At 43.5% G+C, this 62,969-nt stretch overlaps 4 pseudogenes; 2 read left to right on the top strand and 2 right to left on the bottom strand.

Moving 5' to 3' along the window:
* Positions 1-20,147: 20,147 nt before the first annotated feature.
* Positions 20,148-20,403, bottom strand: LOC142437261 (NADH dehydrogenase [ubiquinone] 1 alpha subcomplex subunit 3 pseudogene; annotated as a pseudogene).
* A 3,493-nt stretch (positions 20,404-23,896) lies between these two features.
* LOC142439247 (ras GTPase-activating-like protein IQGAP2 pseudogene) lies at positions 23,897-25,711 on the bottom strand (annotated as a pseudogene).
* Positions 25,712-35,585: 9,874 nt separating this feature from the next.
* On the top strand, positions 35,586-36,276 carry LOC142437260 (glutathione S-transferase omega-1 pseudogene; annotated as a pseudogene).
* A 12,937-nt stretch (positions 36,277-49,213) lies between these two features.
* On the top strand, positions 49,214-52,340 carry LOC142439243 (zinc transporter ZIP1 pseudogene; annotated as a pseudogene).
* The last annotated feature ends 10,629 nt before the right edge of the window (positions 52,341-62,969 follow it).

Genomic DNA, 62,969 nt, shown 5'->3' with positions numbered 1-62,969 from the left:
CTGTAAAGGGGCGACACCGAAATGGAGGGGTCACTCAGGATCGCCCTTTGGGTCTGCCAACCTGGGCTTCTGCAGCGCGGGTCCCCGTCCTGCCAGGTGTTCCCCAGGGCCAGGCCCAAAGGGACCCCTGGCTGTCAGCCCCTCGCCTGGCCCGGGAGAGCCTGCCCCGGCGCAGGACACGCGCGCCCTTCTCTAAGGAGAGGTCTCGGGTGTGGTGGAGAGTGGCAGTCCCTGGAGAATAAAGGGGCAGCATCAAATGACTTTTCTGAAGCGATTTCCTGCCGATAAATCAATGTGTAACCAGTCGTTTGACTAGGCACAAGGAAGGAAGTGAAAAGGCTGGGAATGGAATGACATTTTTCCCCTGGGTACGCCAGAGCCACTGCGAAATTATTCCACTGTGTTGTTTGTGCTCCTCGGCTTGCCTTTAAAAGACTCGAAATTATCTGGATCCTGACATCCTCCTTTTTGGGCCTGCTGAGTCACGGAATATTCTCCTTGCCAGAATGACTCAGTTTGCAGAACTGGAGCCAGCGGATCATGCGTTGTAGTCCAGATCAGAACCTGGGCGCTCCACCAGTGCTGATAAGACTAGCAATGGAGAGGGAAGGGAGGGTGCTGTAAACATGGGCCTCCAGAAGCCTAGACGCCTCTCAAGTTCACTGCCACCCAGTCGTGTCCAACCCACAGCTACAATCAGGGGGTGAACCTTTCCTTAACCTAGCCCCACGCCGATGAATGGGGATTCACAGAGCAGATGCTCCCGGGGCAGGGTTTTGTTTAACTTTTTAGTCTTAATGTCACTATGAGAAATACACAGCGAAAAGAGCACACGTGATTTTCTATCCAGTAGCCCTGTTAGGTAGAAACCATGAATAAATGTGAGCTTACTCTGATTCCAGTCCGTGCCAAGCCCCAGAAGTTCTAATGGTCTGGTTGGATGGGGAAGGGCGGAGATTTGGTTATGTGTTACTCAGCTTCCCTTGTTTATCAAGTGTGTTGATCAATTTTATTGTTAATTTTAATGAGAGTCTAAGTGGATAAGGGTGTCCAAGCTCTCATTCCTTGGCACCTCGTCTTTGAGAGATGCATCTTGTGGGGTGCGAGGCCTGTGAAATTTTTCGTTCTTTCATATTGTAGTAAAACCAAATGACTGTGCTGTGCCTGCTGTTGCCAGGGACCTTCAAGTTGGTTCCAAAGCAGAGCAACCCTGTGAACAACAGAACTGAACACTGCCTGGTCCTGCACCAGTCTCCCAATTGTGATGTCTGAGTCCGTTATGACAGCCCCATGTCAGTCCATCGCGTTGAGGATCTTCCTCTTTTTCATTGACCTACTGCTTTACCAGTATACTGCTCTTTTCCAGAGACGATCTCTCACAGCTATGGAGTCAAAAGTGACTCATAGCAACCCTAAAGGGCAGAGCAGCACTGTCACTTTCCAAGACTGTAACTTTGCGAGAGCAGAAAGCCTCATCTTTTTCCCAGGGTGGTTTCGAACTGCTGATCTTTCCAGATAGCAGCTCAAAGCATAACCATTTTCCACCGGGGCTCCTTTTCCAGAGGCTGGTCTGTCCTAATAGCATGTCCAAAATGTATGAGACAAAGTCTGACCATCCTCAGTTCTAAAGAGCATTCTGTCTGTACTTCTGCCAAGGCAGATTCGTTTATTCTTCTGGCAGTCCTTGATAATCTCAATATTCTTTGCCAGCACTGTAATCCCATATCGATTCCTCTGGGTTCTTTCTTACTCAGTGTCTAACTTCTCAGACCGAAGCTTGAGTCTTGCACACCTTAGTGCTCACAGTGACATCCTTGCTCTTCAACAACTTTTAATAAGAGTTTTATGTCTAGAAGGTAGTAGTAGTTCTCTCTTCTTGCTGACTCGGGCAGTGATTGTGCTGTAGAACCCAACACCAAAGAAATTAGCCTGTGGTTTGTGCTAGGCTCTTACCTAGAGCTGGAGGTTCATATTCGCCCAGTAGCACTGCGGAAGAAAGGCCCTGGAGATCTATAAAGGTGATAGCCAACTTGTTACCATCAAGTCCATTCTGACTCAGAAAGCCCACATGTTCCAGAGCAGCAGTGCTTCCCTATAGGGTTTTCTTGACTATAATCTTTAAAGACACGCGTGGTCAGGCTTTTCTTCAGTAGTCCCTCTGGGTGGGTTAAAACCACAACCTTTGTTTAGTGGACAAGTACAAACCATTTGTGTCACCGAGTGACCTTGGGACAATGAGCAGAAAGTGTCTCTTTCAACTCACTAACTCACTGTCATAGAGTCTGTTCTAACTCAAACACACCCGATAGGACAAAGTAGAATTTTCCAGTGGGTTTCTGAGACTGCAACACTTTGAAGAAATAGAAAGCCCAGTCTTTCTCCCAAGGAGCAGCGGGTGGTTTCGAACTGCCAATCTTGCAGTTAGTAGCAGAACACGGAACCAGCCCTGGTGGCTAACTGAAGTACACATTGGTCTTCTAACACGGAGATGAGCGGTTTGAACACACCAGCCACTCCTAGGGGAAAAGAGGAGACTTTCTGCTCCATTAAACTATGCTCCTGTCACTATGAGTCAGAATTGACTCAGTGGCAATGGATGAGAGGCAAAATATAACCAGCTACATGCTTGATTATATCGTTTATAATTTTGCTCCACTGTTCAGATCCTATTTCAAATAGACTAATAGTTATAATTGTAAGACAGTTTGGGTGGGGCATGTGAACCTGAGTAGATGCTTGATGACATTAACAAATTAAATAATCCCCTGATTGTTCGGGACTCTGGGGCTGAATCTAACTCACAGCAACCCTGGATAAAATAAAACAAGACGGTGGCCAGTCCTACGCCCTCCTCACCCTAGCAGATGAGTCTGAGCCCATTGCTGCAGCCGCTGTCAGTCCATCTGCTTCAGAGTCTTCTCTCGCTGTCCTCTCCTTTACCGAGCACGGTGTCCTCCAGGGACTGCTCCCTCCTGATAACCTGTCCAAAGCAAGCAAGATAAGGTGTGCCACGCTCACTTCTCAGGAGCATTCTGGGTATCTTCTTCAAAGACAGATGTGCTCATGCTTCTGGCAGTCTCCGGGTTACAAATGACTGACGTACCACCTGTAGTTATGAGCCAACCCCCAGGCAAGCCTAGTGTATTAAAATTTTGAGATACATACAATGGTTCCTGATAACAAATAGGTGCCGCTTTGTAATGTGCACCAAAACATTGTTATTATCAGTGCACTATTTAATTGGAAATGTTGTAGTGTATCTGAACTTCTCTCTTTACTGTTTTTGTGCATAGAAGACTGTAGGATAGAAGGCTATGGGCGAGAGCGGAAGCTGAAACTCCATCTGCAGGGTTCACACGTGGATTTAGGCTCCAGAGAATCCCTTCCAATCAGAGTTGAAGGATGTAAATAACCAGACAGAGGGTACTGTAAAGTCAATTATGGCAGATGTTGTTAGATCAAAATGTAATACAATCATTTGATCTTCCTTTTGACCCATTTTAAAGTTGCTTCAGTTAAAAAAAAAAAGTAGAGGTGAATACACATAGATGAAGCCCCTGGTGAATCCTCTCTGATCATGAACCAAGATTATGAGTAGTCTTGCTAACAGGCAGGATGCACTGGAAAGTGGGTGGTTGCAGATGCAGTTAGGCTAAAATTTACCACCGTATCATTTGATCTCCCTTATGATCCACTTATATTTGTTCTAATTTTTAGGATTTTTAGGATGCTTTCTTTTCTATTGAGATTTTTATCTACTTTGTTATTCTTTTTTAGGATCTCTTTTGTTTTGTTTTTAATTTCTGTAAGTGAAATCCAAGATAGGTAAATCTATAAAGACAGTCACTGGATTAATGGATAATTGGATTAATGGAGTATCGCAGGGAAGGAAGGATGGGGGGAAACGGAACAAATGATGACATGTGCAAGGATTCAAAAAGTGTCCTGACACTGTGGTGGTTGACTATGCAACTCTTCTGATGCGCTCGAAATACTGAATGGCATGAAATGTGAGTTATATGCCAATGAAACTGTTGGGAAAAACAGAACACCCTACAAACTGTAAGCGTCAGACTCGACTGCAAGGCAGGGGGGTTAGTGGGTGGAGGTTGTATCCATGTACACTCATTTAAGCACTATAAATTTTTTATTATTTAAATCATTTTATTGGAGGCTCGTACAACTCTGATCACAATCCATACATACATCCATTGTGTCAAGCACATTTGTACATTTGTTGCCATCATCATTCTCAAAACATTTGCTTTCTACTTGAGCCCTTAATATCAGCTCCTCATTTTCCCCTCCCTCATGAGCCCTTGATAATTTATAAATTATTATAATTTTATAGCACTATAAATTTTATTTGATTAAAAAATAAAAACCCATTTGAAAATGAACTAATAACAATGAGTCCAAGAAAAAAGAGATGTCTCTACAATGATTGCACAATTCGTTTCAATGTATTAAACTACTGTCAAATATGTGAGTTCTATGTCAAATGGCAATAAAACTTTAAATTTTTTTAATTTAAAAATAAAAAAGGAACGCTGGGATTAGCCAACCTAGCTATATGCAACTCATTTGGTACATAAGAGTGGTAACCCCAAAAATGGAAAAAACATTTTTTCCCAAAGCTATGTATTTACATTTTTTCACCAAAAAAAGCCCTTATCACCTTCAAAGTACTCTCCATGACACTTAATATGTTTGTCAAATCTACGATTCTCTTCTTGGAAACATTTTTCAAACTCATCGGTTGGATGGCTGACAGCACCTCCCTCGTTTTCTTCTCCACCTCTTCTGCATCGTCAAATTGCTGTCCTTTCCTGTCCCTCTGTAGTCACAGAAATAAAAAGAAATTGTAAGCAGCAAAGTTGAGTGAGTCAGGTGCGTGGGGAAAGAGAGGCATGCTGTTTTTTGCCCAAAACTAGCACGCTGAGATGGCTGCGTGAGCAGGTACATTGTCGTGGTGGCAAAATCAGTCCCCCGTCTGGCACAAATCAGGCCTTTTTTGTCACACACTATTAGGCAGTCTTTTCAGAATCTCTACATAGAAAGCTTGATTAACAGTCTGACCTGGTAGAACAAACTCCAAATGCACGACCAGTTGACATTTTCACCCATTTGGGAACTTGACGGAACGGACGTCCAGAATGATGTTTGTCACCAGTCAACATTTGACCTTTCTTGAAACGAGAAAACCGCTCTTACACTTGCACTGTCCTTGTAATCTGTGTTCAACCTCACAACAGTTTCTTAGGCAGTTTTTCTGACCAGGAAACAAAATTTCACAGCCTCACGCTGTTCTCCTAAGTTGGCCATCACCAAAAAGCAAGGTTCCAGAGAAACTGCTTTTATGAAAAAGCCCAGTGTGACCAGAGGGAACCTTCCCAGGCAACGACACTGGGTGCACCAACTCAGAGCGAGTGCTCAGTGCTCACCCAGTGCTGCTCCACCCAGTGCAATTCCAGGTTTTTTTAGCCCCTCGTACGTGTGGCTCTGAAGTAAAATTGAAAATGAAAATGAAACTGTTATTTAGATAACAATGATTTCATTTGTTTTTAAAATGATATTTATGGCTCTCAAATAATCTTTAAATTGTTATGAGGGACAGAATTGGCTCTTTCATCTCAAAAGTTTACTGACCCCTCCATATGCCAAGACAAACAATTGATTGACACGAGATACAAATGGTACTAACTGGTTCAACTTAAATGTGACGTAAAGACACACTGGGGACTCCCTGTCTCCGTCTTCTGTGCCCACACCATAATCCAAAGGTGCCCATTCATCTCTGGTCTTCTTCGTGCATCGTCCACCTTCTGGGTGCATCGGAGGCAATTGAAAATACAGCGATTTGGATCAGGCACTTCTTAGTCCTCAAAGTGACATCTTTGCTTTTTAACATTTAAAGAGGTCGTGGGTAGCAGATCTACGTCAGAAATTATATTTCTACTGCTGCTCCCATGGGCTGTCCTTCCACGTTGACTTTGGATCCAAGGAAAATGAAATCGTTGACCACTTCGTTAAGGATTGAGTTGTGAGAACGTTTGTGTTTGTGGAACGCACGCTGGAGGCTCGACTCTCTGAACGTCATCAGGAAGGGCTTCAAGCTGAACGTCATCAGGAAGGGCTTCAAGCGTCCTTCCTTTCTGGAAATCCATATTCTAGTTCATTAGAAATTCCATTGGCAACTACATGTGCATGACTTTTGAAAAAGTGTGAAAGTGTGAGATTTTCCTTTACTGCCAGTTTTATTACTTTCAAAGAAATCCAGAGTCCCTTTAATACATGTTCTTTACTGCTTGGAAACTGTTGTCTACACAACAGATGTGGTGCTTAGAAGAAAAATGTGCACATGTGTGAGAAATGGAGTTCTAATCCTGAAAATAAAATGGATTTATGACCCAAGCATTATTATTGCTGCGTAGCAAGAAAAGCAGGAGGCAGTGTCCATTGTTCATTGCAAAGGCAAGGGAGCTCCAACAATGTTAAGATCCCCATCCAGAGCCCTATCAGAGTCTACAAACATTTCGGGGACAGAGTCTGATTGGTCCCGCTGGATTGCCCGCAACTCTGCGGACAGCTCACCGTTCACCGAGTACAGGAAAGGCCTGGCAGCTCATCAGAACCCCACGCAATATGGGACATGTAGTCCTGCAATAGCAAGAAGTCACCGTCGCCAGGAAAAGACCAACTACGGGTTCAGAATAAAGAAGGAAAAGAGAAAAAAGACGAACTACCAGAGAGAAGGGGAAGCAGCTGTCACGCCGCTTTAGACTGCGTGAAAGAGAACTGAGGTGTGTGTACTGGGCTCTAGGACCTCAAGGTCGCCTTGTCGTTCTGTTACAAGTTCTAGTGTAGCCGAGGGCTTCGAGCCGTTCTCGAGAAAATGGAATTAAAAGAGAATGCAATTTTCACACAGACTTAAAAAAAACAACACCTTTTATTGTGAATTAGATGAATGTGGGCGGAGCAGCACCTCGGTTTTACATGCAACAACGCAGCTCGTCTTGTTTCGACTCGTCTGTTGCAGCCGCTCAATGTGGCCTCACTTAGTCTACTGCCTCCCCTTTCCATTCACCTCTGCTCACTCGAGGAGCTGGGTTCTTAGGTAGGCCTTGCCCTTTGATCGTAAATGGTTGATCAAACACAGAGGTGAGTTTAGTTCCGACCAGAAGGGTGACTCAGGGTTATAGTTTTGAGGGGTCCCGCCAGTCTCTGTCCAACCAGTAAACCTCGTCTCCTTTGTCATTTTTGAGTTCTATCCCTCTAGGACCTTCTAACGTGACCCTTTTCAGAACAGGTGTTCGAGGTCGCGGGGCACCATCTATTTCTTTGGGCCTCAGGGTGGTGGGAGCTGATGGTTGAGTAGTCCTTCTTCCAATGGACTAATTGTTCCCACAGAGCTTTCCATTTTTCATCAGTCTTCTTTCTTCGGGACAGAGGGAGACCCGTAATCACAGCTTAGGCTTCCATGAACTTTTGAAGTCCCTCATGATTACCTTTCTGTTCCTAGTCTTCCTCATCTCATTTCCCCGTATTCTTCCCAAGTCTAGGCACCACTATGCCATACTTACCTTTTTGCTTAGAAATGCAACCTTAAAATACAAAATATGAGCAACAATACAACATGTCAGCTTATATTTACTTACCATCTTAGGCTTTTCAAAATACACGACCTTTGAAGCAAGGGATGCTGTTATCACCTATGTAGAAATGAGGAAAGTAAACTCAAAGGCATTAAGTCATTTACCTGAGTTGTGTACACTTGTCAGAAGCAAAGTCAGTCGGGATGAGAGCCTGCTCCTGGCTCCCACTTCAATGCTGTTTCCTTTTCTTTAGTGTCAAGGTTACAGTAGGAAAAAGAGTCAAGGAAAAGCTATGTCAAACTTCAGAGGTTTTGAGGTTATCAAATGGGAATTAAAAATTAGTTGAAAATCCACATGATACAGAAGAGAATTACAATATCCCTCTTCAAAGTTACACCAACTACACATGATGCTTTGTGCTAGGTTTATAGATCCTGCCTGGGCCCTTGGTACAAGTCCAAGCACAACAAGATAAGATATGTTTTGTGGCAGTCCCCAGGTAAGGACAAGACTCCTCTTGTATGAGGTAAAATCCTTTCTTCCACCCACCCCACCCCACACACTCAATTTAAGACATCTTTATATTACAACTCTAGTAAAACATGGAGCGAAGAGAACATATTATTATTCATAAGATTTAAACCATTTATTACATTAATGTATAACTTTATTACAATATACAAAGATAACAAAGAAAGGATTTCCAGAAATAAGTAGTGAAGTCCAGTCACTCTCCTTCCCTCTCCCCTACCCCCCCCCCCCAAAAAAAAAATCTCCCTTTCAGAGAACAGGGAACTTCAGTTCTCACTATGTGTTTTTCAACTAGCAAGGTCTGAATTCCATCTCTCTACAGCACATATGGAGATACATAATCTTTCCTATGCAGATGATATGGTGTTGTTGTGGGAACTCAGCACACCCTCGATATTAATGGTCCTGCTGACTATTTATTGTGAGAAAGGGTGATTCTTTTAAAATAAAGTTATTGTTTTGGGCACTGCCCCTCCAGCATTTAATGATCATATAGTTAGTTCACTAGCTCATTTCATCGTGTAGGCATATACTGAAACATTTTTCTTTTTTGGAAAGAGTGCATGGAAGTTATTTTACTCAACTTAGAAGTCTGCAACACTTCAAGTGTAACACTTTTTGGCTGTGGTAGGAGGTTATAACAGTAACTTTTTAAAATTTTGAGGCTGAAATTATTAGAGTCCTGGCATAGACTTCAAGGACCAGCGCTGCTAACATGGGAGAGAGATGAAGTTTTCTACTCTTGTAACAAGCTACAGACTCAGAAACCCACAGGGGCAGGTCTATTCTGTTTTACAGTCTCTCCGAGTTGGAATCCACTTGATGGCAGTGAGAGTGATTTTGGAGCTTTGAACTGCTAATCATGAAGTTAAGGGGCCTGGAAGGGGGTTGTTAGGCTGGGGTCATCAGCAACTTGAACCCACCAGCAGCTCCTCTCCGCAGGAGCAAGGCTGGGCTTTCTACGCCTGCCAACAGTTAGTCTCAGAAACCCACAGCAAGTCACTATGATTCGGCATTGACTTGCTTGGCAGTGCGTTTGAGTTTCTTTGGGAATCATAAGATAGGCGGTTCAAACCCACCCGCACTCCATCGGTGAACGATGAGGCTGTCTGTCCTGATAAAGATTTTAAAGTCTTGGAATCCCAAAGACGCTACCCTGTCAGTTCTACTTTGCCCTTTAGGGTCACTGTGAGTCTGAATTAGCTGGAGGGCAGTGAGCTTAGTTCTGTTTTCTTGGATACCTCCAGCTCACATATGTATTTGGACAGATGCAAAATTACTTTCTTCCCACCCAAACTTTATTCCTTGTAACAACCGTATTAAAGCACAATTTTAACCACAATTATTGCACACCAAAATGACTTTTTAAATTACCAGAATCCATTTCCTATTGTAGTTCATTGTTGTTGTTTCAAAACAGTTTCATTGAAGTATAATATTGTATTAGTCTGGGTAGACTAGAGAAACAAATCCACAGAAACGCATATGTTATAAGAGAAAGTTTTATATAAAGGGTAAATGTACATTAAGAAAGCATCTCAACCCAATCCAGTCGAAACCCCTAAATGCAATATTAACCCATATACCTGACACCGATCTGCAAAGTCCTCCTCAATGTCACAAAACACACACAATGACGCTGAATGCAGGAGGAAAGCTGAATCAGTGAGCGTGTAAGCATCTCAGCACTGGCAGGCATCTCCACACGGCTGCTCCAGCACTCAGGGCTGCATCAGGGTAGGTCCATGCGGCTTCTCCTCAGGGATGTGTCACAGGCAGTGAGCCTTGTCAGCTGAAGCAGGGAACTGGCTAAGGCAGTTGCACCCTGGTCCGACCATCAGAGAGCAAGATACCCGAGAACTGGAAAGGCGAGGCTCACCGAGCCCTTTATCTCTCTGCCCTTCAATTAACCCCACATGTGTTTATTGACCAGGTTGGCACAATAAACCTTAACTATCACAAATATACATACAGAGAAATCGACAGCATTTAAGGTTATAGTTTGATTGCTTGGTGAAGTATCACCAAGTGCACCTACCTGTGCAATCACTACCCAGGTCAAGAAGCAGATTATTCCCACAGTCCCCAAGCTCCATTCTGCCCACTGCCCATCGATACCCGTCTCTTTTCTTTAAATGTAACCTCTAACCTTACTTCTGTCACCATAGATCAGTTTTGTTTGCTTTTGACCATTATTTAAAATGAAACCATACAGGTGTGCTTTGTGTTCGGGTGCCTCTTTTTGGATCAAAATTGTGTTCATGACATATGATGTTGTATATAACAATAATTCACCATATTAATTTGTTGTATTAATATGCTGTAATCTATTCATTTTCCAGTTGATGGCCCACACACTTCTCTAATTCCACGTGTTTTCTCTGTTTTGTAGACTCGTGTGGATTTCTCTCATAGCACCAAGTCATCTGTGCATGGTATCAGTTTTGTCTTTTTTTTTTTTTTAATATTAATACTCTTAACTCTTCTTTAAATCTACTTGCTCTGATTTGGAAGCCTTGGTGATGTAGTGGGTCACACAATAGGCTACTAACTGCATGGTCAGCAGTTGGAAACCACCAGCTGCCCTGTTGAGGAAAAAGAAAGCTATGTACTCCCCTGGGTTTCCTCATACAGGGTCACTCTCAGTTAAAATCGATGTGATGGCTTTGGTTTTGGTGGCACTGAATGGGACAGCTAAGCAAGTACAAGTAGAAGTGTGATGGTAGACACCTTCACATAACACCTGACCTCACGGGGAAGTTTCTGATCTTTGCTGTACATTTTCCATATTTCTTTTTATCGATTAGGGTATTTCCTTTTGATTGCAAGTTTGATAAAAGGGTTTTTTTGCATTTGCTTTTCATTGTACGTGAATGTCAAAGTTGATCGTGATTTTTCTACATCAGCTGAAAGGCTTATGTGACTTATCATAATCTATATAGTATTATTGTGCTTAGGTGGTGAATGAACCATTTTGATTAACTTTCAAATGCCAAACCAACCATGCATGCCTGGCGTAAACTAAATATGATTTTTTTATCCTTTTTTAAGGAGCCCTGGTGAATCTGTGGATTAGGGACCACAAGGCCAATGGTTCAAACCCACCAGCCACTCCATGGAAGTAAGATGAAACTGTCTACTCTCGTAAAGATTCACAGGTCCAGACACTGCATGCAAGGTCACTATGGGTGGATGTGTGTGTGTGCGTGTGTGTGTGTGTGTGTGTGTGTGTAGGAGCCCTGTGGCATAGTGGAGACGTTCTGAGCATGTCCAGGATAAGACAGGGCTGCTCTGACTTGGAGCCCATCCGATGGCAGAGAGGGTTGCTGGGCTGCTCACGACAACACCAGCAAGTTGGATCCACTAGTCCCTCCCTGGGACATCATTTTTCGTTTTTTGAAGGAGAAACCAGTGTCTGTATGGAGCAGAGGATTTATTAGTAGATTCAATTTTTAAAATAATTATAGGACTATTTAGATTTTCTATTTCTTCTCAGTAAGTTTTAATGAGTTACATTTTTCAAGGAATTTGTCACTTTCATCAAAACTTCAAATTTATTAGCATGCAATAATCCTAATAACCTCTTATTTTTCTGTAGTCTGCTTCCTTCTCTGATTCTCAGGCTTTCTTTTTTCTGTTTTGCTCTAGAATCTAGTGGTTCTAAACCTGTGGGTCCCGACCCCTTGGGGGTCACATGACCCTTTCACAGGGGTTGCCTGATTCATAACAGTTGCAAAATTACAGTTATGAAGTAGCAACGAAAATAATTTTATGGTTGGGGGTCACCACCACAACATGAGGAACTGTCTGAAAGGGTCACTCGCGGCAGTAGGAAAGTTGAGAAACACTGGTCTAGATGAATAGCAACCAATAGTTGTATTTTTCAAGGCTGGTCATAAGCTTTTAAGACCCCTAATCCTGCTCACCAAACTAGGAAGTAGAGCATAAACATCAAGAACTATATTATGTTAGTTGACTGAATTGTCTTACAAGACCATGACCCTACATCTTTGAACCAAGATGGTAAGTAATTTGAGGTGATGGATTATGTGTAAGAAGTGTCAACACCTGTAGCCTCTATTTATTTTATTATATATTTGGATATGTACATACACATATATTTGCTGTTGTTGCAAAATTATATAAAAGTTAGTATTTGCCTAACCATCCTTTGTCTTATCTACAACTTAATGGCATAAATTAATTTCACCCACATTTGGAACTACCTTTCCCATCATCATAAACAAAAACTAATTATGACGTAATGAATACTTTCCCCCTTCGCCCCCACCCAGTCCTGGTAGTATTCCCAATGTTATTTCTGGAGATGAGTCCGGTGATGGCTGTAGAACATTCCTCCTCAGGCCCACATCTGAGTAAGCGTCCCCAGATTTTCAGAGTCATATGTTTGTTAGATTTCCAGCTGATTCAGCTGTTTGTGAAAGACTCCCCAGTTAACCAAATAGTTAACCAAATAGCTAACCGCACATCAAGTGCTTGTCAGAGAAGAGTCTCACATACAATGCTACCCAGTGCCTAAAATATCTTGTTTGAGAGGTAGGTTTCATAGAGAATGGCCTAAAAGAAATGCAGCCTATCTTTCCCTCATATTCTTTACACTCTCCCCTGGATCGAGATAACAAGAGGAGAACTGTTTGTCTAGACTCTATCATATTGGTCTCAAGGAAGTTGGTTCTCTAGTGGGTCTTGACGTTTTGCCCTCATCAGCCATTCGGTGGTGTGGTGTCAGTGTATGAAAAGGTTCAGTAAAGCATCATAGCCCACTGACAACTAGGTATGGTGGCAGATCATACCTGTCTCTGTGTCAAGGACTAGGGAGAGACTGAGATTGGGCCATATTTCTCCTGGTGGATCATGCAATGTCAATGGCTGCTTCCACCTGGGACCTGGGCTGGAGAGAAGGTCCCTGGTGCATCTACATTCTCTTTGGAAAACACGCTCTGTGGGGTCATGTACTTCACACATGCAAAGCCTGGAACAGCACAGTGAGTGGCTTCCCTTGGAGACCGAGATGAAGCTGCCTGAAATCTACCTATAGTTGTTGATAGGTGCTGCTCTGTTTAGTCATGTCAAATGGCTGTATCTTTAGTCCCTCCCAATGGTGATGTAAATTATCTTTACTATTATAATGTCATTTAAATAGGCACAAAGGCACCCTGGTGGTGTATTGGGTTACAAGTCGGGCTGCTAAACAAAAGGTCAGCAGTTCGAAACTGCCAGCCACTGAGCCAGAGAGATGAAGCTTTCTGCTCTTGTGAAGACTGACAGCCTTGGAAACCCAAAGATGCATTTCTCCTTGGTCCCACAGAGTTACTGTGCATCAGAATTGACTCAGCGGCGGTGAGTACATGGGTACAGACACAGAACTCTCCTGTAATATAAAACCAAAATAATCTTACTAATTAGAAATAAAATGAAAAAACAAGTACCATACAACTTAGCACCCAATATGAATGCAATGGCTGATGAAACCTCACTGCTTTATGCATGGACGTATTAAAGTGTGTATTGCTGAGGTCATGGCTTATGAAGTTCAGCTTCCATTGCTGCTGTAGGCATTGTGAGGACTCAATTCTCCCACTGTGTCTTCCAATAATAAAGGCTGGCAAGACTCCACTCATGTAGTCCTGGGCAGCAACGGCGTTTCTCCACCGTCATTAACATATTCATTAAGTACCTCACTACCCTTTTCTTACCAACCAGTTGTCATTGGGTCAATTCTGATTCGTGCCAGTACCACATTGGTGTGGGCTAAGAAGCGTGCTCCCCAGGAGGGAGGGAGGGAGAACCCTCCAAAGCTAACTTAGGTTTCCCGACATGTGCTGGTAGCCGTGCTGAGATCTGGGGCCCACGCTCCACTCTGAACGAGAATTAACTTGGACATCAAGACAATAGTCGCTCACTCCTGTGGCTACCCCAGTGCGCCGAGAAAGTTGCTTGGTAAACAATTCTAGAGAAAAATGTGATTTTGTTTGCTTAAGAGTTCTGCTTGCTTAAGATTACACCCTGTTCAGAAAACTGGGTTGGAAGTAGTTCACAAAAGAGATGTTACTCGAGATAAACCTGTAGGACCCGCAGGTCCTCCCTGCGGCCAGGCCAGGTACACCCAATTTTGTAACTATGATCCAACTATGCATTGAAATATGATTCAACTATGTATTGAAATTCTTTGCCTTTTCATAAAAATTCCCAGAATGTTCTCTTCTTCTGGGTCACTTAGTTCAGAATCCTCTGGACCCTGTAATTGCCAATTTGTGATGTATTTTTCCCCCTTCGATAAGACGTTTGGCTTAGTTTTAACAGATTGTAATTTGCTCTTTGTCAGACCCTTCAGTGGTTGACTTGTTAGCAGAGGAGTTCAGGTGGCTCAGTGAGCGATGCCCTGAGCTGTATCCACAGTCAGTGGTACCAACCCACCGGCTGCTCCACAGGAGGAAGGTGAGGCTGTCTACTCCAATAAAGAGTTACAGTCTCAGAAACCCAAAGGGTCAGTTCCACTCCACCCTACAGGGTCACTATGAGTTGGAATCAACTTTATGGCAATGAACTGGGCCTTTGAATTTGGACATTTTCATAGGAGATCACTAACTGCGCCTTTCTTCTCACGCCTCTGCCCGGACTGGAACGCCATCTTGTGTCCACATGAGCCCTGGCGGCGTAGGGGTTATGAGGTGGGTTGCCAACCAAAAGGACAGCAGTTTGAAACTGCCTGCCACTTCTCAGGAGACAGACAGGTTTTCTACTCTGGTGAAGAGATACAGGCTCAGAAACCCACAGCAGCAGTTCCACGCTGTCCTACGGGGCCAGTCAGAAGCAACTCGATGGGAGTGAGCTTGATTTTGAGGAGGTTTTTTATTTGTTGTTTTGTCCGCAGCCAGAAGCACTGCAGCCCACCTCCCCCTGCCCTGACTCCCATTTCTCTGTAGCCCATTACAGTTACAAGTACCCTAGGGCTTCTGAGTTCCAATGTGAAGACCAGCATGAACACCAAAAGGGGGTGGCAGCACTTGGGTGGAGAAGTAGTCAGACTCCAAACTCACTGCCATCAAGTCAACTCCTACTTCCGGTGACTCTAGAGGACAGGGTAGAACTTGTCCCTGTGGATTTCTGAGACTCTACTCTTTATGACTACCCTCAGAAAGAGTACAGTCTCAGACAGCCTCGTCTTTCCCCCATGGCGCAGCTGGTGGTTTCAAACTGCCAACCTCACCCTTAGCAGCCCAACTGGTAACCCACTGCACCCCCTAGGTTTTTCAGGTAGTCATCCAGATGATCCCAAATTGAGTTACTTAACATCTTACAAGCATCATCAAAACACAAGCACAGACAAGTTGAACGACCTCACAAATATTAGATACCTGCAAACCCTAAATATGAACACAGACTCTTAGCTGGAGAAAGACTGCTATCACCCAAGCAGGAGAAGTGCTAGCAATATTATCTTGGTGCTCGCCCTCCGCAGAGAGGAACCGAGGCCCAAAGTCTGTGGGGGCACCGTGCAATCAAGTTATTATGTGGAAAACAGGTTAAAGATAGATGAATCTGCTATTTAACTGCAAAAGCTACAGCAAGCAATCAAAGAAAGCAATCCACAGACGACTGCGGAGGAAGACAGCCCAGATCCGGGACAGGGTGTGGGTGGGCGAGTGGCCTTCTCCTGACTTGTCTGAATTCTCCTGGAACCATTCTCCAACAGCGGTGATGGTGGATTTCCTGTGAGATTGCTCCTTCTCATAAGCTAGTCCGTGACTAGATGCTATCTGAGCTTTGGTTCTGCCTCTAGCTTACATGGAATGTGTGCACCACTTAACCCTGCTTTACATGAAATGGTGGTATCGGCAAGTTTGTCTAAAGAAATAAAGGTGAAGGCATTCGTTGACAAAGTAAAAGGGGGTGCTTTTGTCAGCGCCCAGATGCCGTTACTTAAATTTGTATGGTAGGGAGCCTGGGAAATGCAGCGCGCGCGGATGGCTGATTGGCGCGGATGACTGATTGGCGCGGATAGCTGTGATTGGCGCGGATGACTTATTGGCGCGGATGGCTGATTGGCGCGGATGACTGATTGGCGCGGATGGCTGATTGGCGCGGATAGCTGTGATTGGTGGGCCTGCGTCCTCTGCCCTTAGCGGTTCTGTAAGGAGGCGAGGAAAGAGCTGTGCTTAGGGACACCTGGAGCATCAGCAGCCTTTCAAACGTGGGAAACGGTTTTCGGGTCTGAACCAATGGGGTCCTGGGCTAACTAACTTTAAAAGTGGAACCCAGAGAAGGAAGAACATTCTCATAATAAGCAGGATAGATATGTGGAGTCATATTACTACTAAAAATATGTGACCTTAACTTAGTCTCTAAATTGGTGAGGCAGGATATATCACGTTTCACTTAACATTATATTTATCATATCATTTTTCATTCGATTTTTAGGAGGCATGAATGTAACTTTGTCTCTCTCATGTAAGGAGAAAGGAGCCCTGGTAGTGCAAGGGTTAAGCATTTCCCTGCTAACTGAAAGGTCAGCGGGTCAAATCCACCAGCAGCTGCACCTGGGAAAATGTGTCAGTCTGTCTTTAGAAAGATGACAGTACTAGAAACCTACGGGGGCAGTTCCACTCTCTCCTAAAGGGCCACGGAGTCTGGTGGAGTGGCAGCTTTGGGTGGGGTTAGCCCAGGGCCAGACAATGTTCCATCGTTGCTATGAGTCAGAGCCCACTGACGGCGCCCAATCACCATAATCGGATGTCAGATGCATCTGGGAAGATGGCAGAGAATACCAGAGACATGTGTATCTCTTTCATGGCCTACACAAAGGCATGCCACTGTGTGGATCATAGCAAAGTCTGGACAACACTCTGAAGAACGGGAATTCCAGATTACTTAATGGTGGTTTTGCTGAACCTGTACATAGACCAAGAAGCAGTCATTTCATCCCCTTACAGAAGGGTCGTGGGGAGGAGATGAGCCAGTCAGGATGCAGTGTAGCAACGACGAAACATATAACTTTCCTCTAGTTCTTAAATGCTTCCTTGCCTGCCCCTGACCCCCACTATCATGATCCCAATTCTACCTTACAAATCTGGCTAGACTAGAGGATGTACACTGGTACAGATAGGATCTGGAAACACAGGGAATCCAGGACAGATGATCCCTTCAGGACCAGTGGTGAGAGTGGCAATACCGGGAGGGTGGAGTGGAAAGGGGGAACTGATTACAGGAATCTACTTATAACCTCCTCCCTGGGGACGGACAACAGAAAAGTGGGTGAAGGGAGGCATTGGACAGTGTAAGACATGACAAAATAATAATTTATAAATGATCAAGGGTTCATGAGGGAGGGTGGAGTGGAGAGGGAGGAGAAAATGAGGAGCTGATATCAAGGGCTCAAGTAGAAAGCAAATGTTTTGAGAATGATAATGGCAACAGACGACTGTCCTGGCCGCAGTCCAGGGCGGCGACAAGGTAAGGCGCGTCCACGAGAGCAACACCCTCCATGAGAAGTCCAAGGGGAAGACTCGGGAGGGAGCCAAGGAGAAGATGACCAGTGGTGACGTGCTGTCCAACCGCAAGATGTTCTTCCTGCTGGAGACTGCCTTCCCCAGCGTACAGATAAATACTGAGGAACATGTGGATGCAGCTGATCAGGAGATTATCTTATGGGATCATAATATTCCTGAAGACATCCTGAGGGAAATCACTGCTCCTAAAGAAGTGCCAGCAGAAAGAGTTACTGTCTGGATTGACCCACTTGATTCTACTCAATAGTATACAGAGGACCTTCGAAAATATGTCACTACTATGGTGTGTGTGTGGCTGTAAATGGTAAACCTGTGCTCGGAGTAATACATAAGCCATTTTCTGAATATACAGGCTGCTGAAAGACAAAAACCACACCTCTATCAGAGCTATCGCTGATTCAGAGAGAATTCCCAGGACCATCAAGGAAGAAGAGGCACCAGTGGATCCTACTCACAAGATCTCGATCTGAAGTGATAGAGGCAGAGGCCAGAAGCACCTGAGATTGTGACACACAGACCATCGGAAAGAGCAGAGAAGCCACATGCACTCTGTGTGGTCACCAGTTCTTCCAGCTATTCCTAGTCAAGGGAAATCACCGGAGACTTATTTCCTGTGTAGATCTCACAAATGTATCTTGGGCTTCCACTGCCTTCCATAACTGCAAACACAGAATCTCACAATTTAGGCTCTCATGCTCTTGTTCCCTCTTTCGGCTTCAGATTATAATTTACAATCCTTCAGTCACTGATGTTGGTGTACTTCTTCCATGTTGACATATCACTTAGAAGGCATCAATTCTTCGATCTTCCTAGTTTATTGTCCAGATTTGATATTCATATGAGGTAATTGAAAATACCATGGCTCGGGTCAAGTGTACCATAGTTCCCCAAATGACATCTTGGCTTTTTAACACTTCAAGAAATTTTTTTCAGAAGATTTGTCTAAAGTACAAGGGGGTACCCTTAATAAAACTGGAATTCCCCCAAAGAGATAATGGCAACAAATGTACAAATGTGCTTGACACAATGGATGTATGTTTGGATTATGATAAGAATTGTATGCGCCCCCAATAAAATGATTAATTAAAAAAAGAATGGGAATTCCAGAATACTTAATGGTGGTTTTGCTGAATCTGTACATAGACCAAGAAGCAGTCATTTAAATAGCACAAGAGGAAACTGCATAATAAAAAATGAAAAAGAGATTTGTCTACCCCCCCCCTCACTGCTGCACTTGACTAGAAAAAAAAAATGAAAAAGAGATGTGTGTCCGGGCTGCAACCTTCACTTTGCTGATTCAGTCTGAACACTAAGCAGAACATCTGAAACCTGGGCTAGTACAAGAGCACAAAAACCAAACTGGAGGAAGGTTCATTGACAACCTACGACAACTTTTCTTACTGAAAGTAAGACTTTAAAGCTCTTACTGGTGAAAACAAGAGACTAGAGCCTTCACTATTGATTACACCTAACGTCACTGACCAATAAGCAACACCTATCGTTACTTGAATCCACCATCAGGCCTGTGGAAGCAGCAGCCTGGAAATCAAATAATGCATTGGACAAATCTGTCACTTCTGGAAACACAAGCACAGTCTTTGAAACATTAAAAAACCAAGATGTCACTTTTTGAAGCGTAAGGTGCACCTGACCTAAGCTCTGGTATTTTCCATCGCCTCACATGCATATGACAGCTGCACAATTCAGAAGGAAGAGAGAAGAAGAATTGATGTTGTTTGGGGACCAAGAATATAAAATAACTGCCCGAAGAACAGACAAATCTGCCTCGGAAGAAGTGCAGACAGAATGCTCCTTGGAAGTAAAGATGGACAGGCTTTATCTCACTGATTTTGGACACGTTTCAGGAGTAATCGGTCCCTGGAGAAAGACACCGTGCTTAGTAAAACAGAGTGAAAGCTTGAAGACCTCCCAGAGATGACCTGACACGAGGGCAGCGAGAGTGGACTCGACCATAGGAAGGGTTGTGCAGGCCGGGCCGGGCTCTGTCCCGTCATAGAGAGGGTTGCTAAGTCAGTGCTGACTCACTGGCACGAAACAACGCCAAGTTCATATAGTCTCCCTAATACGACAATAATAAGCGTAATTATTATTTACTCAGCACTTAGTGTATCCCATCATCTTCTAAGCATGTCGCTTCTATTATTTAATTAGTTCTTTTATCTATTCTTATGGTCATTTTCAGGTGAGGGCACTGAGATATTAAATAACATGTCATTCTGCTGCTGTTGAAACCAGGATTTTAACTTGGGATGTATGACATTAGCTCCAGTGGTCTTAACCATTAAGAAAAACACTAACAAACACTTACTCAGCGTTTTTAACCTAAGAATGACTTTTTTTTTAATGCCCAGGATCACTGGCATTGAATCAATTCCGGCTCATAGCAACCCTGTAGGACAGAGTACAGTTGTATATGTTTTTTGGGTTTTTTTGGTTTCCAGGTCTTTATTGGGCCCCGCCGCGCCTGCGCTCACAGTTTCTTCAGCCACTCCAGGCTGGGGCCCTGCGGGTCCTGAGGGTGGCTCAGCACATCCCGCATGTTCCCGTCGTCGCGGAGGGGCACTGGGTAGCTGTAGGGCATGGCCTGGTTCATCATGCTGGAGTACTTCGTGTAGGGACTACACAGGGGCAGGGTGACAGCGAGGCCAGCGATGGTGAACGACACGACCAGCACCGGCGCCTTGGCCCAGGCATTCTTGAGGAAGGTGACGGATTTCGTCGCCATCTTGGCCTCGGCGTCGGCCCAGTTGTAAATGTTTACAAAAGCAAGAAGTCCCATTTCCCTCCCTCGGAGAGGGCCGTGGGTTCAAACTGCGGACGATGCAGTTAGCAGCCCAACACATAGCCCACGAGGCCACCGAGCTCCTCCCGGCCACAGTAGCGCATCGATCTTCAAAACCACTCTGTGTGCTGTCATCTGGTTTTATGCATGAGGAAAACTGGGGCACAGAGAGTTTCAGCAACTTACCCACGATTGCAGTAAATGGCAGAGCTGAGATTTGAACAAGCGTCGTCGGGCTCCACGTTGAGCCCTGGTGGGGCAGTGGTTACAAGTCGGGCTGCAGTCCCTGTGTGGGCAGCAGTTAAAACTGCCAGCAGCCCGAGGGAGAAAGATTGGGTTCTCAATTCCCATCAACAGTTACAGTCTTGGAGATGCACGGGGACGTCATCGTGAGGCAGCTGGACTCCGTGGAAGTCAGGTGGGTTATTTTTGGCTGGTTTTGGTTTTGGTTTTGTCTCCAAGAAGTCCTGGTGGCATCATGGCTGTGTACCGTGCTGCTAACTGCAAGGTTAGCAGGTCGAAACCACCAGCCACTCTGTGGGAGACAGATGGGGTTTGCTACTCCCATCAAGACTGAACGTCTGGGAGACTCACAGGGGCAACCCTGCCCTGTACAGTGCCCATGAGTTGGAGCCAACTGAGTGGCAGTGGGTTCGGTTTGAGTCTGGCTCCAGAATCGGTGTCCTCAGCACTACACGATAACACCTTTCTCACCAGGTTGATCAGTGCTACCGAAATGGAGTCGCTTTGCTCAGTTTGTGATGAGTGTTGTTTTACGTGTTCGTGCTCCCAGGTTTCCAGTGCAGGACTTTGCATCTTTCATCCCATCATCTTGGCCGGAAGTCATGGTGACTTTCTTCTAACTTTTCACCTTTGACCTTAGGTGCCCTGTTTTGCAAGCTATACGGGATATGTTTTCCACAGCAAGGATTAAGACTGACTCAAACTGATTTTATGAGGAAACCATGCCAGGAAGTCGCTCAACATCAGAGAAGTTGCTTACTGTAGAAATGACATCCCTTACAAAGAGCCGGATGAGCCTTTGACTGCCCCATAAATAGGAACTCCAGTGGAACTTCGCAGGCACAAGGCACCCTGTGTTGGACTAATGGCATTTGAATGTCTGTGTTACGGCAGCACTGGTCACTAGTCTGGCCTGAGTTGTGGAAAAGACAGTCCGAGGAGGAAGGGCCTCCGTGACATCACCGCCATTTTAGCAAGGAAAACAATCCCGTGTACACAGCAGGGATGCGATGTCCTCACCCCCAGAAGATGAGCGTGCAAACTCACTTCACAGGCCTCCTTCAGCAGCAAAGGAAGATGACGCCTCCAAAGAATTCCTCTCAGAAAGGACACTCGGCAGAGCCGAAGCAAGCTGCTCAAGTGCGGGAAACAAAACCAAATTAACTCTCACAACACGGCTCCCCGTGGCCAGATGTGCTTCCAGAAAGAAGAAACAAGAAAACTTAAAAAAAAAAATCCTTCCGCCCAGATGTGTGGCTAAGTGGCTGGTGAACAAGTGTTTCCTTTGCCCTAAGGTCGGAAGTGGGGGGTGCCCAGCTACCCTTATTGAGGATGTTGATAAACGATTTAATAGGGAAAAAATCCTGATCAGAAGTGGGAAAATGCAGAAAAGAATGTCAACTGTTCACCGACTCCAGACTTTCTGGAGCTCAGGGGACTAGACGAACTCCTGTGACAGATTGTCCTGATACACTCTTCAAACCTGAAACCAAAAATATCCCCCGAAATCATCTTAAAACTAAATAAACCAAGCCAAACAAACAAACAAATCCACTGCCAGAGAGTCAACGTGTCTCATAGTGTCTCTATAGGACCCTATAGAGCTGCCCCTAGGGGTTCCAAAACTGTAACTCGTTATGGGACTAGAAAGCCTTATCTACACTAATAAAAGAGAAATGTGTTCCTTGAGCATTATGCGCAGTTAAAAACTACCTATATAGCAGGGGTGCTCAATACGTCGATCGCGATCTACTAGTCGATCACAAATGCAGTGTGGGTAGATGGCATGGCCTTAAAAAAACAGACGCAAGCCTATCATCAATCCCATCACTTAACTGATATACAGCGCAGCCAATCAGATGCAATCCTAGGTGTCAAACAGTGCAGCAAAACTGACAAGGTATTGCCAGTTTTTAGACCTCGGTTTTTTAAACATAAGAAAGGGTATTAAAATGAGTGGAGGAGCAGGACCAAGAAAGAAGACAAAAACGTATCACTTTCTTATGGAATAGGAGATTCTGACACGACAAGCCGACATTCAGCTGAAGTCCAGAGCGCAGGAACAGTTCTGGAACTTACTTGCAGAGGGAAAGCACTCAAACAGGAGAAACTGTGCTACCTCCTTGACTGCCTTCTTCGGCTCTACTTATTGCTGTGAGTCAGCCTTTTCCCACGTAAAGATCATTCAGTCCCACTACCGTTCCACCATGACGGATGATCATTTGGAAGTGTGCTTGAGGCTGGCTGTCAGCAGCTACTGTCCGGACTATGCATCCCTGGCTCATTCCATTCAGCGTAAGTCATCAGAGTAAACTCAGGTCATGACCAAAAATGTACATAATTCATTGTGTAATATGGACTCATGCGGTTATGCAAGGTACATAAACATACACTGTACATATAAACAATTCTCAATGCATTTATAAATAAATGTTTTGCATTTTTGTGGTTGGTAGATCATTTTGACTTGATCGTTTTATAAGTAGCCCGCATGCTGACAAAATGTGAGCATCCCTACTATATAGGATCAAAGTGATAGGAACAACTTGCAAGATTAGCTAGGGCCCTTAGGGACAGCTAGTTTATGTTAATGAGGGAGGACAACTGGGAAAAGGACCGTGAGAATGGTTGCCTCGCTTGAAGAATATAATCACTGAATAAATCAGAATACAAAGAATAAAGCACATAAAATATATACTTTCATGTGGAAGTGTTACTGTATCGTCACTTTTGATTACTTATAAAAAAACATCGCTTTGAATTGCACAAAAGTTGTCTTTAAAATTGACAACTCTAAGGAGACAGAGCTTAGAACTAAGTATCTGCCAAAAAAATTCCTTACAAATAATTAGGCTTCTATTTCTCCACAGATGCAAAAGAAATCTATGAAGAATTACATTATTTCAGTGGGGTATTTAAAAATCTCTCATAGGAAAATAGGTTTACACATTTGTCCCTAGTCAGGTAAATCTACCTTCTTTCTACTGTGGACATCAACCGAATCACAGAAGGTTCAGAGGTTTTACATCAGAGTACCTAGGCCACAGTATAGTGTGGAAGTGTTTACATGACTTCATTTTGTGTGGCATTCTACTGTCGTATCAAAGTATCAGAAATGTATGGGGCTACAATCTTTGGAACAGTTTTGGTCTTACAAAAAATCACACATTTATAAGCAGTGATTTCAAGCATGCTTAAAACAAAAATAATAAATAAATGCATTCCCCAATCCGGGTAATCCAGAATCCACGAACATTCTTGCAGGCATTTCGCGTTCCATAGAATTTCTTGTTGCACAGGAAGATAAGAAGGTTCACATTCACTTCAACCTTAGCAAGCATTTCATTACAGTCACTCCCTCACCCGGCATCTGAAGTAGATCCTGAATACTGAGCTGCACCTGGTCCACCTCAACCCCCAGGAACGTGGCTCTGATGTCGAAGATGCCCACGCCTTCAGTGGACATGATATCAAATGTGACATTCTTAAACCGGTGGTCTGGACCTCGTCTGTGCCCAGCAGGACGCCCTTCTCCTGCAGCCTCCCACGGTGTACTTCATCAGCTTCGTGCGCGTTGGGCCTTTGCCTTCTCCTTTTCCACCGAGCTGAATCCATCGCCGAGTATTCTTCCCATTTAGGTTGTCTAAGCAAGTCTTTATGTAGGTGTCATAATAATTCATGTGTTTTCCAAAAACAGGATGACTTCTCGTTAAGCACTCTCAAGGTTTGCTGAAGTTTTGACAATTCAGCTCTTCGAAGCTTGTGGTAGATTCTTTGAGTCTGAATATCCTTGGCGATCTCCTGAGAATATCTTGGTATTTACTTTTGGATGATACATGTCCAGTCTGTTCCAATGTCCGGAGATTCCTCCGGATTTTCCTCTTCTGCTGGTCAAGAGGCAGTTGTGCATCTTCAATCATGGACTGGCTGTGCTTCATTTCTTCAGGAGTTCTGAATCCATAATGGCGCACTCAACATGTCTTTGGAGTGATTTCGTTCCTGCTGTAGAGTTGCTGGTGTCTTCAGGATTTCTGTCACTTTGTTCCCTGGCTGACTCGGGATCACATCCATGATCAGCTTCTTGGTCTTTATCAGGTGGTCTTGCCCATCGATGGCTTCCTCATCTTGTCTATCATACTTGCTGGCCAAAGAAAGAGAAATCTTAGTCTTGGAGAGCTGACTTCGTCTATTTTCCTTATTAGGGTCAGTGTGGCCAACTGCCCCTTCACCAAGAAGACCTTCCACATTGGGTACCTCTCCCAGCAACTCCAAGAGGTCACTACGGGAGCCATGTTTCTCCGGGGCAATTGCATCCTGGTGCTCCAACAGGAGGGAGTGTGCGCTGATGAGTTCTTCGATGGACATGTAAATGACAGGTTCGCTGACTGTCCCCGCGTCTGTGTATTTGTCCATATTAAGCTTCTCCTCCGGCTCGGGAACATTACATGCTTGTTGGAACTCTTTCCCGAATTCGTGGTAAGTGTCTGCTGAGTAATTGTTCATAGAGGAGAGGCGCTCATTCTCGCCTTCAAACAGTTTGCTGGAGGCCCGGTGCTGAAGAACCTTGGCCATGGATCCCAAATTTCTCCTCTGGAAAGAAGTGATCTGGCCGCCTGCTGTCATGCCGATGATAGCAAAGCCATCCGGGCCACGATGGCCGGGTTTGGGTAGCGATAGTACAGGAGGGTCCGGCGATCTTTACTAGCTCATCTTCTGTTGCATCGTGGAATGTCTCATGGATGGAATTCTTCAGTACTTTCGCTGTATCCCTCAATCCATAGGGAAGAAATGATGGAGTTCAGGACTTTGTCAGTGACCCGTCTCAAGTTCTCGATGGATGCTTCCAATTTATTCTTCACTTCTGGATCTGTTAAAGCTTGTTCTGTGGTCAGATCATAAGGCAGCTTGCTGGCCTCTTCAGTCTGTATTTCTAAGGGGTTCACCCATGCCCTGGAGACCTCGACTGGGCTCGTATTGATGAAGATGGAGACGAGGCTTTCTCCTCTCATAAAGAGTTGCAGTCTCGGAAACCCGCAGAGGCAGTTCAACCCTGTCCTATAGTGTCGCCGGGAGTCAGAATGGACTCAATGGCAGTGAGTTTGAGTTTATGGTTTATATTCTCAACAACAATCAAATTTTGAAAAGAAAACTTGCAGGTTTTCATAGACACAAAAGTGAACCTACTGTATATGAGAAACTATATATACTGGAGATAATCATGTTTGTTTGTTTTTTCTTAAAAAACTGAAAACTAAAACTGAACGACCTAAACGTGTTAGTAGATTGTATTTTTATATGCCAAAGCTTATAAAAATTTTATATGCCAAAGCTTAGAGCCCACAAATTAGTATTCACTTCCTCTAAAATATAAATATACCAGTAAAAGTAACTCCTCGGTAATGCAGAAAAGCTCAAGATAGGAAAAAATAGCAAAACCCCAAGTGCCTGGTAGCTCCAGGGTTTGTTGCAGCTCTGAAATCTTACACTCTGAAGTTTAATTTCAGCGCATGTAAGAATGGATTTTTCTGTGTGTAACATTGAAGCAGTGTTTCCCAAAGTGGACGATATCATCCCCTTGGGGGCGCTGGACTGATCCCCCCCCAAAACCAAACTCACTGCTAGTAAGCGGATTCCGACTCTAAAGGACAGGTTAGAACTGCCCCTGTGAGTGTCTGAGACCGTAACTCTTTGTGGGAGAAGAAAGCCTCGTCTTTCTCCCGAGAAACGCTTGGTGGTTTTGAACTGCTTAGTTTGTGTATAGCAGCCCAACGCATAACCACTACACAACCAGGGCGCCTTACAAAAGCAGATGCCTACACTTTATCCTGGAGTATGCCCGCTGAGACATGTTTTTCATTGCCAGCAGAACGCCGAGTAACACTTTTTTCTGAAAGAGCCAATAGGATTGGGAACCTAGGATCTAAATATTCTCATGGGAGTAAGATGCAAGCGGTGAGAACAGTCCCTTCCACGCATTTTGTTTGTTTGTTGTAAAAGGCAGCGGCTATCTACTGTTCTATGAAGATGAGGGTATTCCTTATTCTGGAGTTCCGTTGTTGGTCTGTGGTCGCTGAGTGCATGAAAGGATCATTGTCGTCGGGCTGTCTCTCTTGATTGGTCTCATCCCCTCATCTGAGCTCTCTCATTCCAGCTGTACCAGCCCAGCAGAGAATGGAATGTGTTTGTCACTGCAGCTGCAGAGCTCTGCTCAGGCACAGCCAGGGAGGCCCGTGACCAGTGACACAGAACGAACCAATGCACAGATGTGCCCGAGGTCATTCCAGCGGTATATTTTGCATATGCTAGATTGGCTGCAGTTACAGATCAAGGGTTTGGGGAGTTGTTTTGCCCTTGTTTTGTTTGAGGCCTGTTGGAAGAATGAACCAATTGGTCTTTGAGGAAGGATAGCCAGAAAGCCCCTTGGGAGCAAGGAGGGTGAGACTTCATCTCACAGACTTTGGACTTGTTATCAGGAGAGACCAGTACCTGGAAAAGAACATCATGCTTGGCAAAGTGGTGGGTCAATGAGAAAGAGGAAGGCAGGCCCTAGACAAAATGGGTGAGCACAGTGGACGCCACAGTGGGTTCAAGCAGCACAGTGACCATTTTCAAGATGGTGCAGCACCAGGCAGCGCCCCCTTTGGATATACCAGGGATTGCTGTGAGTCAGTATCAACCTCAACAGCAAAGGAGGGCTGCGAGGGATGTTGTAAGAAAAAAAGCAAAGAACAAATTTTATTTTAATATGAACTAATTTCTTTTTTATACTCATTTCTATATACTGCGTTATTTAAGCTATCCGTGTTTTTTCCTTTTAAAAATCATCTTATTGAGGGCTCATACAACTCTTATCACCATCCATCCATTCACTGTCAAGCACATTTGTACATTTGTTGCCATCATCATTCTCAAAACATTTTCTTTCTACCTGAGCCCTTGGTATCAGCTCCTCATTTTCCCCTCCCTCGCCCACGCTCCTTCCTTCACAAACCCTTGATAACTTACAAATTATCATATTTTGTTATGTCTAAGATGAACTAATTTCTATTGAATAGATGCTGTGTCAAAAAGAACTAGTTGACAGTCCACCATTTCAGAAAGTAACATATGAGCAAGAACCAATGGTGCTGAGAAGGAAGTTCAAGCTGCACTGAATGCATTAGCCAAAAACAAGGCTTCAGGAATTGATGGAGTACCCACTGAAATGTTTCAGAAAGCTGCAGAAGCACTGGAAGCACTCACTAGTCTATGCCAGGAAATTTCGAAGACAGCAACTTGGCCAACTGGAAGAGATCCCTACTTGTGCTCATTCCAAAGAAAGGTGACTCAAACGAATGCTCAAACTATAGAACAATATCATTGATATCACACACAGTTAAAATGTTACTTATGATCACCTAACAATGGTTTCAGCTGTACAATGACAGGCAACTGCCAGAAGTTCAGGCCAGATTCAGAAGAAGACATGGAACAAGTGATACCATTGTTGATATCAGATGGATCTTGATTCAAAACAGAGAATATCAGAAAAATGTTTACTTGTGTTTCATTGACTATACAAAGGCATTCGATAGTGCAGACTATAATAAACTGTGGATAACCTTGATAAGAATGAGAATTCCAGAGCACATCATTGTGCTCCTGTGGAACTTGTAAAGGCTCAAGAGGCAAACAGGATAAGGGGATCAAGGGACCCCTGCATGGTTTAAAATGAGGAAAGGTGTGTGTCAGGCTCGAATCCTCTCACCATACTCATTCAACCTCTATGCTGAGTAAATAATCAGCAAGGCTGGATTATGTGAAGCAAAGGGTGGCATCAGGATTGGAGGAAGGCTTATTAACCACCTGCGATATGCTGATGACACAACCTTGCTTGCTGAAAGTGAGGAAGAAGTGAAGCCCTTGCTGATGAAGATCAAGGATTCCTTCGGTATGGATTACAATTCAATGTAAGGAAGACCAAAGTCCTCACAAATGGACCGATAGGTAACATCATGATAAATGGAGAAAAGGTTGAAGTTGCCAAGGTTTTCATCTTGCTTGGCTCCATAATCAATGCTCATGGAAGCAGCGGTCTAGAGATCAAATAACACATTGCATTAGCTAGATCTACTGCACAGGGCTTCTTTAGAATATTGAAGGGCAAGAGAACTAAAGCATGCCTGACCCAAGCCATAGGATTCTCCATGGCATCATATGCAGGTGAAAGTTGGACACTGAATAAGGAAGACCAAATAAGAATCAATGCATTTGAACTTTGGTGCTAGAGGAGAATATTAAAAGTATCTTGGACTGCTAAAAGAAAACACAGATCTGTTTTGCAAGAAGAAAGGTCAGAGTACTCCTTAGTGGCAAGGATGGCAAGACTTCATCTCACATACTTGGACATATTATCATGAGAGACCAGTGCCTGGAGAAGAACGTCATGTTTGGTAAAGTGGAAGGGCAGAAAAAAAGAGGAAGGCCCTCAACGGGATGGATCGACACAGTGGGCTGCACAGGCACAGGAACAATTGTGAGGATGGTGCAGGGCAATGTAGTGTTTCGTTCTTTTGTGCTACGGGTTGGAGTTGACTCAATGCCGCCTAACAGCAACAACAACAACAATGAATAGATGTAGTTCACTTTGAACACCGCAGGAGTTTGCTTTATTTTTCAATAAATTTAAAAGAACCACGAGTAACTAAGTGTTCTACTCTGCTTGTTGATCTTCAGGATAGATATATATATGTAACCTGATGCCATCGTGGTTACATAGTGGGTTGCTAACAAGCACTTCAAAAACACTAGAGGCTCTTTGGGAATAAGATGAGACTTTCTGCTCCTGTAAAGCTTCAGTCTCAGGAACCCACAGAGGCAGTTCTCCCCTATTCTATAGGGTCACTATGAGTCAGAATCAACTCTATGGCAGTGATTATAATCTAGTCATGAAGATTCATATAAACACACCCATCATGTCAATTCCGTCTCGTAGTGACCATGTAAGACAGAGAAGACCTGCTCCTTTGGATTTCTAAGACTTTAAATCTTAACACATGTAGACAGCCTCATCTTTCTCCCACAGAGCGGCTGGGGGATTAGAGCGGCGGACCTTGTGGTTAGCAGTGATGTAACCCACTAGGCCACCAGAACCCCTTAGTTAAGAAGAGAGAGTATGTACATGCAGAACATATTCAATAACCTTTATAAAATAACACAAAATTTTAAGCAATATTGCTTGACTCACATACATAAACACATAAGAATTAATAGGCGAACCCCCAATAAAATGATTTTAAAAAAAGAATTAATAGGCAAAGAGCCTCCTTTCCCAATAAATGAGTAAATGAAGAGCCACGGATAAAATTTTTAAGTTGGCACAAAGGAAGAGAAAGAGGATTGTAAATAAAAATGTGAATAGATAAAATATTTCCTAATGTATTGAAAACTGATGATTTTTGAAGACTTGTAGTGAGTGGTAGGTTGCTTATCTCTTCAATAGTACTTACTGAGCATTGAACAAGTATTTATTACTACCTGTTATATGTCAAAAGTTACTAATATAGCAATGAGCAGGCCCACAAGAACATAACTAACAAGACCCTGAACAAATTTTAAATCTAATGGAGAAGATGAAATTTTAAATAAAATATTACAATGGAAAGGAGCCCTTGTAGTACAATGGTTATAAACATTTGACTACTAGTGGAACAGTCAGTCATCCAAACTTACCAGCTACTCCATAGGAGAAAGATGTGGCAGTCAGCTTCAGTAAGAGGTGGTGGAGGTGGTGGTTTACCATGGAGGCCTCTGCAAGTCACCAAGACCCTACGTACAATGGGATGACTCTTTGCCGGGTCCTATCCCTTCTTTACACTTGTTGTTAAGTTTAAGGCCGTTGTTGCAGCCACCTTTTCAATCCATCTTAAGCAGGACCCTCCCCTTTTTGCCGGCCCTACTTTATCAAGCATGATGTCCTTTTCTAGCGATTGCTCGCTTCTGATAACATGTCCAAAGTGTGTGAGACGGTCTCTTCGTTCTCATTTCCAAGCATTCTGGCTGTACTTTTTCAAGGCAGATCTGTTGGTTCTGGCAGTCCATGGTACTTTCAACATCCTTCACCAGCGTCGTCATTCAAATGCACTGATTTCCCTTTGGTCGTCCATATTCAATGTCCAGCTTTGTCATCCATGTAAGATGATTGAAAAGATTACAACCTTGGAAACCTTATGGAGCATTGAGTATTACAATAAAGATGAGAAATGCGATATAAGAAATACAAAGGCACCTGAAATTTAGTGAAGGGTTTAAGCATGGAAACAATGCTAGCATATTTGTCATTAAAAATAATTATATTTCTTGCAATGAAAGTCGAATGAAGGTCTAACATGATAGTGTTACAGGAAGAAAGAAAGATATATAGAGGAAATAACTGGGAGGCAAAATACATTTATAGAAGTCTAAATATAGGCATGCACATATGTACATATATTAATATATAGTGATAAGAATATAGGTCTATGTAAATATATTTAAATGTTAAGTATTAAGGTAGCAGATGGGCATTGGGTCTCTACTCAAGTACTTCCTCAACACAAGAACACTTTGTTCTAATAACCTGGCATTCTGTGATGCTCACCTTCCCGACACAATTGTTGCTGAAGTCAAAATGCGTGCATAAGCAAATATGGTGTAGAAAGCTGATGGTGGCTGGCTATTAGAATATATGGCATCTGGGGCCTTAAAGGCTTGAAGTTAAGCAAGCAGCCATCTAGCATGGAAGCAACAAAGCCCACATGGAAGAAGCACACCAGCCTATGTGATCATGAGTTGTCAACAAAATCAGGCATCAGAAGACCCATAACAAGCAAATATATCCATGCAAATGATGGGAGTCAGAGTGGAGACCCAAAGCCCATCTGTAGACAGTTGGACATTCCCTCACAAAAGGGTCACAAGGAAAGAATGAGACAGCCAGGGTGCAGCACAGCGCCGACGGAACACACGTCATTCCTCGAGTTCTTGAATGCTGCCTCCCCCCACTCTCATGACCCAGTCTACCTTACAAATCCAGCTACACCAGAGCATGCACACTGGCACAGATAACAGCTCTCGACACACGGAATCCAGGACAGATAAACCCCTCAAGAACATTAATGGGAGTAGTGATATCACGAGGGAAGGGGAAGGTGGGGGAGAAGAGGGAGAAAGAAAGAACCGACTACAATGATCAACATATAATCCCCTCCCCACCCCATCCCAGAGGGACGAACAACAGAAACATTGGCGAAGGGAGAGAGTAGATGGTGTAAGATATGAAAATAATAATAATTTATAAGTTATTGGGGGTCCACAAGGGTGGGAGGTGGGAAAGGGAGGGAATAAAGAGGAGCCAATACCAAGGGCTCAAGCAGAAAGAAAATGTTGAAAATGATGATGGCAACATATGTACAAATGTGTTTGGTACAATTGATGTCTGGATTGTTATAAGAGCTGTAAGACACCCCCCCAATAAAATTATTTATTTTTTAAAAGTTGATGGAAATTTTAATTAAAAGACAATGACACTTTGAAAAAGTAAAAATAAAAATGGGTCACAAGGGAACAATTGAAGAGGACCATTTAGAACATGGGTGCTACAGTCCCAACAAGAGATAGGTGATGGATGAGGGGTAGGAGAACATGGCAAATTCAAGACATACTTGAGGTAGAAAATCCCCTCTATAGTTTCTGCTTTCAGCAGAGTGAGCAGGCGATAAGAAAGATCCTTCCAGATTCTGGGTGACATCATGCACTGAGTGAGGGAAGATCGCATGGAGAGCAGCATGGGAAGTAAAATTTGGGGGTGTTGAGTTCAATCTTTAACAAATTCAGTGTGGGTCATGATAGTGTGTTCCATGCTAATCAAGGCAGAGGGTCTGACCTTAAGGGGATATAGTTTAGAAGAGAGATAACACCTTACAATTAAGTATCACAATAAGCTAAATAGAAATGTGAAGTATGTTGAATGGGTCAGGATAGATGAGGCTACACTGGGGTAGCAAGTGAACCTCGAAGCTCAACGACTCAACCAACCACAGTTTATTCTTTCTTAGATGCAGCCTGATGCAGGTTCAGGAGCATTGCAGGGCCAGTGCCCTTCATCTGGTGAGTTCAGACCCTTTCCACCTGGTTTCTTCCCTGCGAAATTCAAGGCTTCCATAGTCAGAACAGAAGTGAAATAGTCGGTTGTGTTCTGATCGGTGGAGTCCTGGGTAATGCCAATGATTAATGGGGTCAGCTGCTAACAGAAAAGTTGTAGGTTTGAGTCATTCCAAGCCCCCTTGGCAAGAAAGGTCTGACATTCTACTGAAAATAAGTAAGTAAATGAAATCTGCCATTGAAAGTGCTGGTGAGAACATTTCTACTCTGAAGCTCAACTTCTACATCATGAGGCCCAACAGACTCAATGGCAACCTGCGAGTCTCATCTCCAGGCAAGGGTGAATCTCTGGTGGTCCTTAAGTGAATAAATCATCTCAGGAGATTTAGCACAAGGAGAGACTGGAGGCGAAAGCCATCGGAGACACTTCCACATAGCTCAGGAAATCTTTGGAAGGTGGCGATAGAGAGCGAAATCTACTTAGGAGATAGACTGGCAGGACTCTGAGAACCATGGATGCTCTGACTTGAGGGAGGAAAATGTGGTTTGTAATTTGCTAAGGTCAATGGATGCTGAAGCCATTAACAGGCAAGGAACACAGTCATTGGAAGGAAATTTGAGAGCAAAAATAGCTGTTTCTTCACTTAGAATTTCAAATCCCTAGTGTTATTCTCTGTCAATGTTTGTTTACCAAGAATCATCATTATTTATTTATTAGTACTGTTTTTCATTTGAAAAAGAAAATTCTTGGCCACTCTTAAGTCCATGTATAGGCTTTGTTAGTGGGGAGCATACCCACCCCCCACCGTCTTCACATTGTTGCCTAGGCTCTACTGCCTTCTAAATTCCATGTGCTCTGAGCGTGGAAGCATCTGGAGCAGCCACATTTCCTTACTGAAGCCAAAACAAGTTAACTCATCTGTGGCTTATCTCATATCCGCCCTGTAGATCTCATGGGAGGATATAGCCCTTATTACTAACATAATGTGCAGAAAACACAAATAGCGTGGAAAGGCATGGAAAGGAACACGATCTTTATAACTGTGTTTCCAAATAATGCCTGTCAAGTTAAAATAATGCTTTGAGTTTTAAAGCTGTTGCAAACGGCATCTTCATTTTGATTTCCCCCCTCAACTTTCCTACATAATCGTAATTTAACTTTAAGGACTCTCTTTTGGAACAAGTGAAACTCATGGGTTCTGTTTTTTCCTCTGCTGACTTACTTCAGAGCTGGTGGTAAGTCACTTGACCTTTAGACAATTAAGCCCTTGGTTGTGAAACCAGGGCAGTGGTGTTTAACCCCTCTTCCAAGGGTATCATTGAGCCTTATACAATGAACGGCTTTAAAACACTACCGTGCCCTTGGGTGAAGTGGAATCATAAACACTAAGTATGAATAATTACTGCTGTTTATTTTTAATATAACCATTTCTTTAGTCCTTATACCTACCAATCCTCTATTATATGGTAGTTGCTACACCCTAGTGACGCAGTGGCTAAAGCACTATTTTGCTGCTGACCAAAATATCACTGGTTCAAATTCACCATCTGCCCTGTGAGAGAACTATGTGGCAGTCTGCTTTCGTATTTCTAAATACTATTTAGTATTTAGGTTACAGTCTGGAATGCCCTATGGAGTCGTTCTGCTCTGTCCTGTAGGATTACTGAGTCAGAATGGACTTGACAGCGATAGGTTTGATTCAGAAGGCTAACAATAAAATGATATGTGATTCCTACCCTCAAGACAATCTGCATTTTAATTTGTGTTTTTAGGCACCACTGGGTTGGTTTAGGCTCACAGCAACTCCATGTACAACACATAGTGCCTGGCCCTGTGCCAGCCTCAGCATCCCGGCTCTGTTGGAGTTCACTGGGGCAGCCACGTGTCAAGCTATCTCATTGACAGTCATTTCTCTCTCCCACTGACCCACTACTTTACCAAGCATGATGGCCTTCTGCAGAGACTGGTCCTTCAGGATGACATGCTCAACGTGTGAGATGAAGTCTTGCCATCCTCGCTTCTTAAGAGCTTTCCGGATGTACTTCTTCCAAGACAGACGTGGTCCTTCTCACCAATTTTAGTTGGGAGGATGAACAAGACTAACAGGTCAGGATAAAATGAACAATTCTAGGAATGGTCAAGTGAATCGATGGGGGGAAGAAAGGTGTGAAAGAACAAAGAAATCAACAGGAAGGTTTTCTGAGCTAAGAAGTTTTAAGCAGTTGTAAGGATTTTGGTTGAAATTTTTCTCAATTAATAAAAAGTTATAGTAATTTTTGCAGCTTTCCCTTGATGGTAAGTTGTTTGAGGCAAGGCCTCTATTTCAATTCTCTATCTTGTTGAACATGAGAAGGTAAGTGGTTAGGAGAGTTGACCCTGATTCAGATCACTTTTTAAACCCATACTGGTTTTGTGCCCTTGGGAAACCCTGATCACTTTGTGCCTCAATTTCTTCATCTATAAAGTGGGGGTAATAATGGCAACACCTCAGAGGGTGGTTGAAGACTAAATAAATTATACATCCAAACTACTTGAAAGTGACTCTTAGGAAGCATTCAGGAAGTATTCGCTACTGTTTTGTTGTAGTTTTGCTGCTATTATTATCTGCCACACTCCTGGCACAATATTTTATCATAATTATTTTTTAATCCATGTAATACTCTAACCGCAACATAAAGAATAAGTAAGGAGGCCGGAGGGAGGGGTGTTCTAGGACTTTCTGGATTGCTGGAGCACGGGACCAGAACCTGTGCTGTGCCGGGATGTCAGGGAGCTCAGTTCCGAGCCTGGAGAAAGCTGGCGTGCCTCCGAGGCCAGTCTTCAAGGGCTGCATCCGGGTCTACAGCACAAGGTTCTGCCCGTTCCCCAAGAGGACGTTCCTGGTGCTCCGAGCCAAGGGAATCATACATGAAGTCATCAATATCAACCTGAAAAACAAGCCGGAGTGGTCCTTCTCGAACAATCCCTCTGGCCTGGTGCCAGTTCTGGAAAACAGTCAGGGCCAACTCACCTACAAATCTAGCATCACCTATGAGTACCTGGATGATGCCTACCCAGGGAAGAAGCTTTGCCAGATGACCCCCGTGAGAAAGCTGGCCAAAAGATGGTCTTTGAGTTCATTGCTAAGATTCCACCTTTGTAAGGAAGCTTTGTTGGAAGAATGTTTGGGCTAAAAGAAGAACTGTGTGAAGAATTCAACAAGCTAGAGGAGGTTCGGGTGAATAAGGAGACAACATTATTTGGTGGCGACTCTCTTCCTATGATTGATGACCTCACGTGGCCCTGGTTTGAACGGCTGGAGCACTGGGACCACACTCTGAGACTTAGCTCTGGATGGCAGCCCTGAAGAAGGATCCCGCAACATCAGCCCTCTGCTTGGACACGGATGCACACCGAGAGTTCCTGCCGCTCCGCTTGCAGAGCAGCCCGGAAGCCTGTGACTGTGGGCTCTGATGAGGGGGCAGGTGTCCGATAGGAAGACTCAAGATAGGAAGACTCACAAGCTCCTACTTTATAAGGGATCTCACATCCCAGTGAGTCACCTTCGCTGACTGATTTGACACGGCCTAACTCTGGAGTCCCGATAGAGCCTCCTGCATTTACAAAAACAAACAAATAAATAAAGGAAAGTCTTGCTGTTTCAACGTATGGGTGCATTAGCATATACTCTTTAAATTTAATTAGCAGACACTTAAGCATAATCCAGGCATTTTTCAAAGGATTTGTTCAATTTTCACTCGGTTGGGCAAAGCAAGTCATATACCTCATATGTTACTGACACAAACCAAGTCCAGAAAGATTTCCCCTCACAGAGAAATGATGAAAGAAATAATAACTAAGTGCGGGTCATGAGACAATTTTACAGAACACAGGGAAGGGAAGGGCATCTCTAAAACACCAGTCTTACAGTCCCAGCTCCTAGTTAATGGATGCCTATGACAAAGTACTCGTATTTTCCCATAAAAATGGTGGGAAATAATCTAACTAAAGAGAGAGAAGCATACTTCTGGAAATCGCCCACAACATGATTCTTCAGCCTCTTTCATAAAAGATAAGAACTATCCTCTACAAAACAGTATCAGAAAACCAGAACAAGAAAAGGATGAAACATCGGTCGGTCGTCTGAGCACCCAATGATAAAACACATTCCCAACTCCGATCACATAACATGGGGGTGGGGACACCAGATGAAACCTCAAGCCGAGGAATGCCCCTGGCTACTGGTAAGGAAGGGCCTTTCCACTGGTGTCACTGGAGTGATCTGGACTTCCAGTGCCCCAAACTTGGAGACAGTAAATTTTTGTTTTTTAAAGCTGTGCACACACGCACACGCACACACACACGCACACACACACACACACACACAGAACTGGAGACCACTATGATTGTCAATGCTCAATGGCAGCAGCAAACAGCACTGATCTCTGGAAATAGCATTCCTGTTTTTGGTTTGTTTCTCTTTTTAAAAAATTCCATCTTCTCTCAGCTGGGAGGCAGAACCATGTAAGCTTATGGTATGTGTCCTTAAATAAATTAATTTTTAAAAGTGACCAGGATGCAGTGGAATGCCTGGCTCCAGGAATGTAAGAGGTGGCGCTCCTGATTACAGCTACTGACCCACTTGCAACATTGTCATTCCTACCTCTGAAATTCTGCCTTCTGCTGGTTTAGAAATCTTAGTGCCCAAAGGAAAAATGCTTCCACCAGGAGACACTACCACGGGTTCTTGAAAATCAGCTTAAGATTCCCACTAGGCCACTTTGTCCTCATGCCACTAAATTACAGATAAAAAGGGAGACTGCTGTGTGCGCTGAGGAGATTGAGGATCATTATCATGCACTGGGTCAGGGAAGAGCGTTTCTAAAACCCAGCACCTCCCCTGCTGCTAGGTCTAGTAGTAGAGTTTAATGGGAAACTAAGCAACTGAATGTAAGTAGCACTACCAAGGGCTCTGTGTTAGTCTGGGTAGACTAGAGAAACAAATTTATAGACACTCATATGTATGTATATAAGAAAGGGTTTGATATACAAGAGCAATTGAACACTGAGAGAATGTCCCAGCCCAGTCCAGATCAAGTCCATAAGCCCAGTATTAGCCCATATGTCTGATACCAATGTTTAAAGTCCTCTTCAGACTCATGAAACACATGCAATGACGCCGAATACAGGAGGATCACAGGTCAGTGGGTGGGAAGTCTTCTGGATCCAGTGGCATTGTAAGCATCTCAGCGTTGGCAGGGGTCTCCACGTGGCTTCTCTGGCTTCAGAGGTCTGGTTGCATCAAGGTAGGTCCGTGTGGTTTCTCCAGCTCCCAGGACATAGAGCCATGTATCTTGTCAGAGACACTCTCCAAGGGAGTGAGTAGTGAGAGAGTGTGTCTCCTGCCTCCAAGGAGGAAAATCCAGGAGTTCCCAGAATTCTCAGGAGAAGGCTATACCCACACAGTTGACAGACTAGACCTCACCCCATTCACTCTTAATCCTCTCAAGTCCCAAATTGACACCAGATTATGTAACTACCACAGGATCAAAGACCTCAACACTAAAGGTTTAAGCTTGTGGTAAAGCTGGTGGTCTAGACAGACATGCTACATAACCTCTTCAGCAAAGGCTTGAGAAAATATGGAGGGAAACCCTGGAGCCACAATCTACAAAGGAAAGAAAGTAAAAAACATGAGCTGAACACCAACAGCAAGGGAGGCTAACTTAGGGGGCACTGAAACTAACCTGGCTCCCTCAAGCTCCCTGATAGGGGGAGGGGGTCGCAGACCCACAGTCATGTGGAGGGCAGCAGCTTCAAAGCTATACTTCCTGCAGGTGGATCTAGCAAAGGCTACCAGTGCCCGAGGCCAAAGGTCAGCAAACTGCAGCTCGAAAGCTATTTCAGTGCATACATGTGATTCTGAAGTAAAATTGAAAATGAAAATAAAACTATCATCGTTTCACTTAAAGGAGAGTTTTCAGATAATAGTGATTTCACTTGTTTATAAAAATATCCTTATGTGGGTGAAGGGAGACAGCAAACAGTGTAAGATATGAAAATAATAATAATGTATACTTTATCAACAGTTCACGAGGGTGGGAGAGTGTGGGGAGGGAGGGGAAAAGAGATAAGCTGATACCAAGGGCTCAACTAGAAAGTAAATGTTTTGAAAATGATGATGGCAACATATGCACAAATGTGCCTGATACAATTGATGTATGGATTGTTATAAGAGCTGTTAGAACCCTCAATAAAATTATATATATATATACACACACACACACACAGGCTCTCAAATAATTTTTAAATCGTTGGGAGGGACGGAATTACTTCTTCTGACATCTGCCCTAAGCCTGTCCAAGCTGACTTAGGGCTATTTTTCAAACCTGCTGAGCAGCAGGGCATGGGAATTCACAGGCTCTGAGACCCTGGAACAAGTCCCCCGCTCCCCAACTCTGGAGTCCCTTTGGCTGCCCTCCTACAGGGAGTTTCAGGGTGGGCCCTCAGTAAGCACACACCAGCGACTGCCACGCAGTCCCCCTGGCACCGTGGGCTACTTGTTGGGCTGTTAATCACGGGTCGGTCGTTCAAAACCACCAGCCGCTTTATGGGAGAGAGAGAGAGAGAGGAGGCCTCCTGCTCCCACGAATAGTTATAGTTTTGGAAACTAAGAAGGCAGTTCTACTCTGTCCTATAGGATCAGTATGTCAGAACCAACTCAGTGGCTGTTAGTTGGTGTTTAGTTTTTGTTTGGGGACTAAAAAACAGAAATAAATTCATGGCTGTGGCCTGGGTCTTCTTATTTATTTACTTATTTATTGTTATTATTTAATATATTTATTAAACATATTTATTATTTAATATTTAAATTTTGTTTTTTCTTTGTGTTTTATCTGTTGAATGTTTGTTCGATCTTTTTTTTGGGCTGTTACAAATTTGTCTTTTTAATTTTTAATCACTCCTTTATTCTTCTACCTCAAGGAGACAAAAGACCCCACACAGTATAGCCAACCTCACACCTCCAACAACTACATCTAGTGGACAAGGACTTCCACCAACTCCAGAACCGTGATTAACACACACACACACACACACACACACACCCCTCATCAACAAAAGCACTCACAGAGAGCATACAATTACAGCTCATACAAAGAAACAAGACAGAACGGCACGAATACACGAATAAATGATGAACACATGGGGCCAAAAGAGTTTTCTGAGGAAGATAAAACATTGGAAGTGCCAGCAAAGGGGTTCAGAAGCATGATTCTTAGGTACTTTAAATGGATGGAGAAAAGATCAAGAGAGCCATGGGGTGGAGATGGGAGTGGGGGGCCAAAAGGGGGGAAAAAAACACAGGAGGAAACCACAAAAGCTACCTGACAAAATAAATAAAAACTTAGACAACATGCAAAGACAGCACATAGAAATCCAGAAGATAAATATTAAGATATTAGAAATAGATAATGTATTAGAAGAACAAAGTAGTAGAACTGAAGCAACAGAGGGACAATTCCGTGAACTTTAAGATGCTCAATACCAAACTAGATTAAGAACAACACAACAACAAATCTAAGAATTATGTGGGACAATCACAAGAGAAATAAAAAACATGTGACAGGAATCCCCAAACAGAAATAAGCCATAAAAATAAAATGGTCCAAGGGCTGCTGGAAGAAATGTTCTTCAGATCATGAAAGAGGAGACATTAATCATACAAGAAACCGAAAGAATCCTCCACAGAATTGATTCGAAAGGAAAATCCCTATGATAGATCATAGTTTCTAAAATCAGCTTCAATGAAAGAATCCTTAGAGCAGCTCAGGAAAAATGCAAAAGGGGACTAATAAGTGTTAACCTCTTAGCAGGTTAGATGACAATGAAACAACACACAAAATTCTGAAGAAGAAGAAAAAAGTCAACTGGAGTGTTATATCCAGCAAAAGTTTCCCCCAAGCAACAAATGTGCAAATGTGCTTGACACAATGGATGGATGGATGGATGGATGGATGGATGGATGGATGGATGGATGGATGGATGGATTGTGATAAAGACTTGTACAAGCCCCCAATACAATGATTTTTTTAAAAAAGGTTTATCAACAACAACAAAAAGTTTCCCTCAATATGAGGGAGGAATGAGAACATCTACAGACAAGAAGGGGGTAAAATAATATGTGAAAAGAAGGCCAACCTTACCAAATACAGATATATTAGGTCTTTGGACAGAGAATAAGCCACAGCAGCAAACATCAACCTGAGATCCACATATAAGACAACACTACCCAGAAGTCAACCCAGTTATTCTAGTGGTCAACAGAAAAGAAACTTACAAGGCTGAAAAGGGTGAATCAGAGATAGCAATGAACACAATTAAAAAGTAAATAGAAGGAGGAGTGGAGACATAAAGCATTCTGAGGGAGAGGAAGTCTGATTGGTTTCAAGAGACAGCAGGCTGTTTCACACTTGGGAAGAGCGTGGTAAATAATAAGGTAACAAACAACAAGGTGACTGCAAATGGTAACCCTCATCAAAATAAAAAAGAAGAAAATTGAAAAGAGCTAGTAAACAGTGAAACAACAGGAAAAAATTAATTAATTAAGGCAGAAACAAACCAAAAACCCACAGGCAAAATGAACTCAGCAAGGAACAGAGAAACCAATATGACCACAGAACCACACAAAGCAAACGACCACAATAAATTCATGCCCATCAATAATGACCCAGAATGTAAATGGATTAAATACATCAATCAAGAGACAGAGAGCAAGTAGCAGAATGGGCAAGAACACAGAGTTTATCTATGTACTGCTACAAGAAGCCCCCCTTAGACACAAAGGCAAAAATATATATATCAAGATATTGGCAATCAAATAAAGTAGGAATAGAAATATTAATCTCCGAAAAATAGACTTCAAGGCTCAATTATCAAGAGCAAAAAGTATTCCACATAATCAAAGGGACCATTGAATAAGAACATATAACTAGAATAAATATTTATAAACTCAAAGAAATAACTCTAAAATCCATTAATCATCCTTTCAGAACTGAAGACAAATAAACAGTACTGCACTAATAGTAAGTGACTTAAATGTAACACTCATGAGACCATAGGACAGAACTAGAAAGAACTGCAACAGAGACACAGAAGAACTAGACAACTTGACCTCTTAGCTTACGCAGAACATCCCACCACCAACAACACAATAAGCATTTTCCAGGGCACATTGAACATTATCAAGAATAGACCATCTGTTATGATCACTTGGGTTCGACCCAAGTATACAAAGATGATCCAACGTTAGAAAAGCAATCACTTTACCCACCTCTTAAATAAAACAAAGGGAAAACTGCATGATCATATTAATTGATGCATAAAAGGCATTTGACAAAATCCCACAACTATTCCTGATAAAAACTCAACAAAATAGGACTAGAAGAGAAATTTCTCAACTTAATAAAGGCTCTACACACATAAGCAACATCTCACTTAATGAGGAGAAACGGAAAGCATTTTTCTTGTGAATAGGACAAAATATCCTTTATCACTACTTTTATTCAGTATTGTGTTGGAAGTCTTCTCCAGTGCTATTAGATAACAAAAAGAAATCCAAGTTGCCAAAGAAGAAGTAAAACTCTATTTTCAGATAATGTGATTCTATATGTAGAAAACCCCAAAGATGCAACAAGAAAATTGTTTGAGCTGATTGAAAGATTCCCCAGTGGGGCAGGTATAAGATCAACATACAAAAATCAATCAGACTCTTGAATATTAACAAAGTGAGCTCTGAAGAGGAAAATGAGAAACAATGCTATTTTCAATAACTACCTAAAAGATTAAATGCTTAGGAATGAGCCTTTCCGGGGAAACAAAAGACTTGCACAAAGAAAACTATTTTTCAAACTACTACAAGAAGCCAAAGAGACATGCACAAGTGGGAGAATATACATGTTCGTGGTTTGAAGACTTAATATTGTTAGAAAGTCAATACTATTCAATGTGGCCTTTAAATTAATGTAATACTGATCCAGATCACAGCATCACTCTTGAAATAAATGGACAAACTAATCACCAACTTTATATGGAAAGGAAAGATGCCCAGGTTTACCAAAGCATTACTGAAAAGGAAGAAAGTTAGAGGCCTCTCAAGTCCCAATCCTAAAACGTAGTACACAGCTATGGTGTTCAAAACAGCCTGCTACTGGTTATAATAGGATATACATAGACAAACGGGACCAAATAGTGAAAACAGAAACAACTAAAATTTGACAAAGAATTCAAACACATTAAATGGGAAAGAGACAGTCTTGTCAACAAATAGTTCTGGCAAAATTGGATTTCTATTTGCAGAGAAATAAAGACCCATAACTCCACATATAAAACTAACTTGAGCTAGATTAAAGATCTACCCCTTTTTTTTAATCATTTCATTAGGGGCTGATACAACTCTTATCACAATCCATACATACATCAATTGTGTAAAGCACATCTGTACATTCATTGCCCTCATCATTCTCAAAACATTTGCTCTCCACTTAAGCCCTTGGCATCAGGTCCTCATTTTCCCCCTCCCTCCTCGCTCCCCCTCCCTCATGAACCCTTGATAATTTATAAATTATTATTTTGTCATATCTTTCCATGTCCCACGTCTCCCTTCACCTACTTTTCTGTTGTCTGTCCCCCAGGAAGGAGGTCACATGTAGATTCTTGAAATCGGTTCCCTCTTTCCAACCCACTCTCCCTCTACCCTCCCAGTATCACTACTCACACCCCTGGTCCTGAAGGGATCATCCGCCCTGGATTCCCTGTGTTTCCAGTTCCTATCTGTACCAGTGTACATCCTCTGGTCTAGCCAGACTTGCAAGGTAGAAGTCGGATCACGACAGCGGTGTTGGAGGGGGAGGGGGGGAAGGAAGCATTTAGGAACTAGAGGAAAGTTGTATTTTTCATTGGTGCTACATTGCACCTTGACTGGCTGGTAAAGACCTACTTCTATGATGGTGAGGAATTATGTCAACAAGATACCCTTGGGTAAGGGTAAGGGTGGGGCTCGACCTACCAGTTGGGTCACATCTGACCCATGGACTTGAACTAGACCCAACTGACCCACTTCTACAACTGTGTGAGCCACTTTCATGATACAAACTTTCTTTCTATAGACATATAAGTACCACTGGATTTGCTTCTCGAGAGAATCCAGCATAACGCAGAGGAATAAATAAACCTTGGTGCATACACACAATGGAATACTACACACCGTTACACAATAATGATATACAGTGGAATACCGCAAACCATGGGTGGATTTGGAAAACATTATGATGAGTGAAGTTAGGCAAACACAGAAGGGCAAAATATTGTATAACTGAGACCACTGTTATAAAAACAAATCAAGAAAGCTTTCATACCAAAAGAAACTGACTTTGGTGGTTACCAGGTGTATTGTACAGGGTTCTCTAGAGAGACAAATCAGATTGCTAGTAATTATATATAAATATATTTACAAAGATAGATATATAATTCAAGAAATAAATCGTTAAGTAATATACAGATAGATGATACAATAAATTAACAGTTAAATTATAAAGCAGTGAGACACTAGCAGTCCTTCAAGTTTTGAGAGCTGCCAGGTGCCAGTCCCCTTCTGTAGAGAGAGCTGGGCTATCTATACCCAGGCAGCAAACAGCAAGGCAGGTCCCCAACTGTCATCAACTGTCTGTCCCCAGCTCCAGAGATGAACATTCCAATCGTATGGGCTTGAAAGGACCTCACCTTACAGCGACACAGTCCACAGGCTAGGCATCCCACAGGTAGTGTACCCCTTTAAACTGAGGCACAGAACAAGCAAGGTGAGGCTCACCGAGCCATTTATCCCTCTGCCCTTCAGTTAATCCTACTTGTGTTTATCGGCCAGGCTGGCACAATAAACTACAGCACCAGGGATGAAAGGGGAGGTGATAAGCTAAGGTGAAGACCGGCGTCCACTTGGGTGAAGAGGAAGATAGTATTCTACAAGAGGAGATGGAAAAAGGGGGTAAGAAATAGGGTAAATTGTCAGAAAGTCTGACGAATTGGTTAAGTTGTCGAATAGAAAAATGATTATCTGATAGGCAACTCCCCCACCTAAGTAACAAAAACTGTTTGAAGGAAAGAATAAAGATTTAAGCCATCCTAGAAGGTGACACACTGGACCAGTCAGGGTTGACTAAGGCCAAAAGGAGTGTGAAATGAGTTGTGAGGGAAGGATGTTCTGGGTATTAACTGTTCCTCGTGATCATGAAGCTGCATGACAGTTGCTACGCATACCTTTCCCCCCTGTTATTAAGTGTATCTACATAGAATAACCAATTTCTCTCCTTTCCTTTTTTCTTTATTTACCCAGGGTGTGCTTTATTTAGCTCACACATTGCAGGTCACCAGGCAAGGATGCTGCCTAATCTGGAGGGGGAAAGAAGCTCACCTAGAGACATTTGCAGCGACGGGGAAGACTTTGAATCTCCTCTTTCAATGAGATGGTGAAAATGTGTTCACTAGTGCAAGACTCGGCTGCATTACGTTAAGTGGGGATATGTTGCTTTTGAAAATGTAGGTATAGGAAGAAGGGTGTGTATGGACGTTGGGTAATCAAAAGCACCCCGGCAAACACCGCGGGATGAACTGTGTAGCACCGTTCCAAACTTGCCCCAGAACGCCTTCCTGTAACACAGAGTCTGGAACGCTTAGAGGCACACATCCCAGCTAAGGTCCTAGATTTAGAGGATTTCCATTCTGCCCAGTGGAGCTCCTTAAAAATCATTTGATTTGGATCTGAATTATGTAAACATAGGGCTGGTCCAGATTATGAAGAGGTGATGCAGTTCTTTTTCATTTTTAATAGTTCTATTGGCATACAGCTCACATATAATGAGGTTCAGTAGTTCAACCACATCAAGAAGAGTTGTATAATCATCACCACAATCAGGTTTAGAACATTTTTTTTCATTCTTGTACTCCCTGCTGTTAGGGCATCATATCCCCACAACTTCCCCTGCCATACTCCTAAGGAACCATTAACCCAGTTACCCTGTCTATAGATTCTCCTAACCTGGATTTCATATACAGAAAAGCATCTTTAAAAAAAACACCTTAACTGCCTGGCTATCAAAAGATATAGTGTCTGGGGTCTTAAAGGCTTGAAGATGAACAAGGGGCCATCTAGCTGAGAAGCAACAAAGTCCATATAGAAGAAGCACACCAGCCTGTGCGATCATGAGGTGTCAATAAGATCAGGTATCGGGCATCAAAGAAAAAAACCCACATTATTGTGAATAGGGGGTGTGCGGAGTGGAGACCCAAAAGCCAAACCCCATCTGTAGGCAACTAGACATCCCCATTACAAAGAAAGGTGATCCAGAAATTAACTAACCATTTCATTAATATCATATGTAGCGGTATATAAACAATAAATTGCCAGACATTGAAGGCAGATTCGGAAGAGGACCTGGGACCAGGAATATCATTGCTGGAATCAGACAGCGCTTGGCTGAAAAGAGAGTATCAGAACAATGTTTAATTGGGTTTTAATGCAAAGGCATTCAATTGTGTGGATTCTAACAAATTATGGATGGCATTGAGAAAATGGAAATTTCAGAACACTTAATGTTGCTTATGCAGGACCTGTACATAGACCGAGAGGTAATCAGTTGAACAGAATTAGGGGATACTACATGGCTTAAAGTTCTAAAGTGTGTGCATTAGGCTTGTGCCCATTCACTCGCGTATTCAGTCTGTATGCTGAGCAAATACTCTGAGAAGCTGGACTACATGAATAGGCACTCAGCATCAGGATCGGAGGAAGGCTCATTGACAACCTGCTGTGTGTAGGTGACACAGCCTTGCTTACTCAAAACCCAGACGACTTGAGTTTTATTACAAGGAAAGATGTCCCTTTGACGACTAGATTGTACCTGACCCAAACCAGGGTATTTCCAGTTGCCTCATATGCCTGTGAAAAAATGTACAATGACTAAGGAAAACTGGAAGTTTGAATTTATTGTGTTAACAAAGAATATTGAAAATCTCATGAACTACCAAAAGAACAAATTTGTTTTTGGAAGAAATATAACCAGAATATTCCTTAGAAACAAGGGTAGACAGACTTTGTCTCGTGTATTTGGAACATTTTATCAGGAGAGACTAGTTCCTGTAAAAGGATATTACAAACTCACTGCCATCAAGTCGATTCCAGTTCACAGGGACCTTACAGCACAGGATAGAACTGCCCCTGTGGGTTTCTGAGACTGTAATTGTATAGGAGTAGAAAGCCTCATTTTTCTTTCTTAGATGGGCTGGTGGTTTCGAGCTACTATCCTTGCAGCTGGTAGTCCAACAAGTGATCTACGACCCCACCAGGGCTCACCGAGAAAGAGGAAGGGCATCAGTGAGATGGATTGCCACAATGGCTGCAACTTAGGTGCAGAACCAGGCAGTGCTTCATTCTGTTGAAGGCAGAGAAACAAAACCAGGACAGTTATGATTTGATAGTAAGTTTGTACAGCGAGAAGGAATATAACAGTTCATTAGTCCACACAACAGAACAGAGGGCTCAGTTCAACTCACTTTTGTGGAACAGTTAATATACTGCAAATCCTTCAACTCACATGGGCTGCCAAGTCCAAGGTCGAAGAAGCAGACAGCATGGTCCTCCCTTAGTCAAGGCAGGCAGAGTCTCCTGTAGGCAGCAAACATCAGGGTGTCAGCAACAATCACTATTGGGATACTGACCTCAAGCAATGCAAGGCGACCCGATCCACCAGTGTCAAGCTCAAGCAATGCACTAATGAGAAGCATGGCGAAGCAGGTCTTGAAGGAGCCTCAAGCTCTAGCTACATAGTCCATGGGTTGGGTTGGCCCACAGGTAGTGTAGCACACAGGTTGAGGAAGAGAGCTAGCTAAGGCAGCAACACACTCTAGCATGCTCCAATCACCAGTGAGCAAGAGAGATGGGTGGGCCTTGCAGAGCCACTTATCTCTTTATTCTCCAATCAAACTTCGATTAATCCCACATGTTTCTATTGGCCAGGTTGGCACAATCAACCTAACTATCACAGAGCCTAAGCCATAGCACCTAACATCAACAATGAGGAATCTAGGTATTTGAACATTACCTGGACAACTGGTGTGCTTTTTGCTATCAAGAAGTTGCTGTTCCAGTTTAGAATTAATAAATATATAAATTATTACTCTTATTTCTCTATATATGCTGAAATGCACCAATTCCCACCCATGTCTTCAATTCCAATCCACCACAAAGAATTCATTCTAGTGTGCTCCTTTTCCATATCTGCAACTCCCTGCTATTAATCATCATTAATATCTTTGTTTATTTTATGGCTGTGTTATACAACCAAGCTTTCATCATCTCAGCTGCAAGGTTAGCTTGTTTAACGAAGAGCAGTGAGATCAGGGTACCTGGAATCTCAAAATAAAACTTACTGGGTGTAGCATATGTCTTAAAATTTTTTCTTTATTATTCTTTGCTAGTGTAAGTATTATTTGAATGTACCTTAAAGGCTGTATTAAGGTATATGCTTATCAATGTTAGTTAAATTTAAATTAAATGAAGGGTTATTTTAAACACAGACTCTGTCTCCAGACATGTATAATTTTTCTTCCTGTGTTTTCTCTTTTGATTATTTTTGTATTACTCATGTTTGTATCCTTCATCATAGTTATTCAGCACATCTCAGTGTCTCAATATTTTCTTATTATTTTATTTAAATTTGTAAAAATTAATAACTTTAAAATTATTCTTCAAAATACAATAAAATATTCTAGATAGGGATTGACTGGATTTTTTAAAAATAAAAGAATATTTACAATATTTCAACGGAAACCAGCCTATTTTTATGCATTTTAAAAGTTTTTCAAAGCATTCTATTGTTTTAAATATGTCGGTTAGACTCTTAAAAATAACATTTCCTTCCCCTGGATACCAATGTATTTATTTTTTCCTATTTGGCAAACATTAATTGGGGGCTTCCAAGGCTTATAATAGAAGTAAAACTCACCCACACCATTCCCAAGAATTAAAATTATCCAACCCCTCACCACATTCCTTTTGTTTCAAAATAACTCTAACATCTTCTTTATGCTGTAACTTGGGGGCAGAAATCTGATGTGTAGAGGATAGCAGTAAAATCGAGTGAGGAAACGGAAAACGTGCAAAGATTTGTGCCCAAGGGGAACTGCACACAGGGCGCGGGTTATAGAATTGATGGAGGAACTTACAAGTCTCGCTATTCCAGAGAACAGGGTGGCAGCCCAGGCATAAAGGAGGAAAGGGGTGGGAATTGTTACCAGAATCCAGTGGTCTGGAGCCATGGCAGGGATTGGTCCTGGGTGCTGGGCTCCCCACAGGGGCGGGATGTCCAGCAGGAGCTGCAGCCACCGAGAAAGCCCAGCAACTTCTGGAGGCAGCACCTGGGCCAGAGTAAGGAAGGAAAAATACCCACCTTCCCCTTTCTCCTCCAGTCGTTTTCCAGGGCCTCCCATTGGGATGAGCAGAATAGGAGAAGCTTTCAGGAGATCCTGAGAGATGTAATCCTCCAGGATACGGAGCAGAGCCCGCGGATAGTCAGAAATGGGCAGGAGACCAAATGACAACTGAGGGGCCTGCAGTCCTTAGCTTTGCATACCTCCTGTGCCACCGAGCTCCCCGGAGAACAGCGACTTGCAGCTCTGCGGAGGCTAGGAGGAGGAACAGAAGGCAGAAAAGCAAAGGGAGACAAGGAGGATAAAGGCACGAAATCAAATAGGACAGGAGAAATGCATTTCAGAAGAGATAGGCAGGTATTTACTCATACAGTCAATTAAATGTGTTTACTCAACCCCTGGGATGTACAGGCTGTGAGATTTGAAAATGAAAATTGATAAACAGTAGATAGATGGATAGAACATTTATCCTGAACCTCAACATAATGATAAGAAAGGAGGAAACCAAACCAACCCCACTGCCATTGAGTTGACTGCTCATTGCCACCCCAGTGCCAGAGAAAGAGCCACTCGGCCTGTGCGGGTTACCTTTGACATGGTCAGGTCTGATATAGGGCGCCCCATTATTTTTGATGGTGCTAACTACCAACGTTTGCATTCTATCTTGCACGTGAGAGAATGGCAGCAACAACCCCACTCGGGCAGCATCAGTGAAATGGCATAGCGCGTAGGGACAGAGTGTGAGTTAATGAGTCCTGGCATGGATGCCAGCCCTACTCAACGTTTTGACTCAGGTATAAGGGAGGACAGAGGGCGCTTCTGCTTCCTGCCACCTAAATCAGACTTTCTGAGGAAGGGCACTCTTTGAAGTATTGAAAATGGAGTTACATCTTTTTCTATTATGAAATGCTTCGTGCGATGTATGGTAGCAGTCATTTGATGTAGAACTCAGAGGTGGTGCTTGGAGCAATGTCTTCCTCCACTGGAAGAACCGAAATTTGATTTTATGTGTTTAGGCTATGATGCAAGAAAAAGGCAAACTACATGAGTATATTCGTGTTTCAAAAGTACAATGAAAATGTTAACAAAAAGGAGAGGAAATACTGACTAAAACAATCATGAAGGGGGAGAATAGAGAGATTGTGGGGGATTTTGCACCTCGGGTAGACTTTATTCCGTGCTGGGCTTTGCTATACCAGCACTTCCAGAGTTTTGTTGTTGATGCTTACAAAAGTGATTCGCCACCTCAAACACAGATTACGTTTAAGATCATTGTGAGACCATTCTTTTTTTTTCTTTATCATTTTATTGGGGGCTCGTACATCTCTTATCATAATCCACACATACATCCACTGTGTCAAGCACATTTGTACATTTGTTGCCATCATCATTTTCAAAACATTTTCTTTCTACTTGAGCCCTTGGTATCAGCTCCTCATTTTTCCCCTTTCTCCCTCATGAACCCTTGATAATTTATAAATTATTATTTTTTCATGTCTTACACTGACCAATGTCTCCCTGCACCCACTTTTCTATTGTCCATCCCCCTGGGAGGGGGTCATAGATAGTTCATTATGATCGGTTCCCCTTTTCTCCCCCCACCTTCCCCTTCCCCTACTGGTATCGCTACTCGCATTATTGGTCCTGAGGGGTTTAATCTGTCCTGGATTCCCTGTGTTTCCAGCTCTTATCTGTACATGTGCACACGCTCTGATCTAGCCAGATTTGCAAGGTAGAATTGGGGTCATGATAATGGGTAGGATCATTAAAGAACCAGAGGAAAGTTGTGTTTCATTGGTGCTGTGTTGCACCCTGACTGGCTCATCTCTTCCTTGTGACCCTTATGTAAGGTGATATCCCAGTTGTCTACAGATGGGCTTTGGGTCTCCACTCTGCATTCCCTCTCATTCACCTTGATGAGATTTTTTGTTCTGAGTCTTTGATGCCTGATACCTGATCCCATCGACACCTTGTGATCACACAGGCTGGTGTGCTTCTTCCATGTGGGTGTTGTTGCTCCTCAGCTAGATGTCTGCTTGTAAAAGAACCATGGATGGGCCTGACTATAGGCCTCAGAACCAGGTGGATACCATGTAGAGAGGCCCTGGAGAGTTCTGAGAGTCGGGGGATCAGGCACAGCTACCAGGGGGCCCTGGGAGGGGCGCCTGAGCTCCCGTGTGGATCTCTCAGGTGGTGGCCTCTCAGGCGGGGGAGCTGCTGCTGGTGGTAACCCAAGTTGGCAGTCTGGTGCCCATCTGTGTGTTGCACCGGTCAGGAGGGAGTCATGAAGTCTCCATCTTCCACCATAAAGCCCTGAGCCTTGAAAGCCGGTCACAGGCATGCATTTCTGGCCAGCTGTCTCCTGGATCTGAGCCTGCTTACTTGGCTGCTATTGATGAGGCCCTGGGGCTGCTGCACGGGATGCTCCCTGCCCCCCGCCCCTGCAGGGGTACATCCCACCCACGGGCTTCTTTCTGGTCTTGGTGATGAAGCAAATCACACTGGCAGTCGGACAGCCTCCTCGGGAAAGTTCTGCTGGGAATAGCCAATGGGGGCCGCAGCCTGGCATGCAGGACCGGCCGCACGTCCCACAGGCAAGTGGAGTTGCCCCAGCCACACCTTCAGCCCCCATGCCTGCGTCCTGGTCTTCTCCTTGACCCTGCACTCAGTGTTTGAAGGCCTGGCAGTAGGGCTACAGCGAGACTGAGCTCAGGCCATGGAGCTGGGCTGGGCTTTGCTGTTCTACAAGAGTATCCTGGCGGTCAGCCTGTCCCTGCGGCGCTTGCAGACCCACCTGCGGGCCCAAGGGATGGCCGGCTGTGGCACCCTCTTCTCACGTATGACACCTCTGAGCACAGGGCTCGGTGCCGCTCTGGCAAAGTCCGCTGGGCCCCTGCACCAACTGGCCCAGCCTGTGCCGGAGGGCATGGCAGCTGGCACCTTCCTCAACATCACTTTCCTGGAGATTCTGCCCCAGGAGCTGGCCACTTCTGACTAGAGAACCCTCAAGGCCATTCTGCTTTGCCCTTCTAACTGGCCTGCTCTTCATCCAAGTCTAGGAGGGAGGCGCCAGTAAAGGGAAGGGGAGGTTGGGTAGCAGGGACCCCTGCCCTATCCTCCCCCCCCCCCCCCCAGTGTATGTGGAAGAGGCCAGGGAAGCACTGAGGACCAAGGAGTTCCCCAGGAGCTAGGGGTGATGCCTTGGGTCAGACAGAAGCCTGGCCCCAGACCAGGGGACAAGGATGGCCATAATCAAGAGACATTAGGATTAAGGATCAGACACCACAGGCAAAGGCAAACTGGCATCATTTAGGCTGGGGGTGGGCCACCCACCTGCTGTGGAGTAGGGTGTGGAGAGGCATTCCATTTGGTCAGCCCATTTCAGCGCCCTACCACTTACAGTGGCTCCCTCCTACTTTCCTCACCTCCTGCTGTGACTCCTCCCTCTTCCCTGTGCCCAGGTGGGGCTCACGCCAAATGGCCTCCTCCTGTTAGTTTGAGTGCCTTCTCTGGTCTTTCTGGCCCTACTCACTTCTTTACTTTCAAAGTACCAGATAACGCGCCCTCCGCCGCTCTCCTGTCTCTTTTCTCAAAGCACAGTGATGGCACTGAGCCCTGCCCAGCACCTCAGTGAAGGGGACCTGCTTGCTCTTGATTTTAGTCCCAGGTCCTGGGGTGGGGCAGAAATGTTGAGTGGGCTGAGGTAGGGGTGGGATTGGCATAGCCCCCAACTGCACCTTAGGGATACAGGACACAGTCCCATACCCAGATGGCAAACACTGAGCTGCCAACACATTTTTTTTAATAATCAGAGGAGTCAAAGGGGGAAGGGGAGGCGCGCCTCAGGTTATTTGGGGGGAAGGAAAGCTAAGCATAAGGGCCATATTCTCTAGACTCTATTTTACTAGGTGTCCCGTTTGGGGACAAGTTGTCCAAATAAAAGATACTCAAAAAGAAGAAAGAGGAGGAGGAGGAGGAGGAGGAGGAGAAAGAAAGAAAGAAAGAAAGAAAGAAAGAAAGAAAGAAAGAAAGAAAGAAAGAAAGAAAGAAAGAAAGAAACCACTAGTGGAAGTAATAGATTCTATTGCTTTAGAAGTCTCTTAAAACAGAACGCTTCTGTTTCACAATCACACTGTAATACATGTTTAATGACAGCAAGCTGTACTTAGGCATTTTGGATAAAAAGAAAGTAACTCATCTGAGTGATTTACTCCTAATATGTTCACTTCCTACAATAACCTAAAGTACTTGAATGAAAATTCAATCTGTGCACAAAAATATTAAGAACAAAAGGGCATGTTCCTGTCTTCTCTATTATGAATCCTCTGCTCATTTTTATTCGCACCACAAAAGTTCAGGTTGTCCCAGGCAGCTCCTATGAAGATTCATGTTGCCAACGCCTCTCTAAAGATTGAAAATGACAATTAGCCATTACAAATGATTTAAAATTTGTAGTCTTTTTTTCCTCCTCAATCGAATTCCTTCCTCTTGTAAGATATTTTGCTCTGAGGTACTTTCTGTTGCTGTTGTTTGCTTCTGTAAAGCCTTATTGTACTGGCCAAACCCTCTCAAGATTCATCTACGGCTGTAGTGATTCAGACTGGTAGACGCTGGTGACGGAGCAAGTAAACGAATGGAACACAATCGAAAAGCAGATGCCAACTAGGCATACGGTGAGAAATGGCATGTGAATTAGTGGGGAAATGATGAACTTGTCTATCGTGGTCTGAGACAATCGGGTTTCCAAACCCCCTCCTGCCCCTAAATCCGTTGTGTGAGTTGTTTCCGATTCACAGCAGCCCTGTCAAACCGAGCAGAACTGCCGCGTGGGTTCCCAAGGTAGCAGCCTGCCCTGCCTTTCACGCAGGAAGCAACCGGTGGGCTCAGACGGCTCACCTTTCAGTTAGCCGGGGATTGCTTTCAGGACTGCGCCATCAGCGTGCCTCGATTGTAACGCACATACACACTGATAGCTGTATCAGTGTGCACAGATGAGGGGTCTGTTACGTTGTGAAGCCCCCTCCTGGGTGATTGTGTATTTAAACCAAACCCACTGCCATTGAGTCAGTGTTGACTCACAGCCATCCTATAGAGGGAAAGCCGTAGATCTATATGGAAGCAGACAGACTCATCTTTCTCTGGCAGAGAACCTGGTGGAGTTGAGCTGTCAACCCTACAGTTAGTGGTGCAATGTGTGCACGTGTGTGTGTGTATACACACACATGTATACATACTCACTGCCGTCATGGAGACACCGACTCATAGTGACCTGTAGGAGAGGGTAGAACTGCCCCTGTGGGTTTCTGAGACTCAACTCTTTACAGGAGTAACATCCCTCTCTCCCTCAGAGTGGCTGGTAGTTTCGAACTGCTGACCTTGCAGTTAACAGCCCAACGCATAACCACTATGTCACAATATACATAAACATATAAATACCAGTACATGTATACACACTGATATATATATGTACAATATGTATAACACTTATACACACTAGAGGGCTTCAAAAAGTTTATGAAAAAATACCATTATCTTTTACTCCAAAGGCATTGGATGGATCTCTACTTCAAACCATACACAGAAATCTGTTTCAGGTAAATGAAGAGGCCGTGAACTCGGCATCCAACTCTGCACCCACCGGCCTGTGATCTCCTGCAGTCTGATCATTGCAGGTGGCTGCGTGACTCTAAAGAGGGACTTGTGGACTAGGATCAGATTTAGGGACTTGACTTCTTGACCTATAATTACTTCTTGGTATAAAGCTCTTTCTTATACATATATGAGTGTCACTAGATTTGTCTCTCTAGTCAACCCCCTGACACAAGGCCAATAATTTTAAAATGGCTAATTAACCCACTGCCAGAGAGTCGATTGTGACAAAAACAAATCATCCTGATGAGAGAGACCATTAGCATGAGAATCTAGGATTTGCAGAAACGTGGTCACTTACATAAGTCATGAAGAGCAAAGGAAATTGTCACAGAGCCTGATGCGCAGCCGCTCCGTTCATCCCAGGGTACGGCAGGCTTCCAGAAGTGGGGAAGGGACCGTGGTTGAGGTACACACACTACTGCAGATGGAAACACTTGTGATTGGTTCAGGAGTCAAATTTCCTTAATAGATTCCTTTGGGATTCAACCTAACTTGTTGCTTGGTATGTTTAGTTGGAACATACTTGCTGGTAACGGTTAACCTACTATGCAAAATTCCATTTCTATGTTTTAGCTTGGCTACACAGCTCGGAGCAGAAGTTCAGCCTTGAGGAAATGAGACAATCTCTTTTTCTTGGCTGGGAGTCCACGTGAACAGCCACCAAGGGTGTCTTTGTTGGGCTGGATGGGTCGTTTTATGAATTAATAACCCCTCACCGACAAACAATAGCCCAGGGCTTGAACCACGAACTAGAGACGTTAACCTCCAGGCAGGTAATTATTTCCAGAGATGTAGCAACAGCTGCAGTGTTTCGGTTTCCACCCTGTACCAGAAATTTAACAAACTTACAACATTTTCTAAATGCTTCAGATTTCATAGTCCTCTGCTTAAATGTCTTACTTTTACATAACCATGGCTTACATTGGCATTCTAAAATGTGTTCGTGTTTTTTCTTGAAATTATTGTAAATGTGTAGTCTAGCGTCTGAAACTGGTGTGATTCATAGAGACATGGAACAGAATTGTCTCTGTCAGCAAGCAGTAAGAAATAACCCCGACTCCAAGCGTGATGTTGACTTCTGGAGTCCACGTCTGGGGCTCTTTGTCGGTTTGCCTGTCACGTTACTTGGAGAGCCATCCCCGAGCAGCTCGGCAGCACAAAGGTGAGGCCGCCTGTGCCCATGCAGATTTTCAGCCTCGGAACCCTTACACAGGCACGTAGGAGTTGGGACTGATGCAATGTGTTTTAAGTAAAGAAGGGAGTCCTGGTAGCCTGGATGGGTAAGCAGTTCAAACCCCCTGATGAGTAGAACATGAAGTCTGTCTGCTCCCTTAAAGATTTACAGCTTCAGAAACCCTATGGAGCAGTTCAACTCTGTCCTGTAGGCTCACTGAGTAGGAAGTGACTTGATTGTAGTGGGTTTGGTTGTTTTTGTTTGTTGAGGTGGGGTGGTAATAGGCCTATGGATACACAGCTAATAAAATATGCCCATTCTCCATGTTTGACTGAAGAACTGAAAGTGGAATCAAATGCACACACAGTGAAACAAGCACACAAAACACAGCTTGCCTCCAAAAAACTACCCTTGAACTAACTACAAGCTTTTCTTTCTTGTTGTGTTTTGTTTTGTTCTTTGTCGGTGGGTTGTTGTTGTTGTTTTGTTGTATATTGTTGTTTGGTTTTTCTCTGTCTTGTTTTTGTGTATGTTATTATCTCCACAGGTCTGTCTAAATAAGATAGGCTGAATGAACAATATGGAGGAAAAACAATGGGACAGACAGTTCCAGGGGGGAAATGGGATAGGGGGAGGTGGGAGGAAAGGAAGTGGTGTTAACAAACCCAGGGACAAGGGAACAAAAAGTGATCCAAATTAGTGGTGAGGTGGGTGTGGGAGGCCTGGTAGGGCATGATCAAGGGTAATGTAACCAAGAGGAATTACTGAAACCCTGGTGGGGACTGAGCATGAGAGTGGGACAGGAGGAAAGTCAAGGGAAATAGAGGAAAGAGCTAGGAGGCAAAGGGCATTTATAGAGGTCTAGATAGCGACATGTACATATGCAAATATATTTATATATGAGGATGGGGAAATAGATCTGTGTGCCTATATTTATAGGTTTAGTATTAAGGTAGCAGAAGGGCATTGGGCCTCTACTCAAGTACTCCCTCAATGCAAGAATACTTTCTTCTATTAAATTGGCATTCTATGATGCTCACCTTCCCAACACAGCCGGTGAAGAAAAAGCGGGTGAATAAGCAAATGTGGTGAAGAACGCTGATGGTGCCCAACTATCAAAAGATATAGCGTCTGGGATCTTAAAAGCTTGAGGGTAAACAAGCGGCCATCTAGCTCAGAAGCAACAAAGCTCACATGGAAGAACACACCAGCCTGTGTGATCATGAGGTGCCAAAGGGATCAGTTATCAGGCATCAAAGAACAAAAAAATCATATCATTGGGTGCACACCTCCATGATATGATCGCTGAAGACAAATGGGTACATAAGCAAATGTGGCGAAGAAAGCTGATGGTGCCCGGCTATTAAAAGGTATAGCATTTGGGGTCTTAAAGGCTTGAAGGTAAACAAGTAGCTATCTAGCTCAGAAGCAACAAAGCCCACATGGAAAAAGCACACCAGCCTGTGCAATCACAAGGTGTCGAAGGGATCAGGCACAAGGCATCATCAGAACAAAAAAATCTTACCATAATGAATGAGTGGGGGGAGTGCAGAGTGGAGACCCAAAACCCATTTGTCACCCACTGGAGATCCCCTTGCAGAGGGGTCTCTAGGGGAGAAGATGAGCCAGTCAAGGTGCGATGTAGCAACGATGAAAAATACAACTTTCCTCTAGTTCCTGAATGCTTCCTCCCCCCCCCCCCCCACTATCATGATCCGAATTCTACCTTGAAAGTCTGGCTAGACCAGAGGATGTACACTGGTACAGATAGGAACTAGAAACACAGGGAATTCAGGGCGGATGATCCCTCCAGGACCAGCGGTGTGAGTGGCAATACTGGGAGGGTAGAGGATGAGTGGGTTGGAAAGAGGGCACCGATTACAAGGATCTACATTTGACCTCCTCCCTGGGGACAGACAACAGAAAAGGAGGTGAAGGGAGACGTCGACAGGTCAAGATATGACAAAATAATAATTTATAAATTATCAGGGGTTCATGAGTGAGGGGGGAGCGGAGAGGGAGGGGCAAAAATGAGGACCTGATGCCAGGGGCTTAAGTGAAGAGCAAATGTTTTGAGAATGATGAGGGCAATGAATGTACAAAGGTGCTTTACACAATTGATGTATGTATGGATTGTGATAAGAGTTGTATGAGCCCCTAATAAAATAATTTAAAAAACACACAGTTTGCCTCAGTGTCTTAAGAAGGAAAGGGAGTACTTAAACACCAAAAGTAGGTGTGAGAACGAGGAAAACAACCTTTCAACTGGATCTCCCAAAATTACCATTTCAAGTAAACTGAGACTCCTCCCTAACCTCCTCATCAGAAAATATTTGAAAACTGGAACCAATATGAATTCAGAAACTCAAACTCACCACGATCAAGTTGATGCCGACTCACAGTGCGCGGAGGATAGAACTACCCCTGTGCATTTCTGAGACTGTAACACTTCACTGGCGTGGAATGCCTCACCTTTCTCCTGTGGAGAGGCTGCTAACAAGATCAGCAGTTTGAAACCACCAGCCTCTCCACAGGAGAAAGGTGAGGCATTCCACTCAAACTCAAATATTTTCTGTTTTCTTCTGGATTGAGATTTAGTCTGTCATTGTTGGGTTGTTTCTGTTTTGTTTTCGTGTGTTTTTCTGTATGTGAAATCCAGGAGAGAAAAATCTGTAGAGACGGTTACTGGGCTAATAATTTCCTGGGAGGATGGTAGGGAGGACGGTGGGTAATGGGAGCTAACAACAATGAGTAGGAAGAACAAGGCACAAGGAAGAGGAACACTCCTAAAACTGTTCGTGGTGATGATTGCACAATTCTTGATAGGATGGAACGACGGACATATTTCATATGTGCATCTGTGTCGATTAAACTGTCCAAAGGAAAGAAAAACAGCCGGGGAAGCCTTACGATGGATGATCTGAACAATACACAGCCATGATCAACCTGTTTGACCTTGTTTATTCACCTTGTTGCTAAAACTCCCCCACAGTGTTTATTCTCCCTGTTTCTTTGGCCTTTGTTTGCAGTGGGTCAGCTGTGTGTGGTCAGGAAGGGGTGGAAACTAAGGCTGAGTTCTTCTTTTTTTTTAAAATAAATCCGGTTTTTCTTTCTTTTTTAAAAATCATTTTACTGGGGGCTCAGACAGCTCTTATCACAATCTTAGGCTGAGTTCTGAATGCTAAATAGCATGGTTGGGTTTGTCAAAAAGGTGTCATTTGAAAATGCTATCACGTCTTCTTGGGTCTCTCTGTTTCATCCCAGTCTGTTTATATACACGATCTCTTGGCAAACTGATGTGATGTTTAAAACCCCAAAGACCTCAGATTAAAACCAAAACAGAGCAGCTTGTTACTTTTCTGTTTTCCAGCTTGCCTTTTCTGATTGACCCTTGAGTCTCGTGTTGGATGGAGCTCTTTGTTTGCTTTGTTCTCGCTGCAGAGGATCCTGCGGGATCGAGTTGGGGTCTTCCCTCAGAAAAGCAGGGCTCATAAGTCCAGATTTTCTAGACATCCCAAGATGAACCACAAAGGCCTTTCGCTGCCATCATGCAACCGCCCACTCATGGAGATCCTACAGGACAGGGTAGAGCCACCCCTGTGAGTTTCCAAGACTGTAACTCTATGGGAGTAGAAATCCCTCTTTCTTCTTAAGAGTCTTTCTTCATGGTTTTGAACTGATAACCTTGTGGATTGCAACTCAATGGAAACCGCTAGGCACCAGGGTTCCCCCAAAAGCCCTGGGCAGTCTAAAAACACAAAAAATGTCAATAGCTTCCAACTTTCTATGGATTTACTTATGTCTGGCCAAATTCTCCTAGTCCATTATTTCTGCTAGAATTCCATGTATAATGAGGGAGGGGGCTCATCAAGTCTCTGATTTCTCCACAAAAGCATAAAAATTTATATGGATGGTAATTGTGTGAAGAGGTTTCAAAGTATTTGTGGAAATTTTCTATGATCTTTTCAATCCAATTTTCCATGAATTTTTTTGAAGTCCCCTTGAGTCCTGGGTGGTGCAGATGGAAAACCTTGTAGCTACTAACCACAGCATTGGCGTTCTGACCCACCCACGGGCCCCTTTGAAGAAAGGCCTTGAAGACCTCCTTCCAGAAAGTCACAGCATGAACACCCGGTGGAGTGCAACATGTGGACGCCGTCGTTGTGACTTGGAGTTGATTCTATGGCACGTGGTAGCAGTAGAACCAGCATGCTGGATTCAAATCCCAGTTTAGTCCCTCATCACCTGTATGACTTTGGACAATTTTCTTTAACTCCAGTTTCTCCACCTTAAGCAGAGGAGAATAATGGCAACCTATGTCACAGCAGTATTGTGAGTTTTAAATGAGTTAATACATTCAGAGCTCTTAAAAGCCTTGTTTGATGTGTATCTAGATAAGTTAGGAGGGATAAACAATCTGGAGCAGAAAACAACGGGACCAACGATTCTGGGGGAAGGAAGGGACTGTCAACCAATCCAGGAACAAGGAAACAACAAGTGATCTAAAAATCAATGGCAAAGAGGGTATAAGATGCCTGGTGGGACTTGATCAAGGGCAATGTAGACAAGGGGAATTACTGAAACCTGAATGAAGGCCAAACATGATAGTGGGACAAAAGGAAAGTAAAAGGAAATAGAGGAAAGAACTAGGAAGCAAAAGACATTTAGAGAGGTCTAAATACAGGCATGTTCATATGTAAATATATTTTTATATAGCAATAGGGAAATAGATCTATGTACATATATTTATATGTTAAGCATTAAAGTAGCAGATGGACATTCAGCCTCTACTCAAGTACTCCTTCAATGCAAGAACACTTTGTTCTAATAACCTGGCATTCTGTAATGCTCACCTTCCCAACACAATCACTGAAGACAAAATGGGTGCATAAGCAAATGTGGTGAAGAAAGCTGGTAGTGCCCAGCTATCAAAAGATAAAGTGTCTGAGTTCTTGAAGATAAACAAGGTTTGAAAATAAACAAATGGCCATCTAGCTGAGAAGCAGCAAAGCCCACATGGAGGAAGCACACCAGCCTGTGTGATCACGAGGTGTCGATGGGATAGGGTATCAGGCATCAAAGACCCAGAAAAAAAAGTCATATAGATGTGAATAAGGGTGTGTGTGGAGAGGAGACCCAAAGCCCATGTGTAGACAATTGGACATCCCCTTACGGAAAGGTCACAAGGAAGAGAGGAGCCAGTCAGGGTGCAGTGTAGCACCAATGAAACATACAACTTTCCTCTAGTTCAGCAGTTCTCAACCTGTGGGTTTGGGGGTCCAAGGACCCTATCACAGGGGTCTCCTAAGACCATTGGAAAACCCATAAATATTTCACAATATATAATTACATATTGTTTGTCATTAATCACTGTTTTAATTATGGTTAATCATGTTCAATTTGCAACAATGAAAATATATACTGCATATCAGATATTTAATTATTATTCATAACAGTAGAAAATTAGAGTTATGAAGTAGCAATGAAAATAATTTTTGGTTGGGGGGTCACCACATGAGGAACTGTATGAAAGGGTCATGGTGTTAGGAAGGTGGAGAACTGCTGCTCTAGTTCTTCAGTGTTTCCTTCCCCCCATTATCATGACACCCCAATTCTATTTTACAAATCTGGCTAGACCACAGCTTCTGATAAGAAATACAGATATGAGTACAGATAAGAGTTGGAAACACAGGGAATCCAGGACAGAAAAACCCCTCAGGACCAATAATGAGAGTAGTGATATCAGGAGGGGAAGGGGAAGGTGGGGGGAGAAAGGAAGAACCAATCACAATGATCCACATATAACCCCCTCCCTGGGGGATGGACAACAGAAAAGTGGGTGAAAGGAGACATCGGTCAGTGCAAGACATGAAAAAATAATAATAATTTATAAATTATCAAGGGTTATGAGGGAGGGAGGGGGGAAATGAGTTGCTGATACAAAGGGTTCAAGTAGAACAGAGCAAGATATGACAAAATAATAATTTATGAACCATCAAGGGTTCATGAGGGAGGGGGGAGCGGGGAGGGAGGGGGAAAATGAGGACCTGATGCCAGGGGCTTGGGTGGAGAGCAAATGTTTTGAGAATGATGAGAGCAAGAAATGTACAAATGTGCTTTACACAATTGATGTATGTATGGATTGTGATAGGAGTTCTATGAGCCCCTAACAAAATGATTTAAAAAAAAAAACAAAGGTTCAAGTAGAAAGAAAATGTTTTGAAAATGATGATGGCAACATATGTACAAATGTGTTTGACATAATGGATAGATGGATGGATTGTGATAAGAGCTGTATGAGCCCCCAAGCAAATGATTAAAAAAAAACAAACAACCAAAAACTTGTTTGAGTGGATGAGAGTAAGTCATTATGAGTAGTTACATAGCTGTATGAAAATGGAATGTTTGGAGCACCTACTATGTGCAAAATTCATAGCTGAAAACTCAAAGGATAAAGAGATGCAGTCCTTGTCCACCATACTCTGGAAATCCAGTGCAGAAAACTAATACATAGATGGCTATGATCCAAGACAGATGACAACCACGGTCTAATATACAAAGCACTGTGGGCATAGGTGGTGACGACGGATGTTCAAATCGATAGCTTAATCTCTGCACTACTAGAGTGCCATCCAGAAATATTATTCAAACTCAAACCCTCTGCTGCCAGGTAGATTCCGACTCACAGTGACCCCATAGAACAGGGTTGCACTCTCCCTAAAGCCTCATCTTTCTCTCTCAGAGCCACTAATGGTTTCAAACTGCTGACCTTCCCGTCAGTAGCCCTACATGTAACTGAGACGCATAGGGGAATATTAGGGTGCTGAAACTCTCTCCGCTTGGAGAAACCTTGTGAGAAATT

This window comes from Tenrec ecaudatus, chromosome 1 (genome assembly GCF_050624435.1).
Source record: "Tenrec ecaudatus isolate mTenEca1 chromosome 1, mTenEca1.hap1, whole genome shotgun sequence".
Taxonomy (NCBI): Eukaryota; Metazoa; Chordata; class Mammalia; order Afrosoricida; family Tenrecidae; genus Tenrec; species Tenrec ecaudatus.
Note: the sequence above shows the minus strand (reverse complement) of the source record. Positions and strands in the feature narration are given on the sequence as shown.